Source organism: Schistocerca cancellata, chromosome 1 (assembly GCF_023864275.1).
Source record: "Schistocerca cancellata isolate TAMUIC-IGC-003103 chromosome 1, iqSchCanc2.1, whole genome shotgun sequence".
NCBI classification, from domain to species: domain Eukaryota; kingdom Metazoa; phylum Arthropoda; class Insecta; order Orthoptera; family Acrididae; genus Schistocerca; species Schistocerca cancellata.
The window spans coordinates 1,074,449,322-1,074,521,410 of NC_064626.1; positions in this window are offsets into that span (position 1 = coordinate 1,074,449,322).

Here is a 72,089-nt window from a genome sequence, read left to right on the forward strand (position 1 = left end):
CCTTCTTCGCCAAAGCCGCTGAAATTCAAACAAGCACAGTCTGTCGGTAAAGTCATGACAACCGTTTCTTGGGATCGGAAAGGTGTATTGTTGGTCGACTTTATGCCCACTGGGACCACAATTAACTCCGACAGGTTTTGTGAGACTCTGAAAAAACTCAAAGGGGCAATTCAGAACCGGAGAAGAGGAATGTTGAGCAAGGGCGTACACATTGTCCATGGCAACGCTCGCCCACACGTCGCTCGGCAAATCGTTGCTCTCCTGCAAAAGTTTCAGTGGAACACTATCACCCACCCACCCTATAGTCCTGACTTGGCGCCCAGTGACTATCGCCTGTTCCCTATGCTAAAAGAACATTTGGCCGGAAAGCGATTCAGCTCCGACGACGAGGTGAAAGTAGAGGTTCATAACTTTCTGAACAGCGTGGCGGCGAGCTAGTAGGACATGGGCATACAAAAACTGTGACAGTGTCTACGAAAATGCATCAACAGAAATGGTGATTATGTCGAAAAATTGCTAAATGTCTAAGCTGTAAACTGATGTAAACCATTGTAGAAATAAACAGGTCTATGTACTTATAAAAAAAATAGGAGACTTTACTTTTGGGATTACCCTCGTATAAAGTATTAGCGTCATAGTACAGCATGCTCTTAGCATTCCGTGATGAGCCAAAAATGAGTTTAATGTTCTGTTCCTGTGATGCAGGACGTAATAGATATTAAGCTGATAAGAACAAATTTGTTTACTGAATGGAAAATACTTAGAGAAAATGTGGCCTATGTCGTACTGTTGTACTGGATTTTCACAACTTTAACGACGCGAAACAGGTGTATGGTCCGATTTCTTCTGTCCTCGAAAATAACTAGTATAAGAAGGAGGAATCTACGTTTCACGTGAGAAATTCGAGGTGTATGGACAACAACATCCCGGTTACAGATGGGGGAGAGTGGATTTTTTAAACTGGGGAGTCTATGTTGGGATAAGAACTGCAAATCTCTAGCTGTGCCTGCTTTGTCTCGCAGTGTCCGCGCCCTGTGGCCGACCGGAAGCAGTGACAGCCTCGCCTGAGTGGCAGGTACAAATAATTCTCTGACCTACCGGCTATTGCCTGCAGCGGCGGGGGCAAGTACCAGTGGCCGTATCCTCTGGATGGCTGAATAGTGAACTAGTCAGTGTGCTGGTAGAGCAGCTCAATTCATGGAATCAATACTAGAAATAAGAATAATCTTCACAAGGATTTAAAGTCACTTAGTATTGTACAAAAAGGTTTGCATTATTCAGGAACACACATTTTCAATAACTTGTCATTAGCCATAAAAAGCTTAACAACCAATGAAATTCAGTTTTAAGAGAAGCCTAAAGGATTTATTGGTGGCCATCTCCTTCTACACCAACTGATATATATATATATATATATATATATATATATATATATATATATATATATATATATATATATACAATCCCCTAGCCGAGCCTCAGGTACAGGGCGGGTCGCAGGTGGCGGATAGCGAACGATCCATCAGATATGGTGGACAGCTGCGAATAAGGGGAAACCCAAATAAGCAGTCCCGGACCGAGGCGGCAGCATCACGAGGGTGTGGGAGGGTGACTTTTGGCAAGGGTCACACTCATTCAAAAACCACAGAACCCGAAGACGTTGCTGTGTCATGGCGAGTAAGTGCCGCCATTACAATAAGCACTGTCAACACCCAAATCCAGGACGCGTCTGAAGTGGGAACCATCGGCATCCTGGTCAGCGTCTGTTCACACAATGTGCGGCTGGTCATAATGCGCCAGGAACTAACAATCCCTGGTTCTAAACACCCAGTGGAAACACTGGACCAACTTGATTACAAGCAAGTATGACTCGTGCAAGTAATAACAACATTACCCCAGGTGGTAACCAATCCACCCATCAACAGATGGCAACCAGGAATTCGGATTCTGGGGAACCTGGACTTACACGATTACATCAGAGAAAGTCGGAGATCTCTGGCAAACTTCCACTTAAAACACCTACATACATTGGAACCTTTAACATAAATACATTAATCCAACCAGGAAAACTTCTAAACCTTGCAACAGAACTTGAAAAGCAAAAGATAGTAATACTAGCTTTACAGGAGACACGTTTTACAGATGAAGAAACATCAGATTATGGCAACTATCGCATCTTTAAGAGCAAGACGGATAAACGAATCGGAAGAGGAGCCCCCCATCTCGGGATGGCGTTTATCATACACAAGAGCGTGCTCAGCTCCATCAAGGAAGTTACTCCCGTAAATAATAGGATAATGACGATGCGCTTACAATGTGCCAACAAAACATACACAATGGTTAATGTTCATGCTCCCACAAACGGAGACAACAAGAAAAACCCCATAGAAACAGAAAAGTTCTGGGAAAATTTGGAGAATATAATGGCCAAGATTCCAAAAGATGATACAAAAGTTCTACTCGGCGATTTTAATGCCCAAATTGGTAGAGAGAAAATCCACCAAAAAACCGTAGGCAAATATCCTGCACATAAATTTACCAATAAAAATGGTACAAGGCTCGTCGAACTATGTAAGCAGAATAACCTGAAGATAATGTCAACATCTCTAAGAAAATGTCCAAGAAAACAAAAGACATGGAGATCTCCTATACAACAAATTGGCGAGTTTCAAATAGATCATGTGGCGATTTCATACCCAGTACAAAAAGAAATTTACGACGTCCAAGTACGCAGAGGAGCAAACATTGATTCAGACCATTACCTAACTAGAATTAAAATCAAGTTTACAGCACGAAGAAGTCATCAGAAGAAAACAGAAATACAGAAATATGACACCAAGAAGATTAAAGAATCTAAAGTAAAAGAAGAATGGGAGAAGGAAAAGGCAAACACATGGGAAGAATTTCATTCTAAAATCACGCGAATAGCTAAGGAAACTATTCCCTTGAAAAAGATATTCAAACACCCTTGGTGGGATTCAGACTGTGAAAATGCATTGGAAAGGAGAAAAAAGGCATTTCAAGAATATAACAGTAAAAAATCACAAGAAAGTCTACATTTATTTAACGAGGTTAGAAAACAGGTTTCAAAATCTATTAGGCAAGCAAAAAGGAAGTACACAAAGGCACAACTGGATGCCATAGAAGAAAATTTCCAAAACTATAATACAAGAGACTTCTACAGAACTTTCGCAGATAAAATACGAGGATATATCCCTCAAAATTTATGTTTCAGAAAACCAGATGGTAAATTAGCCCTAACAAACCAGGAAAACTGTCAAGTATTGGCTCAATATTTTTCTAACCTACTAAATTGCCCAGAACCTAGTTTAAGGTTTCCCAAAGAAATCAGTGCCAACGCTCAACCGGATTCATTACCACCAACACAGGAAGAAATCAAATGTCACATTAAAAACTTAAAAAATAATAGAACATCTGGCGAAGATGGCATTGTTGCAGAGCTATTAAAAAACCTAGGACCAAAGACGTTGCAAGAGCTCACAAAAATCATAACAAAAATATGGGAAACAGAAAAATTACCAGAGGATTGGAAATGTGCCCTTATTCACCCGTTACATAAAAAAGGAGACAGAACAAATGTCAATAACTACAGGGGAATCTCACTTTTACAAGTCACCTACAAAATTCTCTCAACATGCCTGCTGAAAAGAACACAAGAGCAGCTGGAACGCCAAATTGGTGATTATCAAGCAGGCTTCCGCCCCGGTCGCTCATGCATAGAACAAATATTTAATTTAAAGACAATATTAAAACACAAAGCAATTAGAATGCCCCCATAATTTGTACATTTGTAGATTTTAAGAAAGCCTATGACTCAATTGACCGGCAATCTTTGTTTAACATTTTAGAGGAACTTGGACTTGACTCCAAAACACTAAGGCTTATCAAAGAATCACTGACAGACACTGTATCTAAAGTTAAATTCAGGGGAGAAATCTCTGAACCTTTTCTCATAAAAACTGGAGTACGTCAAGGTGACGGGCTATCTCCACTTCTGTTTAATATAGTCCTGGATAAAGTCATTAAGGAATGGGAAAAAGAATAAAAAAATCAATCCTACTGGAAACCAATCCATCTTGGTAGAACCAAAGACAACGTGGAGGTATCTTGTTTAGCATTCGCGGACGACTTGGCCATACTTGCAGATGATGAAGAAATCGCCACCAAACAAATAGAGATCCTTAAGGAATGCGCGGATAAAGTAGGTTTACAAATTTCGTTTCAAAAGACAGAATTTTTCTGTACGAAGTTCCATATACACAGTTTGAACACAAAATATGGAAAAATAAATAGAGTAAAACATTTTAAATACCTAGGTGAAATTTTGGAGCCAACCGGAGGAGAGAAAGTTGCACAGAAGATCAGACAACAGAAAATGAAGAGAGCATGAAATATACAATAAAAAAAGCATCTCCTCGAACACAAAAATCAGACACTACTGCGCAGTAATTAAGCCAGCAGCACTATATGCTAGTGAAACGCTCACACTCCACACAAAATGTGACTTAGAAAAAATACTAAAAGAAGAACGCAAAATTATGAGAAAGATTTTAGGTCCAAAATTAACAGAAGAAGGATACCGGATACAATCAAGAAGAACCACAGAAACTATATCAAACCTGGCAGCAGACATAAGAAGGCGAAGATTAAAATTTTATGGACATGTCACTAGACTTCCCCCCACACGACTCACCAACAGAATTCTCACTTACATAGAAAAAGTCAAATCAACAACACCATGGATTAGCCAAGTAAAATTAAATTTACAAAAAGCAAATATTGAACTTAAAGATGTCAAAGATAGAAAAACTTTTAGAAATAAGGTGGAAAAGTGGATTGTATTGTCGGAGAAGGAAGCACTAAAGAGACCAGGAACAAAATGGACAGAAGAAAGAAAAAGAAAACATGGAGAACGAATGAAAGAAGTATGGAAGAAACGACGTCAGAAAGCTTTGCGTGATCCTTCTGAGTCCATTCTCGATAAGTAAGTAAGTATATATACAATCTAACTTCTGCACCATTTCAGTGCAGTAATGTGTTCATTGTAAATAAGTATTATAGTAGTTGTATTACATGTTTATTACCTTATAAATAAATAAGTATTTGTAAAATGACTCTTTCATATAGTGTTCATTAAAAAATGACGATCATTCCACTTGGGACCTGTGGAATCGTACATTAGCTTATTTGTTTTAGCTGTAAATATTTGTCATGTATTGTTTGTTTTTCTGACATGTTCTACATCCTGGAGGACCTCCTCACTACGGATCAATTGGAATGAAAGTAAATCTAATCTAATCTTATCTAATACGGTGAGTGTTAACGCTGCACGATTATTCTCACACATGTAAACAGATCGGTTGACGGCTGGGTGGCCACAGTGGCAGTCTCTCTGGCCCCTGAGCGTCTGGTACGGCTGCAACTGGAGGTGTGGTTGGCGCGGCCAAAGCTCTCTGGCAGTCGTGCACTTCGCGATCTCGAGTGTGTGCGATCGGTAGATTTCCTTCGCCAGATACGTTTAGTGGAAATGTTGTGATGGAGGAGGTTGCTTGTCTTGTCAAACATCGGTGCATACAAGACCTCCGACAGATTTAGTACTAAGATCTAGTTGTAGCGGAAATTTAATTACTTAATTGCACAATGTTTTCTTGAGATTTTAAAAAGCTGAAAATATGTTGTATTAGGAAGAATGATCAACACGAGCTCGTGCCGAGTGCTTTAAGAGATCTATTTGACTCCTGTAAATTGTGAAACAATTAATTTGATGGGGCAGTGCAAATTGACTATTTCCCGCCATTTTTATACCCCAAGTGCGCGAACTCTCCCTTTGTTCCTAGCATTATCCAATAGGAACACAGTATTTTGAGGAGGGATGAAAACCTGTCTCCGTGTGTTTGGAGATGTTCATTTACTAACAGACTTGAGCAAGCCACTTGAGAGAGAGCGGAGGTGGCTTTTCATGTATCAGATATCATAGCATGCAGACTTCTGCTCTGTGGCGACGCTCGAGGCGCCCTCTGGGTGGATGAATAGCTAACTACTGCTCAGTATACCTTTGGTTGCCATCGTGATTGTGTGGGTTATGGTTAACATTTGGAAAAGGTGATTGTGTTTTCAAATATCTCTGTCTACAAGAAGCCTCCCCCCCCCCCCCGCCCCCCAAAATATGGCTAGTATTTTTAAAATTCAGTTACTTGATTTGCTTTCATCTGTCTGTACATGCGTCTGTGATCTCATCACCAATCAGTAGTTCCCACCAGTGTCACTTGGGGTGCTGGGATCGCTCTCTAGGTGTCCGGGCACCTGGGTACAAGGCTTCCAAAAATGGTTCATATTCATCTGAGCACTATGGGACCTATCATCGGAGGTCGTCAGTCCCCTACACTTAGAACTACTTAAACATAATTAACCTAAGGACATCACACACATCCACGCCCAAGGCTTCCAGTCACCGTGGGAAGCAGAGGTGTTGTTATGGTGGTCCCAGTGAAATACAGTAAGGGAGTTTCCAGAATGAGATTTTGACTCCACAGCGGAGTGTGCGCTGATATGAAACTTCCTGGCAGATTAAAACTATGTGTCGGACCGAGACTCAAACTCGGGACCTTTGCCTTTCGCGGGCACCCGAGCCACCCCAGCACGACTCACGCCCTGTCCTCGCAGCACACAGTTTTAATCTGCCAGGAAGTTTCAAGTTTCAGTAAGGGAGTTATCTTTCTAGCACTGTGCATCTGCTCAGAGCAGTTAGTAGGAGCATGTTTCATAGAATCTATTTGTGGTATACATCTGGGTTTTTCACGATCTTTATTGAATGTTTAGGTCTTTATTAGTGATGTTATTTTGTGATATTATATTCCCACCACCAATCTGTAGCACTGTAATCAAAGCAGGACGTCATATCTGATGTTTGTGGCAGGAGAAAGGTAGTGCTTCCTACCATCTCTTACCTGTTGGCACAACTGTGTGAAGAGCTGCCGTCACCTGATGCTTTGGGGATTAGTGCAACTTCGGTCTGCATGCCACATGAGCCAGCCCTGAGTGTGGGCCTCTCTTCCAATCTGCATGCATGGGACTAGTTGAGGCGGCTTCTGCGATTGCGGTTCCTGGTACATCTGTCAGTGAAGATTGGTTCAGGAGCTTTTTTTGCTGGATATGGTTTGTGGTGGTGGAGGAGGGTACTTATGGAATCATGCGTTGGTGTGTAGAAGACCTTGGATATATGACAAGTGTTTTTCCCATAGACTGCAATGTTTCACACAGTCAATCAATTTGATGAGATATTTCCCACCACATATGCAAACAATCAATCAAAAGTGTCTCAATATTTCTGGGGAAATGATGGGTTGTGGGACTGATGCAGTAAGAATTAATACCTAACTGCACCAGGATCCACCAACAGGATGTGAGGTGATGACATAAGAGTGAAGGTACCATCACTGAGGTATTTCCCACCTGTGAGGAGCCTTGTCTCCTGCAAACTGATTAAATAAATAATGTGCAGCATTGATATTAATTTCGTGTTGTAAAACCCTTCCTCTCCAGTGCAGATTGAGTCTTGTTTCCCATCAATTTCCAGATGGAGGTGGGAAGAATGGGGGGTGGGAGTAGGTAGGGAGGGCTGGAGTATTCCCCAGAAGGAGTAAAAGTTTCTCAGAACTGGTGTCCTTTTCCCAGGGAGGTGGGGTAGGAGGAGGGGGAGCAGTTGTGGTTGGGGGTTTCTCAGGAGAACAGATTATCCACAGCGAGTCATAAATCAATTAGTTTCATATTGTGTACCTCAGGCAGTTGTAAAGCACTTAGCAGAATGATAGGTTAAGGAGAGGGAATGGTTTAATTGATCAATTTAATTAATTAGCATATTAATTTGATGTCAAAAGTGCACCGGGACTCGCTTTACCATACTACTTAATTTTTCACCGTTATCAGTTATATTTCCCTTTTTTAATGTTTGGTGTTGGTCTTCTTTCGTTGCGTGGCGGCGTTAGTTGCTTGTTAGCGTGTTTGGGTAATCTTTCTGCATCTGCCTTATTGTAGTTTTTGGTCGGCTTAGCCCCACCTGCCGATCGTTTAAATTTCCTTGCACAGCGTTTTCTCTATGCATTTGTGCCTTGAAGATGACCACGTGTTCACCTGTCGAAGTATCCGTGGTTGTCGAAGAGTCAGCGGGTACAATTTGCCGTCGACATTTAAAGACACTGCAAAGCAAATATTATCAGTCAATAATATTGTAACACATGTTCCTAATAACGTATACAGACCACAATCCCACAAGCCATGTAAATTAAACCCTTATGCCAATTAGTACACTTAAAATGTGGTTTAATTTAATAGAATTACTTTGAAAGATTTCTCCAGACGTTCGAAAATACACGCAATTTTATATCACTTATCAGTCATTTTCATTACTTCAAATGTGCTGAACGATCCTGCGTAACAATGTCATTGTACTCAATTCAAAACGAAAAGACACTCTTTTGCAGTATGGAGCACCTGGCAGCATTGGACAAGTAGTGTGTGCGATATCTGCTATGTGGGTAAATTACATCTGGTAAAAAGTAGTACCATTTTCTAAATATGTTACGAATTATTTTCTCGAGCATTTACTGCATGCGCTAGTGGAAACTACAACTTCCGCTGAACGCGATATACAATATTGAGCTTGTATTGATAAACAAATGCAGTTGACACTCGATAAAGAGAACTTTAAGGAACCTAACGGAAAGTTCGAATAATTTAGAGTTAGATTTAGAGTGAATTCGACTGATCGAGGTGTAATCAAGAAAAATACGAAATAAGAATATCAGTTAAAAAAAAAGTTACTGAAGTTTTCCATTACATACGTGTTTCTTTGTAGAGGGGGGCAGAAAGCAACAACTAGCACTCAAAATAATTTTTTATCATTTTAATTACTTTTTTATTTATTTTGATATATTAAACGAAAGGCAGTCACAAATTTCCGAGAATGCATAAAAAATTTCAGTTTGATCCATTTTTCACGCTGAACAAACTATGTCATCAGCACTCTGGTGTTATCGACATATCTTCTTAAAAACGAAGTTATATGTATATTTTTAATTTAGTGAGTGACACCTCTATTGCGGCTAACCCTTCAATGCCCAGACTGGCAGTGAATGACTTAGTCTTTTGTTAAACATGTAATCTCTGACAGAAAACTGTTGCCGTCTACATTTCGACAAGCATTTTTCAGTGGGCGTGAACTTACTTCGGCGGGTCCGCTTCCTCCTTCCATATGGTAATTGTTAGCACCCTTATCTTAACTTTACCGCCTTTTGTTGAGTCCAAATGCTACGGGCTCGATACAACCCGGCGTGAACTTACTTCGGCGGGTCCGCTTCCTCCTTCCATATGGTAATTGTTAGCACCCTCATCTTAACTTTACCGCCTTTTGTTGAGTCCACACGCTAAGGGCTCGATACAACCCGCTTCTTTTCTGCGATAAACGAGCACTTGTATTTCAGTGATGCCATTTTTTCAAGTAATTTACATACTATGAACACTAAGAAAAATTAAATCACTTTCACAGAATTTGTGAAGCTAGGTAAAACCTTTAAAATATAAAAAGTGTTTGCAGTATAAAATCGGGATATAGTATCAGGAAGATATGTGTAAGCCATAGAAAAGACGATAATAAGCAATAAGTTCAAAGAACAAGAAGGAACGAGAGGAATGGAAGACCAAGGACGAAGCTTTTGGAGAGAAGATTCTCAGGCAGGGACACAGTCTTTGGACCTCGCTCTTGAATCTATACATCGAAAAAGCAATCACCGAGTGAATTAAAAAGAGTGGAATGAAAAGGAAAGACATCAGTAGTCAAATGCGATCATGAGTTTTCTGTAGTCACTGAAAGCGAATAAGAATTACAGGACCTGTTGAATGAAATGGTCAGTCTAATGATTACAGATTATGGACTGAGGATAAACCGAAGGAAGAAGAAAGAAATGATGAATAATAGAATTGAGATTAACAGAAAACCTAACATCAAAATTGGTAACTGTGAATTACATAGGTGAAGGAATTCTGCACCTTGATAGCAAAATAATATATGATTAACAAATCATATGGGACACGAAGCGTAGACTAGCACAGGGAAAGAGGGCATTCTTGGTCAAAATAAGTATACTAATACCAAATAACCGCCTAAATTTAAGGACGAAATTTCTGAGAAAGTAGTTTGAAGCACAACATTGTATGGAAGTGAAAGATAAACTTTGAGAAAATTGGAAAAGATGAGAACTGAACAAGTGCTGCTGTAGGGAGATGTTGAAAATCAGGTGGACAGACAGAATAAGTTACGATAAGGTAAGTCTGCAGAAACGGCGAGGAAAGGAACAGATGGAAAATACTGAGAAGGAGAAGGACAGTCGTTAATACATTATGCAATGAATAGCATTGAGCTAGAGGAAATTTTAAAGGATAAAAATTGTGTGGGAAAACAAAATTGGAATACATCCAACAAATTATTGAGGATGTTAACTGAAAGCACTATTCGGAGATGTTGTTCAGGATAGGAAATCGTGGCGGGCCGCACAAATAATTCAGGAGATTGACGACCACAAAAAATGTTACGTATTATTCAGAAAACCAATGACTGTCATGAAGAGCTGAATGACAAAACTATTTTCTGAACAGCTGTCGAAACAAATCGAGGTACCGCTTGTTAAGACAGTCACTGACTATGAATTAAAGTGTGCTTGCGGTGCAATCTGCATAACCATCGCATTGATTTGTCGAATCTACAAAACACCCAGGATTTCTTCGACGTATCGAGTGTTTCTCATGGGTTTCGACGACCAGTTCGACTCATCGAGAAATATGATTCATCAACGAGAATAGTCGACTATCTATGGTTACGTTCGACGCATACACATTCATAGTCAGTTTTCTCTCTTGCATATCATAAACCGAAAATTAGCGCCTTAGCCCACATTAACTGGACGTGGTTTCAGGTTTCCATGTCTGCAGCTCTTTCGTTCATTTAGCACGTGATGCTCTCCTTGCGTTTGCATAATGTGTATGTGTGCACATAGCGCTTCCTCCTCCTCCTCCTCCTCCTGCACCTCCTCCGTTTCGCAGCAAGCCACGTGTGAGCGTAACGACTGAGCCGCTAGCTGGAGCGGTGTGGCCACAGCAGCTTCTATTGTATCTGCGCGGGGCTTTGCCTGTTCTGTCTCTACACGCATGCGGAAACGCACCAGTGCACACAAACTGAATGCCGAGCAGCGTATGCCGTAACCGTCGCATGGGAGCAGTTTCAACAGAGGGAAAACGGATCGCTGCTAACACGTGCGTTCTGATCGCGCACAGTAACTGCGGAAGAGATATCGTTCAGTAAAATTAAAAGTGGTCCGTTACTTTTCGAAGCCGTTATTATTAATGAGTGTGAAGTAGAAAAAATTTCCTCTTTGCTAGTATTTGCTTTAACATAATCTGGAGGTCTCAAAGACTGGTTCCTACTATGCGTAAAATTCAACTACACTGCTGAGGGAACTACATTTTTTAACTTACTGGATGGCTTTTGCTTAACTACAGATGTTACTTTGCCAATCGTTTTAAAACGTTTCACATATGTTTCTCTTATAGAAACAATATCGTCGGTCAAGGGAGTACGTACAAGGGTCGTACCGAACGGACGTTATATGGTAGATTAAGTCGATGGGCATAGTGTGGCAAATCTATTTAACAAGTACTTTATATCCGTTACTGATAGAATGGGATTGTGATCAATTAATAATGCTCCTGAATATCTGAAACTAGCCTTTACAAATAGCTTCAGGTACATGAATACCTCACTCACTTCACCAAAAGAAGTAACTTCTATAATAAAATCTTTAAGAACAAAACATTCTAGTGGTTACGATGAAATATCATCAAAGTTAATTAAGGCATGTTCTTGTGAGTTTAGTACAATTCTAAGTTACTTGTGTAACCAGTTAATTATAACTGGGACATTTCCTGACTGGCTAAAATATGCAGATGTTTAGCCTCTATGCAAGTAAGGGGATAAAGAGATACCATCAAGCTACAGACCGATTTCACTTTTGCTACCATTCTCAAAAATTTTAGAAGAAGTAATGTACAGGCAGTTTCTCAACCATCTGACCACAAATAACATATTATCAAGAACACAGTTTGGATTTCTGAAGGGTTCTGATATCGAGGAGGCTATTTACACCTACAGTGAAGATGTACTTAATTCATTACATAACAAATTACAAGCATCAGGTATTTTCTGTGATTTGTCAAAGGCATTTGATTGTGTGAACCACAACATCCTTTTAAATTAATTAGAATTCTATGGTGTCACGGGCAGTGCTGCAAAATGGTTCAAGTCATACCCCGCTAACAGGAAACAAAGGGTATCAGTGCAAGGGACTAGTGAATTAAGCCATCAGTCATCATCAGAAGGGGAAGAAATTACATGTGATGTCCCACAAGGATCCGTGTTAGGGCCATTGCTTTTTCTTGTGTACATTAATGTTCTCTCATCAGTTACACTGCCAGAAGCAGAGTTCCTTTTGTTTGCAGATGACACAAGTATTGCAATAAATAGTATGTCGAGTGTAGTTCTAGAAAGATCTGCAAATGATATTTTCATGGATATTAATAAATGGTTTAAAGCCAACTCACTGACATTAAACTTCGAGAAGACTCACTATATGGAATTCAGAACCTGTAGTTTGTTTCCACCCAGAATATGCATAAAGTATGAAGAAAAGCAGATAGAAGAGGTTGACAGTCTTAAATTCCTGGGATTACAACTTGATAATAAATTCAGTTGGGAGGAGCACACCACAGAACTGCAGAAACGCCTTAACAACTCTGTATTTGCAATTCGAGTGTTAGCAGACATAGGCGATATAAAAATGAAAAAGCTTGCATACTTTGCCTGCTTTCATTCCATAACGTTATATGGTATAATATTTTGGGGTAACTCTTCAGGTCAAACAAAAGTTTTGAGAGTCCAAAAGTGGATAATACGTATTATTTGTGGAGTAAATTAACGGACATCATGTAGAAATCTCTTCAAAGAACTGGGTATACTAGCTACTGCCTCTGAGTATATTTACTCCTTAATGAAATTTGTCCTAAATAATATATCTCTTTTTCCAACAAACAGCTCAGTTCATACATACAACACTAGGAACAAAACTGATTTGCACAAGGACTGAAAAGCACTTACTTTAATTCAAAAAGGGGTCCACTACTCAGGAACACTCATCTTCAATAATTTGCCAGCAAACATAAAAAATTTAGTTACAAAGGAAGATCAGTTTAAAAGGAGCCTGAAAGACTTACTAGTGGCCAACTCCTTCTATTCCATTGACGAATTTTTTTAATAGAAACAAATGATGTATATATTCATACTATTAGTACTGTTATTTCAGCTTTAAAAAATCTTATAACTTCTGACTCGGTCGTTTCTGGACTAGGGTCTCTACCTAAAATTGAAACATTTACCCTTCTCCATCATTCCTGAAACTTTGTAACAGCAGCACGATATCACCCTATATTATTCGGATACTCTTACTGTCAGAGAGGTAGCAAGATATTTATCCTGTAAAGAGGGGGGACTCAAATATGAACATGTCTCACAATCCAGCCATTCCTACTTTCCTGTAGACAGGGTTGGCCTCCGTTACTCATATATGTGAGAACAATTTTCTGACTGGAACTGTTAACAGGAAACTGTATATATAAGTATATAACTGATATAAGTATAACTGAAGGCTCTAATCAATCCATAATCAAAGAATGACAGAGGTTAATGAACTACAGAAATAACTGAAGGGGGATTCAATTACTGGACTATTTATTTTAAAATATCTACAGACATGCTGAAAAAACCGTACATAGCGAACGTCTTACTTAAAAATCAACAAGAATGTGCATGAAGCATTAAACTATCTCAGTTACAATTTGTAAACACATGATTGGCCTGCAAGGTACTGTGAAGGCTAGCATTAAAGAGGTTCAGCCTCCAGGGATCACGACCGAATCAACTTTAATCGTCATGGTAGAAATAACTGCATTACCCGTGATCTAAGGAAGGTTGCTATTTACACACGCGCATCAATTACACCACTGCGCATTAAAATTGCTACACAACGAAGATGACGCGCTACAGACGCGAAATTTAACCGACAGGAAGAAGATGCTGTGATATGCAAATGATAAGCTTTTCAGAGCATTCACACAAGGTTGGCGCCGGTGGCGACACCTACAACGTGCTGACATGAGGAAAGTTTCCAACCGATTTCTCATACACAAACAGCAGTTGACCGGCGTTGCCTGGTGAAACGTTGTTGTGATCCATCGTGTAAGGAGGAGAAATGCATACCATCACGTTTCCGATTTTGATAAAGGTTGGATTGTAGCTTATAGCGATTGCGGTTTATCGTATCGCAACATTGCTCCTCGCGTTGGTTGAGATCCAATTACTGTTAGCAGAATATGGAGTCGGTGGGTTCAGGAGGGTAATACGGAACGCCGTGCTGGATCCCAACGGCCTCGTATCACTAGCAGTCGAGATGACAGGCATCTTATCCGCATGGCTGTAAAGGATCGTGCAGCCACGTCTCGATCCCTGAGTCCACAGATGGGGACGTTTGCAAGACAACAACCATCTGCAGGAACAGTTCGACGACGTTTGCAGCAGCTCGGACTATCAGCTCGGAGACCATGGCTGCGGTTACACTTGACGCTGCCTAATAGACAGGAGCGCCTGCGATGGTGTACTCAACGACTAACCTGGGTGCACGAATGGCAAAACGCCATTTTTTCGGATGAATCCAGGTTCTGTTTACAGCATCATGATGGTCGCATCCTTGTTTGGTGACATCGCGGTGGACGCACATTGGAAGCGTGTATCCGTCATCGCAGTACTGGCGTATCACCCGGCGTGATGGTATGGGGTGCCATTGGTTATACATCTCGGTCACCTCTTGTTCGCATTGACGGCACTTTGAACAGTGGACGTTACCTTTGAAATTTGTTACGACCAGTGGCTCTACCCTTCGTTCGATCCCTGCGAAACCCTACATTTCAGCAGGATAATGCACGAGCGCATGTTGCAGGTCCTGTACGGCCCTTTCTGTATACAGAAAATGTTCGACTGCTGCCCTGGCCAGCACATTCTCCAGATCTCTCACCAACTGAAAACGTCTGGTCAATGGTGGCTAAGCAACTGGCTCGTCACAATATGCCAGTTACTACTCTTGATGAACTGTGGTATCGTGTTGAAGCTGCATGGGCAACTGTACCTGTACACGCCATCCAAGCTCTGTTTGACTCAATGCCCAGGTGTATCAAGGCCGTTATTACGGCCAGAGGTGGTTGTTCTGGGTACTGATTTCTCAGTATCTATGCACCCAAATTGTGTGAAAATGTAATCGCATGTCAGTTCTAGTATAATATATTTGTCCAATGAATACCCTTTTATCATCTGCATTTCTTCTTGGTGTAGCAATTTTAATGGCCAGTAGTGTAATACACACACATGGTACGATAATGAGCAAGACATGGAAGTATAAGATTCGCTCTAACGAGAATCCGCTCATGAACTGTGAAAGAAGAAGGAATAGAAATCCCGGATGCAGTTACCATGACGTTCCTACAGATCATATAAGGCCTGATTAGCCCCCATGTTACACATCGTATCCAGTCTCAGTTGAAGTCAAACACCAGATTAAATACACTCACTAGTCTGCATCCCGCTGTAGTCGGATCCTGGATGGCAAATAAGTCTTTGTCTATAATTTCCTGGTGTCCTATGCAACAAAATAGTGCATCAACAAAAAGCGTCAGCTAATCATGGGTTGTGGCTATTACTTGGCGTATCAAGAAGAAACTGTCGCCTAGAATACTCACTCTCTTCTGCTGTAGCATAGCTATGTGCTATGTGTGACACCAATTTGCCACTACACCGTCATGTGGCAGTACATTTCAGATATAATGTCAAGGTAAGACGCCCTACAATCACAGGTCCCTTTTCAAAGTCACTTTTGCCCATAAATTTTTATGCGTATCCGACAATAGGGAAACATTGCACTGCCGCCACCTATCATGTGAGCTTTGGGCGGCACCGCGGGGCCCCCACTCTCCAGGATCCTTCGAAAGTAACCATCAAAGCAATGTCATGCAAACCCTAATGTCTCTACATGGCGTAACTTTTATTAAGTTAGTGAAATCAATCTGGCTCCTGCATTGCCATACTAAGAGTTACATCTAACTACTCAGCGAAGGGCGGCATGAGAATGCGGTCTACGTACAGGATCGCATTTACTTCTGTTCTAACTTATAACTGTACTTTCTCCCACTGAAATAGAGTTTTTGTTCGTCCACGACGGACGTTGCTGAATGCAGACTGCACAGAGCGAGGTACTGAGTGAAGTATTGGGCTCTTACTCATGGCTTCCATTTTTCTTTTGCCAAGACCTGTATTATGCCTTTCTGTTGACACTGTACCGTCCATTCCCATTCAGGTCTGTACCTTGATGGGCAGTCCCTCGATGTGACGGACTCCTCGTGCTTTGTAGCTGGTCTTTGATGACACGGGGTCTCCATCTTCGTCAACTGAAGTGTACATGTTGTTCACACGTTAATGCTCTTCGATGCCTGAGCAACACCAACTTGGGCATGGACCACTCTACTCTGATATAGCTCTACACAACATTGGTGCAGTTCCATCTACATTATGGGAATCTTACATGCAGATCAGCATCAACTTCATTGTTACGGATGCTGAACCTGATACTCCATTTTGGGGAATAACGGTAAACTGGTGCCTTTTGGACTGGTCCCACGATCAGCCTCCTAGCAGAGGCAGGGATTCCACTACTGCAAGTTCTACACCACAACAGTTGATCGCTTATGCGTTATACATCCTCTGGTCCCATATTCCAGGTATGGAGAACCACCTCCTACAATGCCAACCAAAGTCTGGAGTTTTACAATTGTCATCCACATCCAGTCCCATATTTTTTCTGAACTCCAGCTTTCACCACCACCACGTTTTCTCCAGGCCTACTCACGTACGCCTCCGCGATGGATACCTCATCCATAGCTCTGTGTTGAACTGTCACAGATTCCCAGAGACTCGGCTCATCCTGACACCATCCACATCAAATTCCTCTCCATTCTCAATGTGTGTCAGGGTTCAGAAGTAGTCTATACTGATGGTTCAATAGGGATTTCCTGTTTGACTCTGGTAAGTGGCGGGGGATATGTCCCCCATCACACTTTCTGCCTTTTCCTATGTTCATGCAGGATATAATAAACTCTGCACTTTGCCAGATGGATGCAGCGTTTTCACTGTGGTGTCGGTAGACATTTCTGTGCCTTTAAGCATATCTGTTACTGCACCGGTAAGTTCTTCCCAATATGTAGTGATTCTTTGAGCAGTTTACCAGTTTACAAGCTCTTTACCAGTGTTGCCGTCGCCATCCGGAATTCCCTTTTTGCTCTTGAACAATGTGGAAGCTTGGTGGTCTTTTTCTGGATCCTGCATCATGTTGGGATCCCAGCGAATGAACTCACTGATAGGCTCTCTAAGTGGCTACTGGAAAGCCACCTCTTGAGATTGGGATCCTGAAATTGGATCTTCGATTTGTATTATGCCATCAAATTCTATGTTTGTGGTATATCGAACGGCGTACTCTGGCTTTGCCAAATAAACTGCAGGTGATAAAGGTGATCAAAAATTTGTGGAGGTCCCATTGGTTCTACTGGGCTGACTCATGGTCATCTCCTTTGTTGTTGTTGTGCCCATTTGATGGTGGTCCACATTTTGCTGGACTGGTCACTCTTTTTCTCTTCTTTCCCCTTCTCGCATTTTCTATTTGACTTGGTTTTCTTTGTAACCTCCCCCTTACTTATCGACCTTAATGACAGTGAAAAATCAAACCGCGTGTACCCAATGAAAATTTGGGAAAAGCAATCGTCACTGAAGTTAATCTGTCGATAAAGACGGAGGAAAGGGTTACATCTAAATGAAAGGAAAAATGCAAATGAAACTGGTGGAAATTAATTTTGAAAAGGGGAAAAGTTAATAGAGAAAGTAAATGTGCGGCCGTTACGTTAACAATTAACTAGCGGTAATTAGATATTTAAGATTTGGGGGAAATTACGGTCGCCAGTCCTATGGACAATTACTATAGTAACTGAAAAAGAAAGGTTATTACACATATAATTAGCACTAGAAGCGTGGCAACTGAAGGTTGACACGTGTAGTGTGAAAACTGAAAGTTTGTCAGAAGTAATAAATTTCGCTACACTCTGACTTAATTTAGCAAAAGAATTAATAAAAACGGAAAATTGAAAGTTAATTTAGTGACTGAAATTAATAGTGAGCTTTCTTTCTGAAGCACATCGAAATTTAGTAAAATCGGTTAGTTTTGGGCTACCTCAACAATCATTTCAAAAGCTACTTGAATCTACACAATTTAGAAATCAGAGATTTAACTTTGAACTTGAATTAAACGATTCTGAACAATTAACAATAGTAAAATTTAGTACGTACCAAGCTGAGCTGCAGTCACAGGTAAGCTAAAATATGATAACAAAACTCGCACTCTTAATTTGTGCTTGTGTAATCTAAATATTGTAGCCAGCTATGAATACCTTAACTGATCTTTGAAATTAAAGCAGTGAAATCGAATGATATTACTTTAATGCTGGCATTTGAATTTCAATGACACTCGGGTTCATTCTGGAAAAGGAAGGGACCCTGCTTGGTAATGCAATTGGGACAATGAGCAACAAAAAAATGGTTCAAATGGCTCTGAGCACTGTGGGACTCAACATCTAAGGTCATAAGTCCCCTAGAACTTAGAACTACTTAAACCTAACTAACCTAAGGACATCACACACACCCATGCCCGAGGCAGGATTCGAACCTGCGACCGTAGCAGTCCCGCGGTTCCGGACTGCAGCGCCAGAACCGCACGGGCACCGCGGCCGGCAATGAGCAACAAAGGTTCATGCTAAGTTGCTGTAATTTTGCCAGGCAAATGGAACAATTTTGAAAAGCTGTGGTCTGCCATACAGTTCTAAAACTTTACGTGCTTCCAGTCTTCCTTGTTGGTTGATTGAAGGTTTGAAGTCGTCGATCGAGGAGGTGGCAACAGTCACTCATTGTCGGCCGTCGCTGTTGCAGAAGCTGGATGTAGGCGCGCCTTCTTCTCGACACGGTCTCCAGCCGAAACGGGCTCTTGATGTGTGCCAGCTAACGCCTTCCGTCCGCGACACCATGTCAGAAACTAACATAGCAAGTGGAGCGCAATTACATGCTGCCAAACCCCGAAAGCGCGGCAACTCGCGGGAGTGTCACACAACACACCTGCTCCACTGCGCTACTCCAGCCAGACTCTCTCTGCTCTGCCCGCGCTCCACGCGGCAGAGTTAACACCACCAAAGATCCTAAACACTTTGGTTCTCCACACGACCTATCGATGTAATCGTTCGATAGCATAGTTTTCCCTAGACCAGACCCAGCGAAAAAATACAAACAATATTTAGAAAACAAACTAATTATACATCGACATAAATGCATATAGTAAAACAATTACAATATATAATGACACAGATATATGATATCTTCAGGTAACAAAATAAGGAAAAAAATTTATAGTACAATAGATGGAAATAGGAGGATATGTATTTCCGGCGTTACATCTTCCTCCGTCTCCCTGTGCTTCTCTCGCCCTGTTCGTGTTGCTAGTCTTTTCTGTGTATTGCTGGGTGTGGTGCTCTGCTAAGTGGCGGGAGATATGTCCCCCATCACACTTTCTGCCTTTGGGGGCCTCTAGCTGCTCCTTGAAGGGTGCACCTCGCTCGCCTTCTTCCTTTCTCCCCTTTTCTGCTTCCTTGTTCCTTTCTGTAGGCTTTGCTGATGTTTGGTGGACGCAGAAGTTTTCTTTCCTTGGGTTTCGCTCAATAGTTCCTTCTTTGACGTGTAGTTTTGTTGACTTGCCTGTTCCACGTAGGAGGGATTGATGACCTCATAGTTTGGTTCCTTTAATCATTAAACCAACCAACCAGCTCCAGATCTGGCATGATATTCTGTGTTTTTATCTTATCCCCGAAGTGTGTCGAACACTGTCCAGAATTCGAGTAACATGTTACCTACTGCCTTCCGAGTCTTGTGTATGAAGAGAGAGAGCTAAGTCACACTGTCATCGTTTACGGAATGCATGTTTATGTTCTGCCTCGGAAAGCTCATAATGTATTCAAAGATTTCACAACGAACTGATGTTAGCGATATAGGCCTATAGTTGTATGCATCACCTGATTGGAAGTTACTGAAAATATGGATAACTGCTCATCAGTGGTTTCGTCTACCCTTTCACCGTCAGTTAAAAATGGATTTGTGCGGCATGTCCAATGCTGGTCAGAGTGGCGTCAGGAGATGTGAAATGGCTGCACATGTGGACTTGAAGAAATTCTACAAGTGTGCTAGGTTGTGGAAAATTAAATATACTCCGTTGTACTTAGATTTTCAAGTGACTTGCATTGCCCAAATTCATTGTGGAACTAATAATTGGAGTGGACTGATGATGCTAACTTAGTCAAATACACAATGATCGTTACATGACACTTAGCCCCCGTGAACTGCCACGTCCTATGTTACAGTGAGGTTCTAACAAATTACCTTACCTAAAAGTTACAACATAATGCCCCTGTTGCTGTGAAATTTTAACAAAATGCAACTGTCGTAGCTAAACTGTAACAAATAACCCATGTTACAGCAGAATAATAACAAAATGCCTTTTTCTCGGTAAAATCTTAACAGATTGCCCAACATTGTAGTAAAAATAACAAAACGCCCCATGTTATAGTGAAATTGTAACAGATGTCGGCTTAACGGGATGAACCACTGGAGTAATACAGAGATTGTACTGCTTTCAAATGGTTCTTGACTCACCCAGAATCACCACCATCTACCAGAGCACACTCACATCCGCTACAGTCTTCTTGCTGGGAACAGGAACTGATCAATAAAATGCCTGCATTCTGCTCCTAAAACTGAACTGATCATAGAAATGCTTGCATTTTACTGATTTGTTGAAAGTGCTAAATGCGAAAACAAATTTCATGGCGCAGTTGGAAAATCACGAAAAAATGGGAGCCATTGGCAGCTGTAGTGAGTGTTTGAGGCAAATTGTGGGTCAGAGTTGGTCTTTTAATGTGTTTAACATTTCCAAAGTGAGGAATTGGTGATTCCTGTCAGAAAGCTAATTTTCAACTGCAGAAATACTACAAGACTGGAAAATGCATGACTGTGGAATTCTAATTAATAATTTTTAATTTTCTGGGTGACTGTTGGAGTTCAATGCCTATTAATATGCTCGACTGGAAGAGATCTCGTATCAGATCATGGAGCAATTAGCTGACTGGACCTGGTGTTTACTGGATGATACGGTCGTGACCAAGTGTAACCGCAGCTGATAAATTACGTTCATTTTCGTGAAATTTGCAGCATGGCAGTTTAGTGTGACTTCTCAGCTGTTGATTTTCAACTATTCTTCTATTTTATAAGGATGCGGGGTCTTATGGGATTAACATGGAACGAAATGTTCTCGACCTTCCAGCCACGTTAAGCGGTTCAAATACCACAAACTTTCGACCAAGCACTCCTTGGTTTTGGCAACTGCTTACAAAGTTTCGGGAACCAGCATTAAGTGAGAAGTCACTACAATTCCTCCACGTATCGCTCCTTAGGCAGCGTGAAGATGAAATTAAAGTAATAACAACATGTACAGACGGGGTTAAGCAGTCGTTCTTCCCGTGCTTCATTCTCCTGTTTTGTCTTTGTCAGTTTCATCAGCTGAAGTTGCTAGAAACCAAATGGAGGTGAGTATTGACTCTTTGAGATGTGCGTTTCCCAATTCAGTGCCCTGATCTCACTGTCTTACTGAATGAAGTTAAGAAGCTCAGGGTATTACTTATTGATCTGCAGCAGTGGTTAATTCAATATTATCTCACGAGTCAAAACGACGAAGCCAACCCTTATTTAGCCTGGTTTTAATGGTGTAGCAGAGCAGACTGATCCGTTTCGGCCAATAAACTGTTCATACAGGGTGACAGTTACTGAAGTATATGAAAAAATATAAATTAGTTACAAACTACGGCGCACATTGGCTTTATTCAACGTGTAAACGTTGCTACGGACATTCGGATTTACATTATGACATGTTCGATATGCCTGTCATCATTGGCGACGATATGGCGCACACGAATAACGAAATTCTGCAAGACCCTCTGAAGTGTCGGAATATCGATGCTGTCGATGACCTCCTATATTTCAATGTGAAGTAGCCTAATTGTATCTACGGCTACTAGATGGCGCGCTCGTTGCAGTGCCATGTTCACCTGGCCGCATTTGTTAACGGGGGCATCTCAGTCCGTTTCGCAACCTGCACCACACAAGTAACGAGCAGCCCTTAGTGGCTCGCCATCACAATTTTCTTTATCTTAAATATCTTTGTGACTAATGCGTTTTTGGCATATTTATTATTGTATAAATGACATATAGGTACTGCCAGTCTTTCACGACGTTTCCGTACTTATACTTTATCATACATTTTTTGTCATAATTCTGTGACCATGTTGTAGAATATAGACCATTCTTTGTTTTAAATTCTGAGGAAGGCACTCCTGGCTGTGTCGAAACCAGGTTAATTTGTTAAAAATAGTGACCGACGGCTGGTTTTCTTTCAATTGTAATGAAATAAAGTATTTTTGTTTGTCTGTTGGCAGCTACATATCTGCAGATCTGCAGTCCTCGTAGCCGGCCTGGGCGGCCAAGCGGTTCTAGGCGCTACAGTCTGGAACCGCGCGACCACTACGGTCGCAGATTCGAATCCTGCCTCGGGCATGGATGTGTGTGATGTCCTTAGGTTAGTTAGGTTTAAGTAGTTCTAAGTTCTAGGGGACTGATGACCACAGAAGTTAAGTCCCATACTGCTCGGAGCCACTTTTTCTTCTTTTGCAGTCCTCGTAAACATTGAATTTTTTTGTGTTACGCTACAGTTGTACGCACTAGAGGATCCAGAAGAAAATGACGCCGTCCACTTACAAAGTGGAGTACCATGCACTGGTTTGTTTTCAGCAGCAGTCGAAATGTTTCATTAGAGTCATGCCACTGCAGAGGTTTACCATTTTTGTCGGCCTGAAGCACTTGCCGAAAACGAATTACCGTTCGACATCGCACTTTATCGATAGGCTGTGCCATGTGGTTCTGACAGTGGCGTGCAGCGGTTCTGTGGCATGGAAGTTTCAATGTGTGCCATGACTGCAGGCATGTAACTGCAAATAAATAACAAATTAATTACGTAACATTAGCCGGCTGCTGTGGCCGAGAGGTTCTAGGCGCTTCAGTCTGGAACCGCTCGACCGCTACGGTCACAGGTTCGAATCTTGCCTCGCGCATGGATGTGTATGATGTCTTTAGGTTAGTTAGGTTTAAGTAGTTCTAAGTTCTAGGGGACTCATGACCTCAGATGTTAAGTTCCATAGTGCTCAGAGCCATTTTTTGAACGTAACATTATTTTTTCGATGAAATAGTTTAAACAGTATGAGTAAGCTTTGCTTTTCTTACTTGTTGCCATTTCTATGTCTCCTGTAATTACGTGCCTCGTACAGGTCGAATGGTATTCGTTAATAGAGTATTGTAGTATCTGAGGTACGTAATGAAGACTTCGGGTATTGGACGAAATTTGAAGAGGGAGATGAGCCGAATCGCTGATCGCCATCAGCGATCTGCTAGTTTATCTTCCTATTATTGGCTACCGATATTTGTCAGTGACGTTAGTGAGCGCAGGGGTTAGTCTTTGGAGGGGTGTGCAGTGGAGAGTGGCGCCTTGGCTGTCAATGTGAACGGTCATGAAGTGAGTTCTTGATTGCCTTTGCACGTTATGGCGAATTGGCTGCACGGTGTGTGCTTTTAGCGGAAAGTAGTGGCCTGTATGCGGAAGTAAACACGCCCGGCCTTGCTGGAGAGGTACGAGTACGCCGTACGCCACTGGTGGGGGATTCAGTGCGGGCTGCTGGCACGGTGCGTTCCGTAAGGAATTATGGAATGACAGCCTCGGTGTTTGTGTGAGACGCATTCGTTAGAGGCTATCCAGTCCGGTTTTGCTAGGTCAGAATTGAAATCAACAGCCTGCTGCTACGGTGAACATAATTATTATTTGCTTCTGGAGACTACTCAGAAAGTGTGTGCCACCTCCTCAAGATTCTTCCATTAACGTGAGCCGTTCTAGTTAGTCGTTACGCAATTTGAGTTGCCTGACTGATTGATCTGATGTCTGTGACGGCTCAATCTGCCACTCCCTATATTAAGATATTTTATGCTCTGTTTCCTTAACAACTTCACGGAGAGAATGTTTGCTGTACGATTTGTCCGGCGTGTTGATATCTCACGCGTGTTTCTTTGATTGGCGGCTGGAGCCGTGAACTTGTATTTCTGTTGTAAGGTGGCTACAACTTCGCACCTAACAAGCATTTATCTACATACTTTGCCGTGATCTACAACCACAATTAGGTATCATTTGATAGATTGTTCATCGTATATATGAATATTTAAAGAAGACTGACGTTGTCACGTACACCTTGTTCAAATGGTTCAAATGGTTCAAATGCCTCTGAGAACTATGGGACTTAACTTCTCAGGTCATCAGTCCCCTAGAATTTAGAACTACTTAAACCTAACTAACCTAAGGACATCACACACACCCATGCCCGAGGCAGGATTCGAACCTGCGACCGTAGCAGTCGCGTGGTTCCAGACTGTAGCGCCTAGAACCGCTCGGTCACGTACGCGTTGTAAATAATTGTTAACGCTTTGGCATGAAAGGTCCCGGAGTGTCTTTCTTATCAAATCGGCGCAACGAATAATTGCCTATACAAGTAGAGGTTGGAACGCCAGTGGAGATGAAACTGCAGGCGGAACTTAAGCCCTTGGTGGAAGGCCTGCACAGGTGTGTTGGTCTACATCTACATCTACATCTACATCCATACTCCGCAAGCCATTTGACGGTGTGTGGCCGAGGGTACCCTGAGTACCTCTATCGGTTCTCCCTTCTATTCCAGTCTCGTATTGTTCGTGGAAAGAAAGATTGTCGGTATGCTTCTGTGTGGGCTCTAATCTCTCTGATTTTATCCTCATGGTCTCTTCGCGAGATATACGTAGGAGGGAGCAATATACTGCTTGACTCTTCGGTGAAGGTATGTTCTCGAAACTTTAACAAAAGCCCGTACCGAACTACTGAGCGCCTCTCCTGCAGAGTGTTCCACTGGAGTTTATCTATCATCTCCGTAACGCTTTCGCGATTACTAAATGATCCTGTAACGAAGCGCGCTGCTCTCCGTTGGATCTTCTCTATCTCTTCTATCAACCCTATCTGGTACGGATGCCACACTACTGAGCAGTATTCAAGCAGTGGGCGAACAAGCGTACTGTAACCTACTTCCTTTGTTTTCGGATTGCATTTCCTTAGGATTCTTCCAATGAATCTCATTCTGGCATCTGCTTTACCGACGATCAACTTTATATGATCATTCCACTCCACTCCTAATGCGTACTCCCAGATAATTTATGGAGTTAACTGCTTCCAGTTGCTGACCTGCTATTTTGTAGGTAATTGATACGGGATCTATCTTTCTACGTATTCGCAGTACATTACACTTGTCTACATTGAGATTCAATTACCATTCCCTGCACCATGCGTCAACTCGCTGCAGATCCTCCTGTATTTCAGTACAATTTTCCATTGTTACAACCTCTCGATACATCACAGCATCATCTGCAAAAAGCCTCAGTGAACTTCCGATGTCATCCACAAGGTCATTTACGTATATTGTGAATAGCAACGGTCCTATGACACTCCCCTGCGGCACACCTGTAATCACTCTTACTTCGGAAGACTGCTCTCCATTGAGAATGACATGCTGCGTTTTGTTATCTAGGAACTCTTCAATCCAATCACACAATTGGTCTGATAGTCCATATGCTCTTACTTTGTTCATTAAACGACTGTGGGGAACTGTATCGAACGCCTTGCGGAAGTCAAGAAACACGGCATCTACCTGTGAACCCGTGTCTATGGCCCTCTGAGTCTCGTGGACGAATAGCGCGAGCTGGGTTTCACACGACCGTCTTTTTCGAAACCCATGCTGATTCCTACAGAGTAGATTTCTAGTCTCCAGAAAAGTCATTATACTCGAACATAATACGTGTTCCAAAATTCTACACCTGATCGACGTTAGAGATATAGGTCTATAGTTCTGCGTATCTGTTCGACGTCCTTTCTTGAAAACGGGGATGACCTGTCCCCTTTTCCAATCCTTTGGAACGCTACGCTCTTCTAGAGACCTACGGTACACCGCTGCAACAAGGGGGGCAAGTTCCTTCGCGTACTATGTGTAAAATCAAGCTGGTATCCCATCAGGTCCAGCGCCCTTTCCTCTTTTGAGCGATTTTAATTGTTTCTCTATCCCTCTGTCGTCTATTTCGATATCTACCATTTTGTCATCTGTACGACAATCAAGAGAAGGAACTACAGTGCAGTCTTCCTCTGTGAAACAGCTTTGGAAAAAGACATTTAGTATTTCGGCCTTTAGTCTGTCATCCTCCGTTTCAGTACCATTTTGCTCACAGAGTGTCTGGACATTTTGTTTTGATCCACCTACTGCTTTGACATAAGACCAAAATTTCTTAGGATTTTCTGCCAAGTTAGTACACAGAACTTTACTTTCGAATTTATTGAACGCCTCTCGCGTAGCCCTCCTCACACTACATTTCGCTTCGCGTAATTTTTGTATGTCTGCGAGGCTTTCGCTATGTTTATGTTTGCTGTGAAGTTCCCTTTGCTTCCGCAGCGGTTTTCTAACTCGGTTGTTGTACCACGGTGGCTCTTTTCCATCTCTTACGATCTTGCTTGGCACATACTCATCTAACGCATATTGTACGATGGTTTTGAACTTTGTGCACTGATCCTCAACACTATCTGTACTTGAGACAAAACTTTTGTGTTGAGCCGTCAGGTACTCTGTAGTCTGCTTTTTGTCACTTTTGCTAAACAGAAAAATCTTCCTACCTTTTTTAATATTTCTATTTACGTCTGAAACCATCGATGCCGTAACCACTTTATGATCGTTGATTCCCGGTTCTGCGTAAACTGTTTCAAATAGTTCGGGTCTGTTTGTCACCAGAAGGTCTAATATGTAATCGCCACGAGTCGGTTCTCTGTTTAACTGCTTAAGGTAGTTTTCAGATAAAGCACTTAAAAAAATTTCACTGGATTCTTTGTCCCTGCCACCCGTTATGAACGTTTGAGTCTCCCAGTCTATATCCGGCAAATTAAAATCTCCACCCAGAACTATAACATGGTGGGGAAATCTACTCGAAATATTTTCCAAATTATCCTTCAGGTGCTCAGCTACAACAGCTGCTGATCCAGGGGGCCTATAGAGACATCCAATTACTATGTCTGAGCCTGCTTTAACCGTGACCTTCACCCAAATCATTTCACATTTCGGATCTCCGTCAATTTCCTTCGATACTATTGCACTTCTTATCGCTATAAACACTCATCCCCCTTCACTGTCCAGCCTGTCTCTGCGGTATACATACCAATCCGAGTTTAGGATTTCATTACTGTTTACGTCTGGTTTCAGCCAACTTTCTGTCCCTAGTACTATATGGGCGTCGTGACCGTTTATTAATGAGAGCAGTTTGTAAGTAGGCTGTTTATGTTTTCTTATTGGCAACGTTACGTAGCGCTCTGTACGAAAATCACTGGCTGTGCTGTGTGCAGTCTGTGGCTAGTTTGCATTGTTGTCTGCCATCGTAGTGTTTGGCAGCGGCAGCTGGATGTGAACAGCGTGTAGCGTTGCGCAGTTGGAGGTGAGCCGCCGGCAGTGGTGGATGTGGGGAGAAAATGGCAGAGGTTTGATATTTGTAAAAATGGATGTCATGAACTGCTGTATACATTATGACTGTTAAGGTAAATACATTGTTTGTTCTCTATTAAAATCTTTCATTTGCTAACTATGCCTACTAGTAGTTAGTGCCTTCCGTAGTTTGAATCTTTTATTTAGCTGGCAGTAGTGGCGCTCGCCGTATTGCAGTAGTTCGAGTAACCAAGATTTTTGTGAGGTAAGCGATTTGTGAAACGCATAGGTTAATGTTAGTCAGGGCCATTCTTTTGTAGGGATTTTTGAAAGTCAGATTGCGTTGCGCTAAAAAATATTGTGTGTCAGTTTAGCACAGTCTTGTATAATTGTTCTAAGGGGACGTTTCATATGTCGACCCTTAGCCTAGGATACCTCACTGGAATCTTCTGATTTTTTTTCTTGTAGTTTGTGTAATTAGTGTAGATTTTGTTTATTGCTAGTGCGTAATTGTAGAGAGAATCTCCTTTGTAGTTGCAGCCTTTCATTCTTGTACAGTAAAACAGTTGTGGCATGCATGTAGATTTACACCAAGTATTTCACAGCTGCGCTTGCAATTATTTTCAGTGCTATGTTAATGTGTTCCCCTATTTATGCTCTTCAAATTGTGTTTTTCTGTGTTGTCGTGTGAAATATTGTGAGAATAATGGCGTGTGAAAAACGTAATACTAGGCTCCAAAGTAAATTGAGAAATGACAGTGAAGACGAAAGCAGTGTGTTAGCGCCACTGTGTAATGAATTAACTAATGTTCAACATAGTAATTTGGTAATTGTGTATAGCTACAAGGAGACAGCCTTTTCCGTAGCACAACAATACGTTACAGCACAGTACTTTTTCATCACCACGGCAATAAGCGTAATAACTAAGATATCTATATGCAAAGCATTTTACTTTTGTTTATCATGAGGTAAGTACATTGCCTTCTGCAGAACGTAACTTTCGGAGGATGATAACTACGACACTTCCACAGAGATTATCTTACAACAAGACGCACATTTAGCGCTACAGGACACGTATTTGAGTGATTAATTTTGTACTTAAAACATTTATTTTTAAAGATTTTTGAATTACAAAGAAAGTTTTCCGTGATACATTTCATTCCATTGCTGTAATTTGTAACACCTGAGGGTATAATTACATTAATCCTCAGGGGGGTACACGATAACTTTGTGTATCATGTGTTTGGCAAGCACAAGGAGCCCTAGCTAATATGGTATTTGCTTATACAATTTTACACATCGGTACCATATTTCTCTAACACATAAAATACACAGCTATCTGATCATTTAACTGAGAGACAAACATTTTGTTTACTACATCAGTGACACATGTTTACACAATTACACAGTTGGGTTACTTCACACTTATGAAATTGTATTTTGTCTGTACTTTGTGAGCTGTTGATATTTTTTTGGAACCATTGTGATACTATGAGAGCTTTGAATGATGTATTTGGTATGAGATCATGGTTTTTAATGTACGTTTGAGGTAGATGACACTATTGAAATGAGCAGAGAATTTTCTTTAGGTTTTGAAATTATTGCAGAAAGCTACGACGTTTTTGAGATTTGACTGAGGCGTTATGTTGTTATTATTACGATGACTATGTGTATTATGCTGTTGCGGTATGTTTATGATCAATAAGCTGATGCTATATGAGGAATTTGATTATGCTATGTATTTATTATGATGAAATATTGAAATGTCGTCGCAAGATTGACGTGACGATGAATATATATATGTGTAATAAGGTAAGGAATAATGAGTAGTGGTTAGGGACTCTGACTTGTGATAAAGGATGTTGGAAACCAAGTATCATACTTTAAGAGGTATGAAATGTGTGTGTATATGCGTGAATGTATCACAATGCCGGCGAAAATTTTTTGGACACTGTTATATTCATAAGATTTTGTTTCTACACATTTGCAACGCAAATTCTCGACCCGTGAAATTTTGTATATGAGACTGTCACTGTAGTGGAAACTGCTGTCGTAAATATTTCGGTAAGAAAATTAAGTGACCACCTTCACGTAATGCGTCGTGGGCACCCAGCTGTGCGGCAGATGCCCAAAAAAAAAAAAGCCATTAGTGAGTGCTTTTCAGAGGCACAGGTAGAAAAAAAGAAAGGGGAGGCCATTATCCTCGCTATTGACATTTCCTTGTTGAAAGCATACTGTGGAGCTCGTAATTTATGATATTTACTAAAATGCCTAATGAAATGATGAGAACATTTTACATCTATTGTCTTTGTAGTTGAGAGATTGCTCATTTTGTTTAATATCTGGTTTCCAGCTGTGTTGCAGCATTAGTTTTATAAAATAAACTTTGATTTGCTAATGTGAACACTTTCTGTCAACAGATCTATTAAATAATTATTTTATGATCCACATTCTTCGAAAAAGGAGCTCTTGGAATGGAAAGAACAATAAGAAGGGACTGATAACAATAACTGCATATATAATTTTCTTTTCAAGTACTTGGTAATTTTTTGTAGAATTAGTTTTTGTGGTGCACCACTTTAATTACATAGACATTAAGATGTGAATCTACATTTCCCTTGTCTGCATAATTGTCTTTAGTGTAATGTTTTTTTCTGCTTGAGCTATGTCATGTTTAGATATAAGTTATTTCATTTGCTGATTTACTGTAGCTTGCTTTGCAATTTTCCATTTTTTTTGTCATTGCTGTTTGTGTTAATTGTTTTGTGCTGCTGCATTGCCTTGTCCCTTAGTTTAGCATCTGAGCTCAGTAGATTTAAGTTAGCTTAAGAAGGGGTAGACTATATAAGAGAATGAGTTGCGATGAATTTGAAGAAATGCACTGAGAGGTTATACGAGAAAAATAGAGAAAGCATGCTTGGATAGGATTTTTCTGGTGGAAGCAAAGGTTGAAATAAGACGAAAGATCTATGGAATGAAGTTTTAGGTTGGACTGCAGTACCAAATGTTGCACTGAAAACGAACCCTGTCCTTTCCTTTTGTGTTATCCCACTATATGTTTGTGTACCCTTGTGTATTTGTGTTTTTCCTGTCTTTATGTGTTTAACTGATATGAGTTATGTTGCAGAATTTTTCTGATAATATGTTCTTTTCTTTGTAAAGATGTTTAGACATTATTTATTCTATTCTGTTTTAATGCTCATGTGTGAAGTTGATGTTTCAATAATTATTCTGATCTTTTATGTATTTACTTATGTCATAATTCCTGTAACACTGATGTATATGTTTATTTCTATTGTTTTGTAAAGCCTGTACTACAAATGTTATCTGTATTGTAATGTTCTTTAATGATGTATTTTGTACCTTTGTTATTGTATTCTTATGTTATACAATTGTAATTGACACCAGTTTATCACATTAAGTAACTTGTAAGCATTCATTTCACTGCACACGTTTCTGTTGGTCATAGTATATGGACAATATGTGAGAAGTAGGGACTGTTAGTGTTTGCACGTGTGTTAATAATTCAGCAAGGGACTGGTTAACAGCATTGCTGGTTCTAAGGACAATTAGAAAAAAAAAACTTTGTGAGTGCATGAGTGGTGGTTTATGGACTTGCTATACATTCCGCAGGACTCTTCAATGGTGATTGTGCACCTTCACAGTCGCAACAGATGGATGCTGACCGTCTCTACAAGGACTACAGTGGGTCTACACCTTTGATGACTCACCAATACCGTTATTTCTACAAGGACTGCAGTGGGTCTGCACCTTTGGTGGCCGACCAATACCGTAATCTCTACCAGGAATACAGTGGGTCTGCTCTGTGATGACCTACCTACCAATCTTCTTCAAAACGTTGAATGACTCTGCTGTGGATTTGCTCTGTTGTGGCTCATTACCTGTCAGCATGTCAAGAGTCAGCACTGTCTTTCAGTTGGAAGGACAACACTACTTCTTCAAGACTGCATGGAAATCCACTACTTCCGTGTGCATTGTCTTTTACTGCTCAGACTTTGAAAAAAAAACACTGAAATTTTACTGTGATGAACAATCTGGACTGTCTTTATGGACTGTGACAAAATTTTAGCTTTTGACCAACATTGTATAAATAAGTGTGTACATTTGATATCTTTGTTATTGTAATTATGAAAAATTTTTTCAAATCATTATTGGCCATTGCCCAAAACAATTTGTAAAATTTTTTTGTGGGGAGCATGGGGGCTATGTAAGTAGGCTGTTTATTTTTTCTTATTGGCAACGTTATGTAGCGCTCTGTACGAAAATCACTGGCTGTGCTGTGTACAGTCTGTGGCTAGTTTGCATTGTTGTCTGCCATTGTAGTGTTTGGCAGCGGCAGCTGGATGTGAACAGCGTGTAGCGTTGCGCAGTTGGAGGTGAGCCGCCAGCAGTGGTGGATGTGGGGAGAGAAATGGCAGAGGTTTGATATTTGTAAAAATGGATGTCATGAACTGCTATATACATTATGACTGTTAAGGTAAATACATTGTTTGTTCTCTATTAAAATCTTTCATTTGCTAACTATGCCTACTAGTAGTTAGTGCCTTCCGTAGTTTGAATCTTTTATTTAGCTGGCAGTAGTGGCGCTCGCCGTATTGCAGTAGTTCGAGTAACCAAGATTTTTGTGAGGTAAGCGATTTGTGAAACGCAATGGTTAATGTTAGTCAGGGCCATTCTTTTGTAGGGATTTTTGAAAGTCAGATTGCGTTGCGCTAAAAAATATTGTGTGTCAGTTTAAGCACAGTCGTGTATAATTGTTCTAAAGGGACGTTTCAAGTTCTGGGATCTTTCTATAGACGCTCCTGCAGTTTACTATTTACACATTAATATTGTTATTCCCTTTTGCATTTTGCCTACTCCTACCTTGCCACGTCTCAGGAGGCGTGTTGTCGGGCCTAGGGAGGGAATTCTCTAACCTAAAAAACCCCCATGTGCCCTCCACACGTACTCCGCTACCCTTGTAGCCGCTTCCGGCGTGTAGTGCACATCTGACCTATTCAGGGGGACCCAACATTTTTCCACCCGATAGCGGAGGTCGAGAAATTTTCACCCCAGATCTCCGCAGAATCGTCGGAGCCTCTGGTTTAAGCCTTCCACTCGGCTCCAGAGGAACCGCGATCGGTTCTGGGAACGATACTACAAATAGTTAGCTCTGATTCCACCCCGCGAGCGAGGCTCTCCGCCTTCACCAATTCCGCCAACCGCCTGTACGAACTGAGGATGATCTCTGAACCTAGACGGCAGGAGTCCAGGAGTCATTGGTGCGGACATGAGCAACAATTTGCAGTCGGGTGCACCCAGTGCTCTCTATCGCCGCCGGCAGGGCATCCTCCACATCTCGGATGAGACCACCCCGGCAAGCAGACAGAGTGAACACTGGCCTTCTTCCCCGACCTTTCCGCTATTTCCCTAAGGGGCTCCATCACCCGCCTAACGTTGGAGCTCCCAATAACTAATAAACCCCTCCCCCCGTGTGCCTGCTCGGACCTTGCTGGTCCTGCTTAAACACAGGAAGTAGCAAGACGGATGTTGGGGAACCTGAGTGCTGGAACACAATAGAGTCGCGGCTGGCCGGTTTTGTAGCAGGACCAGATGGATAACCGGGAACTCTGGAGATCTTGGACGCAGCTGAGTGGAACGAGGAAGCGTGATCTCGGAAAACACGCAGGGTTTTTACTCAGAAGTATACCGTTGTACGAGTATAGGTATCCCTTCGCAAACTTTCCGCGATGGACGAAAAAAGACTAAAATATAGATAGTCTGCGTTAGAATGACTCTGTAGGGAGGGAGAATATTCCGCGGTTTCGAGAATATAATTAGCTTTCTGCAGTTACGAGGGAGGGGAGCTGAGTCTTGCTGAGAAGCCAGCGGTGGAGAAGAAGATGTCTTTGCCGGCCGTGGTGGCCAAGCGGTTCTAGGCGCTTCAGTCCGGAACCGCGCGACCGCTACGGTCGCAGGTTCGAATCCTGCCTCGGGCATGGATGTGTGTGATGTCCTTAGGTTAGTTAGGTTTAAGTAGTTCTAAGTTCTGGGGGACTGTTGACCTCAGATGTTAAGTCCCATAGTGCTCAGAGCGATTTGAACCATTTTGAAGTGGTCTTCCGTTTTGAGCGCCCATGATGGACTGTCGCTCAGTATCAGCTTTTGTTGGTACAGCTCTCTTTGATCTCAGGAGATTTTATAGTTAGAACGGTTAGGCACTATACTGTTGCGAACTTATACGCTTCTGGACATCGCCTCTGGGTTGGAAGTGGTAGCGTTCAGTAATAGAGAGCACTTCTTCTGTGTATACTTACACTGAGACGTCATTTGAACTTCGTCCTTGTGGCTGGGAGTTCGCGTTTCTCGTCTGTAGAACACAGAGAGGAGAAGACAGTACTAGATTCTGTTAGTCAGAGGACCGCTTTCTGCCGTCCTAGTGTTTGAAAGAGTTTTATTCTGTGGCTGGAGTTCTTCCATCGTCTCAGACGTGTACGAGAACCATCACCCCGACACACCGGACGCAGTACATACGGTGATGTTACTAACTGCTTCGGCTTATTATGGCTATAAAGCTAACAGCTGTGATCACGCTAGTCTATTTCCACTGAGGTTCCACTCCACCATAGGTCCTCTTTGAAAGTAGTGTCTTCTAGTGTTTGGTACGTAGATGATGTCAGTCATTTCGCGATGTTTATGTTAGATCGCGTGGCCATAAAAAGTGGCAGAGTTGGGCAACTGTACAGTAATTTTTAGTCAGGAAATAAAGACAATTGTAATATAAAGGGTTATTTTTTATCTACAATAAATGTATAATGAGAAACAACGTTCATCATTTAGTTGTATTAGTTGCCGCAAGGAGTGTAGGAAGTCAAACGGGCTGTCTTGGAGCAGTAGAGACACCACAGGACATGTTAATTTCCACTGTCTATAGTTTTACGAATATATTCATAAAACTTTGTCAGCATGACCAGGAAGGATTCAGGATTCACAATCACAGCAGCGGAAGTTCAAAAAAATAACAAAACAATTTTTTTTACATGTGAAAGTTCATCATTTTTTCACTTCTATTGGCTGCGTTTATTGCTATAGGTACACGTTTCTTCATAAGTAAGAGAGATTCTTCGATGAATTTTGCACAGCATAAAACCATACTTACAGTATTTATAAAAAAATGAATGTGCTGTTACATTTTAAACCTCATGTTTAGAAAAAACTCAAATTTTATAGTTAATTATCTGAATTTTTGCTACAGATTTTAATAGATTTGGAAAATTATAGGGTTTCTTACGCCTTTAGGTATGGTTTATATGCTGTGCAAAATTCATCGAAGAATCTCCCTTACTTATGAAGAAAAGTGTACCTATAGCAACAAATGCAGCCAATGGTAAGTGAAAAAAGGTGAAACTCAAATGTAAAAAAATAAATTATTTTCTTATATTTTTGAACTTCCACCACTATAAGTGTAAATCTTGAATCCTTTCTGGTCATTCTGACAAAGTTTTATGAATTTATTTTTAAATGTATAGACGAAATTAAAAATTCCTCTGGTGTCTCTCCTCCTCCAAGTCGTCCTGTTTGACGTCCTACCCCCCTTAATCATTCATTTATGTTTAGGTTGTAATTTATGTGTTAAAGAGCATTAAGAGATCCTAAGATCTGCTTCAGGTGGTAGTCACACAGGGCCAAATCATCATTTCAGCGTTTAATATTTTCCGTTGCGCACATGCATTTTACACCCGCCCTGATTGGCATCTTGGATATGGCTTATCCCGCCAGGATCCTACTCAGAGTCTTCTGATAGTAGTCATAAAGTGGTTTGAAACCTCGGAAATGTTAAAAAAAATTTCCCATTTAATGTTTAGGTGTTATTGATAGTGATGACCAGCTTGCGTGTATAGTTTGCAGTGGTAAAGTCACGCGGTAACATTAAAAAATAATATTTGTGTATTTTATTGTATTTCTTTTCAGAGGCGATGAGCTTCAGCCCGCTGGCTGCAATTTATTGATTTATGTTGTCTCATTTGTAAGTGTATTTTGTTTATATTGTAACGACACTGCTCGTTCACGACGTTGCCATTAGTTTAGCTTCTTTGTTGTGGATATTTTATCTTACGTACCCGTTACATAATAAATGTGGGTAGCGTAAACTGTGTGTATTTTAAGAGAGAACTTTTATCAGGGACCAGTCCATGATAACTTGGGCGAAAGCGCGCTTAGTAGCACAACAGACCACTAGTTATAACAATACAGAAATGGCAGATACAAAGGTTAGTCAAGAGACACTATGAGATGAGAAAGAGTTAGCTATGTTAGTAGGGAATATCGATCCAAAAGAATTTTTTGAGGGTGACAGGCACAGTCAAGCCTGTGGTGGGCAATCTGATAGCGAAGATGGGAAACAGAGACACACTGAGGCAATCGTAAACATACGGGACTATAGTGTAGGGAGTCCAACAGAACGCGAAACAACTATGAATCATGGTAGATCGCCGTCAGTGACATCGTCAAGAGGCAGCATATCAGGGGCTCGTGGTGATGACTTTCTTGATTACCAAGAAATGGAAAAGGGCAGAAGATCACCTAAGAGGAAGAGAAAGTCGCAGTAGGAGAAACGATCACCATAACACAGTTGGTTGGTCATCCTTGCATACCCAAAAGGAATGGGAAGTGAAATGGGAAATAAAATTCAAAAGGTCAGTTCTGAATTGGAAAGCCAAATAAAAAGGGGGAATGATGAAGTACCCTCTGAAATGAGAATAAAATTCAAAACGTTAGTGTCGAAATTCAGCCAATAAAACATGAGAAGACGGAAATGAAAAATGAGGTAGTGATGCTCCGAACAAAACTAGAACGAGAGATTGCGGAGGTCAGAAGAACCGCGAACGAGGCGCCATTACAAGAGAGGAGGGCAAAGCAGATTGCTCTTGAAACGTTAGAGAAGACGGAAAACACGACAAAGATAGGTAGAGGTGCATTAACGAAGTTGCACAGGCACGTGAAACAAGTAGAAATAACGCAGCTGCAAAAGACAGAAATTGCGCAAAATAAGGCATTGACCGCAGAGCTCTCCCAGTTTAAACAAAACATAGAAATCGAAATTAAGCAACTATCTCAGGAAATCAGGTCACAACCTAGTCAAAAATCACATCTCAGAAAAGAAATAGTAGGCGATTTAGGGAAACAACAGAAACCGGAAGAGCCAGTTCAAACTCAGCACGATCATGACAAGCCCAGACGATATTAGAATGTGCTCGAATGTGAGAGTTACCCGTCAACTACAGACTGAAAGCGTGTCTGCAGAGCAACTAAATATCCCTAGATATATGGCCCCCGCGTCTACACAGGGCACGATTGGGTTCCAAATTACGAATACGAAGGACGGCAATGAGATATTTCATACGCATAATTGTTACCCGATAATGCGCACCATGGGACATTTTTCCAGCGATGAAAACGTAACAGGGAGTAGAAGAGAGGATGCCCAAAGTAACGGTAGACCGGAAGTTTTCGCACCAATTGTGAATTTGGTAGGCTGAACGGGAAGAAATTCTAATGAAATTTTCGATTTTAAGCATTTTAGCTCTGTCAGAAAATTCCAGCATTACAAAGACGATGGGAATATTTTACACCCAAAAACTTTCATTGGACAATTTGATTTATCATTACCTCCTCACTGGCCTTTGACATGGAAACTGGACTTCGTATGTTCACATATCGAGGGAACATCGGCCGAATGCATGCGGAACATTGCAAAAACGTGCACGTCATATGAAGAGTTTCGTGACGCATTTTTAAACAAATACTGGTCCAAGGAGACACAGGACAGGATCAAACAGGAAATAATGATGACCAGAGACTTGGAGAGTTCAGGATTCCGTAGTCTGGTGAAGCATTTCGAAAACTTGACCAAAAAAAAAAGTATTTGGACCACCCATGCACACCAGCTGAGATCATAAGATTGTGTTACATGAAGTTGCCAATTTCTTACCAGCAAACGCTCGTCGGCCGATTTGGAAGTGATGTAGAGGGATTCAAGGGTATCCTAAGAGAGTTGGAGTTCGCTTTTAACGAGCATCAGGCGCGAGAAAAACGTAGGCAGAGATACGTGCAAAGTGAAAGAAGGGAGAACAACAGAGGGAATAAAAGAGGCCATAATTAGCAAAACAATGTAAATCGGCCGCCTCACCAAAACATGGACCATAGCTATCGTAGTGGGGACAATGCACAGTGGAAGAACTATGGCAGAGAATATAGGCAACGAAATGAACACTGATAGGAGCCATAAAGTAATGGCGCATCATGGGGTGGCAATAGAGAAACACGTCAACGGTCTGACCAAGGACGGGGTGGAATAAATAACAACAGGAATCGGGAACAATCAATTGAAATTAGACCACCTAACCTTGGGAGACTACGGCGAAATGACAGAATAAGTAGGAATAATTAAAGTGAGCTTGTGTGGCGAAAGTAAAGTATAATGTATATAGTTAGCAATTAAGTTAAGTTATTACACTGAAGGGATATGTAGATTTATCAATATTTTCTGTACCATTATCATGTTAAAAGAGGTACTACAGTACATAAAAGGGCAGGATGTCGAGGGTGAGAAAATTAGAGTATGTTTCTCTGTACAGGCTATAACTATGTGCACAGCAAGCTGAGCGTACAGTTTAAAAAGTGTGTAAAGTTTAAGATGAGCTATCTGTGCATGAATGAATAAAGTAAAAATGAGAAACGTGTAGTACTGCAAAATCTTGAAAAGATGTGTGAATAGGTAAGTTTGTTACCAATTGATGTGGAACGAATTAGCAGAGAATGTCAGCATCTGAAAAAAAAAATTTAGAACTACTTAATGAAATGAGTGTTTATTTTACATGTTTAGCAGTGTTATCACAAATGAGTGACTTGCTAGTAGTGGATTGTGGTGACACGCAGGTGTGTTGTCCAAGTATGATTGGTATCCATTCAGAGAAACGAGAGTTCAATAGGTGGCCTGCTCTTCGTGGCTACGCGAGAGCGCACCATTATTTGTATATGGAAATGTTGTATTTACAGGTATGCTGGCCAGAGAGATGGAATAATTGTGTACATGGTGGCGAGTTCTGCGGAATACCGTATGAGGGCACCGAAATATTGTTTGGGTGTTATAGCGAGATGGAATGCAAGAGGAATGAGGGGACATCGACACGTAAAATTCAATAAAAGAAAATAAGAATGCTTCACGTTCAAAACACATGACATAGTGCTGAATACCGCGCGACTGCTACGGTCGCAGGTTCGAATCCTGCCTCGGGCATGGATGTGTGTGATGTCCTTAGGTTAATTAGGTTTAAGTAGTTCTAAGTTCTAGGGGGCTGATGACCACAGATGCTAAGTCCCATAGTGCTCAGAGCCATTTAGTGCTGAATACATAAGGGCATGGCTGTCGTGTTGATGAGCAGTGATTTTATATATTGTACTAAAATCTTTACTTTTCCAGGTACCACTAGTAAAAATAAAAAGTAACTTTATTAACATGAGAAGAAGAGAACACCAGATAAAAGTAATAGCAGCAGCTCCGGAAAAAAGGGACAGCGACAGAAAAGGTATTACTGAGTAAAACCATGAGAAAGGTACTTGAAGTGTGATTAAAGAAAGAATCAGTAATTTTGTACTAAACTTGATATGTAGTTTATGATTGTCCAGAGGAAGTAAGCCGAAACATGAAATGAAGAAGAGGCCCACCTAATCATTCACTTGTGTATGTTCGTGTGTGCAGACGTGCACTTTATGGTTCACAGATATTCACGATGACATCCACGACGAAACCAAGAGCCATGGGATCGGACGATCTTGTGATACCCAACGATAGTGTAGTACTTGGAATAGGGTTGTTGTTAGACTAGCATCAACATCCTACTGGCCAGTAGTTTAACAAATAGTTTAACAAGTAGCATTTGCAACTACTAACATTCGAATTTGGTGAGCATTATAATGCTACTGTTGTATGAACAACTAATGAACATGTATTTTTCATAGGTATACAGATGCCGACAGACATTTAATAATTAAAAGCTACAAAGGTTGAGAAATGTTCTTTTATAATTAACATTCACTTGTACATGAGATCTTGATCAAAATAATAATAAAAAATAAGTGAGCATTTTGGTTGATAGTACAAATAGAACAATAATAAATGTAAAGATAAATGACCTCACAAGTAAATGCATCTTAAAATTTTATATTTCATAACAGAGAAATGCCAATTATTTTGTGTTATGTATTGTATAGTATATGTGTAAATCGGAAACTAATTGTGGATAACAGTGGGCACAGGAAGCAAAAAAAGTTTTGTGCGACACACTGGAAGCAACATTGTGATGTGCAGATGGAACGGACCAGAAGCAAGGGACGCCATCGGTCATGTCGCGGACGTAGGCAAACAGCTGGCCTATTCATGTGGCTACTAGAAGTCCTCGGTGGCAGACAAGGACGGAGCAGGTAACAAGCGGGCATCTGCAGCAACCCTGCAGGGTGGATTCGAGATGGTGTTTAAACAGCCACTAATGACGTGTCTCCACTGTTGTATTACACAGTGGAGACGAGATAAATCAATTGTACACATAATACAGTCAGTTAAGCCTACAGCGCAACTGCTGATAGCTGTATGGAACTGTGAACTACACTCCTGGAAATGGAAAAAAGAACACATTGACACCGGTGTGTCAGACCCACCATACTTGCTCCGGACACTGCGAGAGGGCTGTACAAGCAATGATCACACGCACGGCACAGCGGACACACCAGGAACCGCGGTGTTGGCCGTCGAATGGCGCTAGCTGCGCAGCATTTGTGCACCGCCGCCGTCAGTGTCAGCCAGTTTGCCGTGGCATACGGAGCTCCATCGCAGTCTTTAACACTGGTAGCATGCCGCGACAGCGTGGACGTGAACCGTATGTGCAGTTGACGGACTTTGAGCGAGGGTGTATAGTGGGGATGCGGGAGGCCGGGTGGACGTACCGCCGAATTGCTCAACACGTGGGGCGTGAGGTCTCCACAGTACATCGATGTTGTCGCCAGTGGTTGGCGGAAGGTGCACGTGCCCGTCGACCTGGGACCGGACCGCAGCGACGCACGGATGCACACCAAGACCGTAGGATCCTACGCAGTGCCGTAGGGGACCGCACCGCCACTTCCCAGCAAATTAGGGACACTGTTGCTCCTGGGGTATCGGCGAGGACCATTCGCATCCGTCTCCATGAAGCTGGGCTACGGTCCCGCACACCGTTAGGCCGCCTTCCGCTCACGCCCCAACATCGTGCAGCCCGCCTCCAGTGGTGTCGCGACAGGCGTGAATGGAGGGACGAATGGAGACGTGTCGTCTTCAGCGATGAGAGTCGCTTCTGCCTTGGTGCCAATGATGGTCGTATGCGTGTTTGGCGCCGTGCAGGTGAGCGCCACAATCAGGACTGCATACGACCGAGGCACACAGGGCCAACACCTGGCATCATGGTGTGGGGAGCGATCTCCTACACTGGCCGTACACCATTGGTGATCGTCGAGGGGACACTGAATAGTGTACGGTACATCCAAACCGTCATCGAACCCATCGTTCTACCATTCCTAGACCGGCAAGGGAACTTGCTGTTCCAACAGGACAATGCACGTCCGCATGTATCCCGGCCACCCAACGTGCTCTAGAAGGTGTAAGTCAACTTCCCTGGCCAGCAAGATCTCCGGATCTGTCCCCCATTGAGCATGTTTGGGACTGGATGTAGCGTCGTCTCACGCGGTCTGCACGTCCAGCACGAACGCTGGTCCAACTGAGGCGCCAGGTGGAAATGGCATGGCAGGCCGTTCCACAGGACTACATCCAGCATCTCTACGATCGTCTCCATGGGAGAATAGCAGCCTGCATTGCTGCGAAAGGTGGATATACACTGTACTAGTGCCGACATTGTGCGTGCTCTGTTGCCTGTGTCTATGTGCCTGTGGTTCTGTCAGTGCGATCATGTGATGTATCTGACCCCAGGAATGTGTCAATAAAGTTTCCCCTTCCTGGGACAATGAATTCACGGTGTTCTTATTTCAATTTCCAGGAGTGTATATTTGCTTTTTTTTCTGTGGTCCTCTGCCAGGCAGAGACTGCTAAACATCATAATCTGTAGCAGTCAGTCACCTGACACTGACTTCTGTGGAATGTGTGTCACACACAACGACTCAAGTTCCGTGTAAAGTGTCATCAAACAGATAACCTGCCTGTCCACAAATACCGATATCCTTGTCCAAAATACAATATTTATATCAAGAGAAAGAAGCGACAGGAAGAACAGAAGAGTAGGAAAACAAACATAATAAAAGAAGAAACACAAAGAACCCACGACTAGATACAAATACACTTCTCTCAGCTGATGCAGAAGAAATTTAGGTGACCTATAAAGATCCTTCCTGACTGTACCTCCCTCATACTGTGTGCAAATTTAACAAAAACTTGGTTGTTTCAAAACATACACCCACTTACCTAGCTCTATATTCCGAGGATCCTTCCACATCGTCAACTCTGCGAGAGAGTGGTAACCTGACGGAATCGAGCGTGAACTGAGGGTCCAAAAACTGACTTGCAAAGGCACCATGGTCGATCTCAAACAATTGTCTCTTCCTGAACTTCAGAAAAAGAAACTCTAGCTTCCATCCCTGTACACAAGTACAGATGAAAGGGTGTTGTGAAATCCGAATCTGTGTATGACCCTTGATGAAAAAGGTGCAGAATTTAGTGAACACTGAACAGTTCGCGTGGCCATTAAAAGGAGCAGAGTTGAGCAATTGATCAGCAATTTTTAGTCAGGAAATATAGACAATTGTAATATGAAGGGTTGTTTTTTAATCTACAATAAATGTATAATGAGAAACAACGTTTATCATTTAGTTGTATTAGTTGCCTTACTCATTCATTCATGTTTAGGTTGTAATTTATATGTTAATGAGCATTAAGGGATCCTAAGATCTGCTTCAGGGGATAGTCAGACAGGGCCAAATCACCATTTTAGCGTTCAATATTTTCCGTTGCGCACATAAATTTTACACCCGCCCGGAGTAGCATGTTGGACAGTAACAAAATGTTTCCTTGCGGCGCCAACTTATTAACGTGGGGCCAGCATAATTCAGTTTAGGTTCTCATTTCTGTTACTGAATTTGATTGTCAGTGCCGGCTGGTAATTGGATGTTTTAGTCTGTTGTAGACTTGTGGACATATTCATGTATACGCAAAATGTGAAGCAGCTGGCTCCAATTTAGAGATGAGAACCAAATCTACAGTTATTTTATTGCCGATTGTAATTATCATCAGTGGAAATTTTAAAGTCTAACCATTACTGTGATTCCTTTGTTAAACCTTGTGCTTCTGTTTAAAGTGTTTTGTTAAATTATTCAAATACCTTGTTGTCAAATAGACAAATAGCTTGTGTTTGACAGCCTTTCAGACCGGTTTCAAAATTAACTTTTCAAGCAATAGTTAATTCTTGAGTTCTTAATTGCATTTCTTTAATCAAACCTTCAGGCGTTAGTGGCTGCAGTTTGCTATTTGTTGGAATCAGCTCTTCAGGTCTTATTGGTTGTTGTTTCCTGTTCCTTAAAAATCAGCCCTACTGACGTTTTGATTTGGGAATTTGTTGTATTTCCGTCTTAGTTTGTTTTTTATATTAGCCCTTCAGGCTGTGTGTGAAAAATTTTATCTGGTTTGGTTGTTACCAGTGTTTCTAAACTAACACGTAAATTGTTAAAGATCACTAGCTTGTTTTATCAAGGCTAATTTAATGTTAAATAAAGTCTGTTACCTACCCATCACCTATATGAAAATGAACAAAAACCGGCCCGCTCCTTCCTTTGGTTATTTGATCGCGTGGCACCGGGTTGGATACCTTGTCCGCATCTATCAGGAGAGAATCCATTTATTCTGATCGAATTACAGTTAACTTTAGAAATCATTAAAAGAAATTAAAAATAGAAAAGTGTCTGAAGCCAGTGTAATAAATGCAGAATTATTAAAGTTCGAAGGTATGATGTTGCATCGAAGAATATTATACACTTGCGTTAATGTTTGCAGGCAAGCAAAATACCACATACATCGAAAACTGTAGACGCTATATCTTTGCTCAGAAAATTGATCAGAGAGGCTGCAAAATCTATACAAGTATAAGTCCCTTAGTACCATAGTATAAATTGTATGCGAGATTCAAGAACAACACTATTAAATCAATTTCGGGACAGCTTATTGGATACGTGGGCAATGACCTTCAGTTCATCATCATCTTGAACAGCTCCCGTCTGGAACATAAGCTTCCTCATCTAATCCTGTTTTCCCATTATGTTTCTGTGTACACTGTGGTCCAGTCCTCTCGTCTTTTTTCAATACACTCTTCCACGTCTTTCAGCCATCTTTCTCTTGGTTGTTCCTTCGCATCTCCATTTCATGTATCTTCTCGGAAATCCTCTTGTTTTCAACTCTTTTTTAACTGTCCATATCATCTTAGCCTTCATGTTTGTATCCTGCTCTGCAAAGGCTCCCCTTTCACTAAACATTTATTTCTCATCCTTCTCCCCTCGTTACTCCTATCCTACTTCTAAGGAACTTCATTTCATATGTGTGTCATCTTACACCTCTTCCCTTCATTACCAGTGTTTCAAATGTATAGGTCAATATTGGGATGTAATAACTTCTATACATTACTTCTTTGTTTTTTTTTTGTGTGACTTTTAGCAGGAATGCTTCTGACTGTTTGCCAAGTTCAATGATCTCTTTCTCATTTCTTCCATTTTCCTTTTCGCATTTCCTAAGTACTCGACATTCCCACCTCCTTCAGTAGTTCACCTCCAGCCCTTATTCCATTAGTTGATCTAATGGTAGCCAGGATCTTACATTTGTTCACATTAAACGTCGTTCCATAATGTCAAAGTTGCTTACCAAGCATCCAACTACTCCTGAATCTGCTTTCACCTTATCCTCTCCAGTTTTTTCTACCACATTAGACATTCTCATCGAAGACCACAATGAAGAGGTGAAAATGCACTACTCTGTTTCGCAACAGTCGTTTACTCCCACTTTCAAACAACCCACTTTCACAGCACATCTCCTCCACCCTGGTTGTTATCTCTTTTTCCACTCTGTTCTTTTCTAGTGCTTTATGGACCTTTATTCTATCAAAATACCTTCTGTGTATCGAGAAAGGTCATCACGTCTTCCAAAAATTCTAAGTGGTGCTCCTAGAGCTACCTCACTGCAAATATCACTTTGATCTCCCAGGTCTGAAGCTATGCTCTCCCTCTCTCAATTTGTTCTTGACCCTTGCCTGGGTTGGGTTCTGCTCTCCAAGATCTTTTCATATATCTTGGCATAGTGTGATATCAGTATCACTTCCCTGTAGTTTCTACAGATATTGATACGATTAGTGCCTTCTTCTAGTCTTCTGCAGTCTCCTTGTCATTCCACACTACCCTCATCACACTAAACAGCCACTGTTTCCCAACCTTCGCTGCTGCCTCACCATTTCGACGCTTACTTCGTTCACACCTGGTACCTTTCCTCCTTTCATCTTTTCCAGTGCCACTGGTCCTCCCCACTCCCTCCATCCCCCGAGGGTTTACTTCTACCTCATTTAGTCTATTAACTTCATATCCAAGTCCATTCGCATGTAGCAAGTACTCAAAATACTCTTTCCACACTATCTTCAGTATCACTCTACTATTAATATCTCATTTCTATCCACCACTGTTGCATTCTCTTTCAAACTTCTCCTCTTAGTTTTTACCATTCCATGAAGTACTTTCCTACTTCCTCTGCTCTCATCCTCCATCATCTTTGCCCATTCTTCCATCCACTTTTTTCTCTCCTTGGCCATCATTTTATATGGCTCTTTCTTCTTTTTCTTAAGCTCTTTTCTTGGTAATTCGATCCTTCCTCGAAACCAGAGTCTAAATGGCTTGTTGTTCCTTCCCAATACTTCCCTGATTCTTTCATTCCATCATGTCTACTTTCACCATTTTCTTCCACATGCAGCTACTGCATCTTCTGCCATAACACTTTTAAATTGTTGCCATTTCTTTTCTCCTATTTTTGATTCATCCTTTGGTAACGTTTACTCATAATCTCCTGGTTTTCTTTCTTGAATTTCTTTTGGTTCAGTTTCAACACTCTAATTCTCCTTTCCTGATTCAGTCTTCTTCCAATCTTACATGATTCTCATGCTCGTCACCCGTGCCGATGGTCACTATCCAGTGTCTCAGATAGTTGTTCCTTTACATCCGTTAGTCCTCTTCGTTTCCCAGTCGTAGAGCATTTAATCCACCAAAGATTTCTGCGCTAGATTCCCTCTGTACCACGTTGCTTTGTGATTCCCATTCTTCCGAAACCAGAATTTCAGCAATTTCTCTCTTCTTTATTTCTACCTCCCCACCCTTCTATTCCTATTACATTTTATAGCATTGTCCTGCACTCTCTACATGTGCATTGAAGTCTCCCATCACTATTACCATTAGTCCATTGAACTGCTTTTGTAGTTGTTCCTCGAAGTCCTCCATCTCTTGAGATGTACAACCCAATTGAGCGGCATACACCTGAACCATCTTCATACTTTTTCCCTTCGTCCTCATTCTGGTCCTCATTATCCCATCGCTTATCAGCTGTATCTCTTCTTTTAGACCATCCCTCTCAACAACTCCCATTCAGTTTTGTCGGCGTTCATTTCTCTTCCAATACAACATGTAACCTTTCCACAGGTCGCCACCGCCTTCTCGTTTCCAGCTTATCTCTCCCAGGCCTAACTCATGTAGCTTTCTTCTTTCCATCATATCTAAGCCCGGGCGGCTCTATCCGGTCGATCTTCGACCTCAAAACTTCATCTTTGCCCACTTTCCGCGACCGGTGGGTAGGTGACGCCTGCGGCGTGAGAGTCATGCTGTGGCGTGCGCAGAGAGGCGTTGGGCTCATTCAAAATGGTTCTAATGGCTCTAAGCACTATGGGACTTAACATCTGAGGTCATCAGTCCCCTAGACTTAGAACTACTTAAACCTACTGTAACGTCTAATAGAAAAAAAACTATTTTGTAGTAACGAGAAAATTATATGTATCATATTGTGTTATTGTATGAATTTATGTATTTTTTTTATTACTTATTTTAGAGAATATCTGCGTCGGCGAGTAATGAAACCGCCACAGACGATAAATATCAAACAAAGATTAGAATAGGTAACTAGTATATAATACTTGATGAACATTAATTTCTCTGTCTTCTTCTTCTTGGAGTTAAGCGAGTAGGATATCCTGTGACGTTGTATTGAACGTTAGCGTAGCATTCTTTTGTCAAGACTGAAAGATGTACGCCATTACGTGCGCATTTTAAAGGTGTGTATTTAAATGTTTGAATAGAGTTATTTAAATGAAACTTGCATTATTAATTGTTATAGCTTGCTTGCATATTATCCCATCCCGTTGAGACATTTTTCAGTTATTTAAATATTATCTGTGGTTCCGAGCTGCGCGGCGAACGAAAGAGCCGCTGCCGCGGCGTATTCAAACTACCTCAAATAGAATCTATCACACCGCAAGGAAGCGGGAAGGTAACAGTGAAATAATATTATTTCTTTTAGCTTCCGGACTTGCAGTGCAGAGCAGCAGATTTTATGATGTGTTGCAGGTTGACGCGGGCTGCTGATAATATATAGCTAACAGTACAAAAAGATAATGTACCTTCAAAATCTAATAGGAATCTTGCTGTGCTCGGTTCTGATCTGGCAAACTTTATAGTGAAAACGTATTTTCTCAATAAGAGTCTCATGTTCTTGTGCTAGTCGTGGTATTGAATGGTGTTTTACCGAGAAACAAAATCCACTGCAAAATCTTGTTGTTGAACAATCATACGAACTGTAACATCAGTATTCATAACAAAGTAATTTTCATTTTCAATAACTATAAAGTAGGGAAGATATGTTGATTTTTAGAATGAGTTACAGTCACGAAAAATGTTCCTTTAGTAGAAGGCCAGATACAGAACAATAAGAACTCAATATATTCTGTTTTGTTAAAAAGTAATGATGATAAAGAAATTCATAGCACAGCATTACTAAAAGATATTTCGCGGCTCTTTTCATATATGCGTTGTTACGCAAGCAATAGTAATAATAATAATAGAAAAGAGTGAACGAAAACCGAACGCGAAACTACCTAACCTAAGGACATCACACACATCCATGCCCGAGGTAGGACTCGAACCTGCGACCGTAGCAGGCGCACCGTTTCGGACTAAAGCGCCTAGAACCGCTCGGTCACAGCAGCCGGCCTTGGACTGATTCGACGGCGAACTCTTGAGTGTGGAGCTGCTCGGCAAGAGATAGGTCGCTTGGGAGGTGTGGTAGTCACTGTTGTTGTCTCCCTGGGACATAGCTGTGGTTAAGAAATGGCGATGCCGATGAGGCTTGTGGGCGGAGTTTTCCTTTCGTACCACTTGACCATGAGTGCTTGCTGTCTACTAGGTTGCAGTGACCTCCTTCTGAATTGTTTGTAGCCGTAAGAGATAACAGAATTAACATTAGAGTTGCCATGTGACGTGTTCACGCAAATATAGGCAAGGCATTATAATTCTTGTGTTTAATATTAGTCAGATCCTGAATTAAGAAAAATTTTGGAGGTGTGATGCTGTATCTTGTGTAATGTGTTGCTTTGAACTGTTTTAGTTATCTTCAACCTTGGCCTCACAAAGGTATATTGTGGCATCACATGTAGGTTGTGGTAGACCTGTGTAATGGGCGCGGTGCATGACGGTTGGGAGTGGCAATCTAGTTAACCATGACAAATTGTAAATAGCGGTTAAAATAGTTGGTGATCTGCGCCCTAGTTCTTACTGTATCCTTCTCTTATTTCATTCTACTTCTGTTGTACATGAATGTAATTTTCCAAGGCATCTCGTCATCTTAGTTGTTATTAATTGTGACCTTGACAGTGTATGGACCAAGTTTAAGATACTGTTTTTATTACTAGAATTTTGGGTGTCTCATACTCCAGTGCTACACTGTATTTAAGGGTTGCTGTTTCAGTCGGTGCCACGGGCACATCGCCATTGCTCATGTTTTTTTCCCTGTGGTAAATACGCCTGGATCCGGCTGAACGCCAGGACCGCCTCTTGACCCTTATTTTGACTGAGCAGCTATGTGGGCGTGGTGCTTGGCGCAATAGCTTGTGCCCGTGATACTTCTGTTTCCTGCTCGCTGCATTTATACCCAAGGTAAGTTATCTGGTGTTTAATAAGCAGTGTTTGTTGCCGTAAATTGAACTGCCTTTCCACTTCGAGCGTACTCAGTGTTATATTGTTCAGATCATGCTCGTCACCAGACAAACGTTGTTCTATAGTTGTCCTGCTTCAGGGGTAAGGTTTGATTATAACTGTTTAGACCTGTTCCTATGGGGCCTCAATATATATACAGTGTTTCTTACTGTTTAGTATTCTTACCATTTAGTAGTAATCAGGGTGATTATTCATCATTTTAGAATTTTTGGTGAAACTGAATTTAACAAATTTTGAATTACGTAATGAACTTGCTGAAAATTGAACCTGAACGCCCATTTCGCAGATTCATTGGTCTTGTACTAATCAGGCTAATTTATGTGTTTTGTGTTTTTGTAAAATCTTACAATTGTTTGAATAAATTGTGTGTGCTCTGACAAAACTGAAAACGGTACAAGGTGTTGCAAGAAAAGGTGAACCTGAGACCCAGTCCTTTCACCTTGGATTTGCTTAATTTTGTTTAAAGGGCTGGTGAGCCTCCTGTACCCTTCCTGCCAGTGTTACATAGTTCAAAGTTCCAATTCGTAGTCCGTTTGCCTTGCAAGGTCGTTGTCTTTTACATTCATCCTTTCCGAGGCCAGTTCCCTTGTTTAATACTGATTGTTATCCACTGTTGGCCAGCTAGCGCTATCACCAGAGCCCCGTTAGCCGCAACTTTTTGGAGTTTCTACAGGGCCTTAGCAGCTGCTGTATGTCGTTGGGAAATCGAAGTCCTCCATTGTACTTCATCCGTGTAGGCCATCCCCTCACTTCCCCTTCAGTTAACATATTTATTTTGCAGAGAAAGGAAGTAAATTAAATTTTGGTGAGCACACCGATAAGCATTTATAAACTGCGCCCAAGCAGTGTTATCTATTTCTCCTACTTTGTTTGATCGCAAGTCCTGGAAAGCTTTGACAAACTCTCTCATACTGGATCCGCTATATTCTTCGAAAGTTTTAAATTTTTGTGTTACCAGATTCATTTTGTCAATGGAGATATCATAGCGACATTTCGAGGCCTATCTTCCTATGGACACACACAATGTGACTTTGATGCACTTATTTCTATTGTCTTACCTGTCATGAGGCCTTTGATCAGTAGTGGTACTTCTGCCTTTGGAGGCAGTTTCCCAACCGAAATGCAATAAATTAAGAATTGAACGATTTATTCAAGAGAAAGGGTTTCACAAACTGAACAAGTCAATAGCTTACTGGTCCACTTCCGGCTCTTATGGAAGCAGTTATTCCTCTTGACATTGACTGATTTGTTGGCTGTCCTGCTGAAGCATATTGTGCAGATTTCCGTCCAATTGACGTGTTAGATAGTCAAAATCCGAAGCTAGTTGGAGGACCGTGCTCCAAACGTTCGCAACAGGGCAGAGATCCGGTAATCTTGCTGAACAAAGCAGGGTTTGGCAATCACGAAGACAAAAAGAAGAAGCTATCGCCGTGCGCGGACAGGCATTATCTTGCTGAAATGTACAGCCAGGATGGTTTGCCGCGAAGGCCAACAAAACTGGGCGAGTAATGTCGTCGACGTACCGCAGTGCTGTCAGGGTGCCGCGGATGGCAACCGAAAGGGTGCCGCTATGAAACGAAACAGCTCCCCAGACCATCACACCTGGCTGTCGCGCCGTGTGGCGGGCCACAGTCTGGTTGGTATCCGAACGCTGTCCTGGATATCTCCAGACACGTCTTCGCCTCTCATTCTGAGTTTCCATTTCAGCAAGATAATGCCTGTCCGCCCGCGGCAAGAGCTACTATTGCTAGTCTTCGCGCTTACGAAATCCTACCTTGGCCAGCGAGATCACCGGATCTCTCACCAGTTGAGAACGTTTGGAGCATTACGGGCAGGCCCTCCATCAAGTTGAGGATACTGACGAGGTAACACACTAACTGGACAGAATTTGGCACAATATCCCTTGGGAGGACATCCAACAACTCTGTTAATCAGATCCAAGCTCAATAACTGCTTCCATAAGGGCCAGAGGTTGACCAACGCATTATTGAATTGCTCAGTTTGTGAAACTCGTTCTCTTGAATAAATCATCCAATTTTTCCGAAATTGTAACCACTTGTCTGTGCATGTACATCACATTTAGCTATTAGAATCTTATTTGGATAATTCATTCTTAGTGTATTGTTTTTTTCTCTTAGAGTGTATTTTGGATCAGTTTTAAAATAGTAGTTGCACGTGACGCCTCCCGACTCATCTTTCTCTTTCCGTCCCGCTGAATGTAAGGTTCAAATGGTTCAAATGGCTCTGAGCACTATGGGACTTAACTTCTGAGGTCTTCAGTCCCCTAGAACTTAGAACTACTTAAACCTAACTAACCTAAGGACATCACACACATCCATGCCCGAGGCAGGATTCGAACCTGCGACCGAAGCGATCGCGCGGTTCCAGACTGTAGCGCCTAGAACCGCTCGGCCACTCCGGCCGGCTGAATGTAAGGCCACATTTTCCGTACTTATGTTACTATGATAAGATATTTAGATATCTTTTAATGCTTATTTTATGGTAGCCGATAGAACTCCTGTCACTAACGATATGTCCAGACATTGCCTATGTTTCAGTTTGGTCTGGCGACGTGTCCGTTTGCCGCCATTATGTGCAGATTTGCACTCTATAAGAAATCGTACTATGCAGTCTAAATATCTTGTCATGAAACCTGATCAATGTTTCAAATGTAATTCAAATCATTATGTACTTGAGGACAATATTATGGAAATGGAAGAGGATGTAGATGAAGGTGAAATGAGAGATACGATACTGCGTGAAGAGTTTGACAGAGCACTGAAAGACCTGAGTCGAAACAAGGCCCCCAGAGTAGACAACATTCCATTAGAACTACTGACAGCCTTTGGAGAGCCAGTCCTGACAAAACTCTACCACCTGGTGAGCAAGATGTATGAGACAGACGAAATACCCTCAGACTTCAAGAAGAATATAATAATTCCAATCCCAAAGAAAGCAGGTGTTGACAGATGTGAAAATTACCGAATTATCAGTTTAATAAGTTACAGCTGCAAAATACTAACGCGAATTATTCACAGACGAATGGAAAAACTGATAGAAGCCGACCTCGGGGAAGATCAGTTTGGATTCCGTAGAAATATTGGAACACGTGAGTCAATACTGACCCTACGGCTTATCTTAGAAGAAAGATTAAGGAAAGGCAAACCTACGTTTCTAGCATTTGTAGACTTAGAGAAAGCTTTTGACAATGTTGATTGGTATACTGTCTTTCAAATTCTGAAAGTGGCAGGGGTAAAATACAGCGAGCGAAAAGGTATTTACAATTTGTACAGAAACCAGATGGCAGTTATAAAAGTCGAGGGACATGAAAGGGAAGCAGTGGTTGAGAAGGGAGTGAGACAGGGTTGTAGCCTATCCGCGATGTTATTCAATCTGTATATTGAGCAAGCAATAAAGGAAACAAAAGAAAAGTTCGGAGTAGGTATTAAAATCCATGGAGAAGAAATATAAACTTTGAGGTTTGCCGATGACATTGTAATTCTGAGACAGCAAAGGACTTGGAAGAGCAGTTGAACGGAGTGGACAGTGTCTTGAAAGGAGGGTATGAGATGAACATCAACAAAAGCAAAACGAGGATAATGGAATGTAGTCGAATTAAGTCGGGTGATGCTGAGGGAATTAGATTAGGAAATGAGACACTTAAAGTAGTAAAGGAGTTTTGCTATTTGGGGAGCAAAATAACTGATGATGGTCGAAGTAGAGAGGATATAAAATGTAGACTGGCAGTGGCAAAGAAAGCGTTTCTGAAGAAGAAAAATTTGTTAACATCGAGTATAGATTTAAATGTCAGGAAGTCGTTTCTGAAAGTATTTGTATCGAGTGTAGCCCTGTATGGAAGTGAAACGTGGACGATAAATAGTTTAGACAAGAAGAGAATAGAAGCTTTCGAAATGTGGCGCTACAGAAGAATGCTGAAGACTAGATGGGTAGATCACATAACTAACGATGAGGTATTGAATAGGATTGGGGAGAAGAGGAGTTTGTGGCACAACTTGACAAGAAGAAGGGATTGGTTGGTAGGACATGTTCTGAGGCATCGAGGGATCACCAGTTTAGTATTGGAGGGCAGCGTAGAGGCTAAAAATCGTAGAGGGAGACCAAGAGATGAATACACTAAGCAGATTCAAAAGGATGTAGGCTGCAGTAGGTACTGGGAGATGAAGAAGCTTGCACAGGATAGAGTAGCATGGAGAGCTGCATCAAACCAGTCTCAGGACTGACGACCGCAACAACACCAACAACAACATTGCATTGTACTTAATATTATCGCGGTCAGCCTTCACCAAACCTGCCTATTCTGCAACGAAATCAGGTACGGAAGAAATTTATGTGGCCAGCAGTGGGATAATTTATTAAAATTTGACTTATTATACTATATCTTTAGCTATTGTGGACCGCCGCGGGCACTGTGACGTAGCCCCCATCCGAACAATTAACTTTCCTTCTTTTGATCTTTTTTATTGTGTGATATACATTACAAAAGGAAAAGTGCGTGCACTGTACCTCTGTGCAGTCCTTCACGATCCTTGACAAGACCTTGCACCGAACATATTCTGCAGCAATAGCTGATTATCCTTTCTTTTAAAATCCATGCAGTGGCTCAGACTCAGTCTTGGACCGATGTCCTATTGATCATTCCTCACGGACTTTACACTGGCGGTCACGCGCGGGCTGAAGAAGGATGGATCATTGGGTCATGACCTCCTCTCCCTTCCGAAAAATACAATGTTGGTACTGTATGGAGCTAACTGTCGCTGATTAAATTTGCTTGAATACTGATAGTCTAGAAAATTGCAAGGATTTCTCGAAACTCTATTTAACAAAGGATACCTACGTTTCACCTGGTTGTCCTAGGGTCTGCCGGCATGGCTCGGCTTGCGACCTTCTCGGCTGCGCAGAATATTCCAGCCAAGCGAGGGATCACGTTAGAAAGCCGAAGGTACCTGCTGTCAACAAGGAATCCGGCATGGTCCGTGTCAATGCGCGGGTAGAAACCGCAAAACACATTTGAGGCAGGCAAGACAGCAAGGGGCAGATTTTCCACTAAAAATGAAAATAAAAGAAAGACGGGCTCCACACATGTATGTGGAAACAAACAAAATGAACAGAATGTTGTTCAGTTACAACCTGCAGCAGCCATAGTCTGCAGATCTGTGTTCACTATCGTAGCGCTAATAATGGGATGCACACACTATAACTGTGATAATTATGACATCGTCAAACATGTTTTTGTTTGTAGGTTTGTAGTAGTTAAATCAATTGCACTATACTTCTACGAGGTGCATTCAAGTTATAACACCTACGATTTTGTTTATCAGCACTGCTATCAGATAGATAAATGCGGTTTGTTTTTAAAAAGACGCGTACACAAGTTGTGAATGTGGACAGAGATGGCAGCTTTGTACAGGACACACAACTGTAGCAGCAGCAGCAGCAGCGGCGGCGGCAGCGGGATTGATGACTGTTTATCATAATTAAAATGGCAATATTCAATTCAAAGAAGGCAGACTGTCGTGACACAATAAACCAAGACAATCAGGGCCACGCAGCAACCGGTCTGATGACATGCTCGAGCAACTGGAGAAAGTTGGTTTGGGGGATCGCTGAATGAGTGTGCAATACACCGCCTCCAAAGTTATTTTAGCGATGCAGCGACCATGGAATCATGGCATTGACGTTGTGAAAAACTTGTGCAGCTGCACGGATATTACCCTGAGAAGTGACACAAGATTCATAGTTTTCGTGTGATTAGTTTGTGAGGAAAAAAAGAGGTGTCGTAACTTGACTGCACCTCTACCTTCCCAAATTTCCGGAAGAATGATTTTCAAATGCCATGTCCTTCTGAGAATCATAATTTCGCGCGGTTGTAGTAAAGCGATATACTAAGCGCTAATACGGGCTGTCATGGTTATTAAAATCATAGTCAACTATGGCACATTAAAAGTAGACGTGACGGCAAGTTATATTTGGGGGCGGGGGTAGGGGGTGGGGGTGGAGGGGAAGGAGGAGGGTGGTGACGATAGCAGCGTTACAAGAATGTGTTACGGAGCAGATCTAGCAAGATGTAAAATCGATTATGGTAGCAGGTTGCTCTGCAGAGGCAACAGGAAATCAGTTTCGAAACTATAAAATATAGAACATAGTGCATCAGGTTTTGCCTAGGAGCTATTCGCTCCACGCCAACAAATGCATTGTTAGTGGAAGCTGTAGAAAATTAATGATAGATATATTTCTTCTTACCTAATCTCTAAGGAACGTCAGCTTATCTTAATTCCAATTACCAATATGCCAAAAAGTGCACCAGCCGCCATTTTCTATTTACCATAAAAGAATCACCAGAGCAGAGCAGTTAGTGAAAACCTTCATTGCTCATAATTCCCTGGAGTATTTAGAGATATATACTGACGGCTCCAAAACCGCAGATAACGGCAGAGTGGTTTGCGTGTTCCTGTGTCCAACCTCGGGTTACGAGGAAGTGATTTCGCTGCCCGGTGAAACTTCGTTTTCCTGCAGAAGTCATAGATGTTCTTACAGCCTTACATTACTTACAGAGACTCGCAGTACACTGCGAGTTGGCGGAGTCGCTAGCTCATTCTGGATGACGAAGGTCTGAACCCGTGTTCAGCCATCCAGATTTCCCTAAATCGCTCTAGGCAAATACGGGGATGGTTCCTTCAACAGGGCATGGCCTATTTCCTTCCCTATTCTTGACAAAATCTGAGCTTGTGTTCCGCCTCTAATGACCTGTATGTTGACGGGACGTTAAACCCAGTTTTCCTCCCTTTCTTCAAAGCATTTTAATTGTACCAGATTATAGAATTTTACTCCAAGATATGCAGACAACCGCTTTCTTTAAAAAAACTGTTCAGTGGGTATTGTGGAAGCCACCAAGGGAAACGAAAAGCTCGGGAAGAAAGTAAGTTATGTGGATGATGCGACACGAACATGAAATATAATTAAAAGGTAGATGCCTCAGTGAAGACCACCTCTCTCAACGGAACATTTAAAAATATCTTTTTACCACCATCTGACTGGCAGTCCACATTCTACAGGGTGAACTACAATTCCATTGCCAAAATTTCGGAGGTCGTTAAGGTATATTTTCTGAGCATTTTGATTTCAGGGCCCCGTAATCTCCGGTTGCTCGTAACATAGTAATTGCCTTTCGTTTGATTTATTGCCCTCGTTTATCTTTGTATCTGTAATGCACTGAAAATATCTGCATAACACTGAAAATGCCGACGGTAAATGCTGTGTGACTTGCTTGGAAACACCTGTTCCAGTCAGTCACGTTACTTGTTGTTGACAACAGTAAAGCCCACTTTACTCTTCGAGCTCAAGATTGCACTGAGTGCTGCCCGGTTCTGTCTCCTTTCTTCCAGCTGAGTTACTTGTTTCACGGCAATAAGGATAAGTTTACTGGCGGAGAGTTTGATCAAACGCACACAGTTGTGGTACACATATTCCGTCCAGCGGAGTACCGGGATGGCGGCACGAAAGGCATCGGAACCACCCCTTAAAATGTCGATGCCAAATCCGTTAGTAATCATACCGAGGAGCGCCTGTGCGGGACAAAGACAAAGAAGAACAAGAAAAAGAGATAATTTCCCAACCTACCTAGCCTATGTCATATACAAATAACATCTGTAATAAGAAAACATGGAAGTCTCCGGATGAATTTCTCTCATACCGTACTAGAATTTCATTGACTGAATTTTTACGAAAATTCTGTGAGACACTTGATGGAGAAGTCTACGAGCTGTGGAAGTTAATGCAGTAGTAGTAGTAGTAGTAGTAGTAGTAGCTTTATTCATCCGTAGATCTCTTTTTACAAGGACGTAAGACATGTCGAAGTATTTAGAAATTTAGATCAATTTAAAATAAGCTAATTCGTTTACACATATATTTACAGACTACTAGTTAGAGACAATCATTAGGTTTACTCCTGATATACAATACTTTTTTTACAAATAACTTATTAAATATTTAATGCCACACTGTTCACTCATATCTCACCATCAGTCAATGCACATAACACTATACACACACTGTTTCGTAACACTTCACTCACTACACACCACACACACACACACACACACACACACACACACACACAGACACTGGTGATCTCTGTGCCATTTTCTGTACTGCAAATTCCCATTTGCTATTCTGAAAAACTGAGTCAGCATCCCTCCATAATGAGTGAGATGTTGAGCTCAGAAAGAGGAAGAGGTGTTAGTATTGTCCTATGCATAGCTTGGGGTAAGTATTTCTAGAAAGGAAGAAAGAAGGAAAAAACATAATTCAAAGGTGTTATGTGGAGTTCTGGATGTTTTATAATCATTATTATTATTATTTATTTATTTGTATAATATTTTTTTATCAAACCACTACTCTGTTTTAGCTAAGTAATCCTGCAATGTATAAAATGTTTTGCGTCACTGCCTTTTTAAATAAGTGTATTTTTGCAATTTCTTTAATCTCTTTTGGTAATTTATTGTACAGTTTTATTCCTTGGTAGAAAATGCTATCTTGAGTTTTATGTTTATTTTTTTTTTTGGTTAATGTAAGTTGAGTCTATCTCTTGTTGCATGGTCATGGACAAAGCTGTTTGAGCAGTAATTACCTATGTTATTTTTGGTGTGTATAACTAACTGGTAAATGTATTCACACGGAGCAGTTAAAATCCCCAGTGTTTTGAACAGATTTTTACAATGAGCTCGACTAGTATTTTTGGTTATTATTCTTATGGCTCTTTTCTGGAGTTTGAAAACTGTGTTCATATTTTGTGCATTTGTTCCCCAAAAAAGAATGCAATAGTTAAGAATTGAGTGTACATATGAATACTATGTAAGTAAACGATACTGCATGTTACACACTGATGATAGGATTCTAAGGGCATAACATGCTGATGACATTCTATTTCCAAGTATCTATGTGTGTTCACACCACTGCAAATGAGAATCGATATTTATTCCTAGAAATTTTACATTTGTTACACAGTCTATATTTAATTCTACATTTAATTCAACATTGTCATTTTTCCTCTTCAAACTGAAAATCATGACATTAGTTTACTTTATGTTCAGTGTCACTTTATTGCTTATTGATCAATCATAAACTTCCTTGAGAGTCTCATTTGCTTTCTCGGCAAGGAGTTCTTTTGTTTTCTCAGTGACTATAATATTACTGTCATCAGCGAAAAGAATTTTTTCACCATGAGGTGGTGGTGGTTAGTGTTTAACGTCCCGTCGACAACGAGGTCATTAGAGACGGAGCGCAAGCTCGGGTTAGGGAAGGATTGGGCAGGAAATCGGCCGTGCCCTTTCAAAGGAACCATCCCGGCATTTGCCTGAAACGATTTTAGGGAAATCACGGAAAACCTAAATCAGGATGGCTGGAGACGGGATTGAACCGTCGTCCTCCCGAATGCGAGTCCAGTGTGCTAACCACTGCGCCACCTCGCTCGGTTTTTCACCATGAGTAACACTACTGGGAAAGTCATTGATGTATATAAGGAACAGTATTGGTCCTAATATGCTACCTTGCGGATTTCTTGTAATTTCTTGTAGAGGAGCTAGCAGTGCCTTGAGAGAGGTGGTTGCTGACATTCCGGCCGCTTGTGCTGTTACAACGGTTCAGTCCGTGTTCTGAATTTTCCCTTCCCTTCCTTTATTGCTGCTCGACCCACAGGTTAAACTGCAGCGGTCGTAAACTGCAATACAGGCCGTAGGCGGCGTCCTGTTTCGCGACCTTGCAGTCGCGAGCCGATGACGTGTAGGGCATTGTTTGGCGTTGTTTACTTGACAAGCAGAAGCATATGTCAGCTTAAAAGTCCACGCTGTCCTCCCTTCAGTTTTATACCAAGGATCAAACAAAGACGCAGTACAACTGTTACCAATATTTGGCCCTTCAGGTAAAAAATAGGTTCCAAACATTGAGCAAGTTAAGAGAGACTCAGCAAAATCTGTTACTTTCTTTATCGGTGTGGTTATGGTGCGTGTTGTTACTGTGCAGTTACTTAGGGTTTTTGTAATCCATCTTTGCAACTATTAATAAGTATTTCCTTTACTAAGCGCTTGCAGTTTTATAATCTTAAAACATCCTGCTGGATCAAAGATATTTACCGTTTCGGTTTTGGTTTTAGATCTAAAAGGAACTAATTTTGACTGTCACCTAACATGTCTTTCATAGTTCGCCAGATTCTCAGGACATCATCGCATCCCACTAAAGTCAGATAGTTATTCTGAAACTATTCTCCGCTTTATAAGTTAAACTGCCTCAAATTTCCAAACGCTATATTTGCAACAGGATAAAAGCTACATGATAATAAATCCGCACTTGTGAAACACAAACGATATTCTTTCAAAGCCATAGGAAGGGTCTGAAGAAACTCAATCCATTTACCAAAAGCCTTTTGAAGTCCCATGCCGAGAGGTTACAATTACAAAGACAGTGTTTCTGAGGAGGCTGCAGATCCTCACTGTTTATATCAGAGGAAGATGAAACGTCGCAGATACATTCAGGGCGCTCGCAGAGTATGCTAGAGAAAACAATAATAGCTCCACTTCCTGCCACCAGTTCAAAATATGGCATTCTAAGAAGTCAGAATTTAGTGTGGAATAGCAAAAGGGAAAGAACGATGAAACACACGACAACGGTGGTTACTGCAAGTTTATTAGGATATGGTCACAAGTTACAACATGTGTTCAATTTGGTCTCCAGACTCAGTAACATGCTGCATCCATAACACGGCATGCCTGACAGTTCGTCGCGGCATATCCGGCGTAATGAGGGTGAATATATCGTCGTACGTTATCTTTCAGATCGGGAAGATTCCTGATACGTATCTGATACACACGATCTCTCAGATATCGCCGCAACCAGAAGTCACATGGATTTAGGTCACATATCGTGAAACTGCCTAGAATCAAATGGCTCTGAACACTATGGGACTTAACATCTGAGATCATCAGTCCCAGAACTACTTAAACCTAACCAACCTAAGGACATCACACACATCCACGCCCGAGGCAGGATTCGAACCTGCGACCGTAGCAGCAGCGCGGTTCCGGACTGAAGCGCCTGGAACCGCTCGGTCACAGCGGCCGGCGAAACTGTCTAGAGATGATGCGGTTGTTACCGAAGGTCAGTCAAAGTAAATCATTCACCAAGAGAGCGACAAGTGGTGTCGCCCCATCTTGTATCACAACAGTGGTGTGGGCACAGTTGCATACTTGTAAAGCTGGAATCACGTGTTGCACATGCAGGTCCTTATGAGGTGAGATGTCACTGTACACCTAACAGGCATCGGAGAAAAATGGACCGACGGTGGAGGAGCTTGTGAAACATCTTCACACGGTCACATAAGCCGAGAGCACTGGATGTCCCTGCACATCATGCGGCGGAGTAGAATCTCATTTACGACAGTTCTGTGGTTCCATGGCACTGTGCAGAGTAAATTGCGCCTCATCTGTTCAAAGAATATTCCCTAGCCACATGTCATATGTGTGGCAAAAAACTAAGGGCAAAGTCACGGCGTTTCATCCGACCTTGGGGCTTTATTTGGTGCGCATTCTAAATCTAGTAGGGATAGTAGTGTAGAATACGATGCAAAATCTTTTAAACTGTTGACCAACCAGAGGACTGACAATTCCTCCTGACACAGCTCGAGCACTGGCTGCAGAATTTGAGGCATGTGGTGCACCACCAAATTCATCTGTTGCTTCATATTTCTTGATAATATTCTTTAGCCCATTTATTGACGTGGTACCTCTTCGCAGCTGTATCTGTCGGCGATATCCCCGCAATGCAACGCTACTACTATTGTCGTTCTGGTAATACAAGATAAAACCAGAAGCGTACGGTGTTGGCAGAAAGTGGACTGTCATTTTTTCAGTATACTCCGCTAGCGCATCACTTAATGAACAGACCTACGGTGTTTCGTCATCCTGCGATGTACACACCCCGCACTGCAGCACACGGAACACCGTAGTTGCGTTATAACCACCCGATATCCAGTATGTGATCAAAAGTATCCGGACAGCTCCAATAACATACGTTTTTCATATTAGGTGCATTGTGCTGCCACCTACAGCCAGGTACTCCACATCAACGACCTCAGTAGTCATTAGACATCCTGAGAGAGCTGAATCGGGCTCTCCGTGGAACTCACGGACTTCGAACATGGTCAGGTGACCGGGTGCGACTTGCATCATACGTCTGCACTCGAGATTTCCACACTCCTAAACATCCCTAGGTCCACTGTTTCCGAAGTGATAGTGAAGTGGAAATGTGAAGGGACACGTAGACCACAAAAGCGTACAGGCCGACCTCGTCTGTTGACTGACAGAGACCGCCGACAGTTGAAGAGGGTCGTAATGTGTAATAGGCAGACATCTATCCAGGCCATCACACAGGAATTCCAAACTGCATCAGGATATACTGCAAGTACTATGACAGTTAGGCCGGTAAATGCCAAACGACGCCTCGCTTGGTGTAAGGAGCGTAAACATTGGACGATGGAACAGGGAAAAACGTTGTGTTGAGTGAAAAATCACGGTACGCAATGTGGCGATCCTGTGGCAAGGTATGGGTATGGCGAATGCCGGGTGGACGTCATCTGCCAGCGTGGCGTGTGTACTGCCAACTCTCCGAAAATACTCCAGGTTGGTCACGGATGCACTGACACACATTGACGTCACGCTCCTGTAGCGTTTGTACATTATTTGCTGGGTGGTTATAATTTTGCACATTACAAGCACTCATCTACATACTTTGCCGTGATTTAAAAGCGGAATTGGGTACCATTTGATAGGTTGTACATTGTATATACGAATATTTAAAGAAGACTGACATTGTCGCCTACACCTTGTAAATGGATGCTTGAAAGGTGATGGAGTATCTTGACTATCAAAATGGCGTAATGAATGATTGCCTTTACTAGCAGAGGCTGGAATGCAAGTAGAAATGAAATGGCACGCGTAACTCAGGCCCTGGGTGGAAAATCCCGCACACGTGTGTCGGTCCAGCTTAACACAGGAAGTAACCCAAGACGGAGGGTCGAGGCACGAGAGCGCTGAAGCACAATACAGCGGCGGCTGGCCGATGTTGCAGCGGGGCTGGAAGGAATACTTTGGAAACTCTAAAACTCTTGAACGCAGCAGTGAGGAACGTGGAAGCGTTACCTCGGAAATCACGCAGGCTGGGTTATTTCCGAGGATTTTTACTCTGAGAAGCGTACCATTGTATGAATTCCTAATTAACCGGTATAGGTATTTCCTTGCAAACTTTCTGCGCTGGACGACAAAAGGCTAAAATATGGTTGGTCGGCGCTCGGAAGAATCTGTAGAGAAGGAGAATATTCCGTGGTTTCGAGAATATGATTCGCCTTTTGCTTTTACGAGGGAGGCGAGCCGAGCTTTGCTGGGAAGCCAGCTGTGGAGAGAAAGAGGTCTTCCGTTTTGAGCGCCCGTGTCTGACGGTCACTCAGTATCAGCTTTGTTGCTACAGATGGACTTGCTGTCTTTGTACTCAGGAAATAAGTTAGAACGGTTAGGCACTGTACTGTTGCAAACTTATCCGATTCTAGACTTCGCCTCCGGGCAGGGAGTCGTCGTTGAGTGCAGTGTGTTCACTGATTGAGAGCGATTTTTCTGTCTGTTCTCACGTAGATACGTTATGTGAATTGCTTCCTTGTGGCTGGAAGTTTGCGTTTCTTGTCTGTAGTACACAGAGAGGAGAAAACAGTATTAGATTATAATAGTTAGAAGACCGCCTTCTGCAGCCCTATTGTTTGAATGTTTTTTTTTTATACTATGTGGCTGGAGTTCTTCCGGCGTCGCAGCTGAGTACGAGAACCATCACTCCGACACACCGGAGGCACTACATATGCTGATATTGCTAACTGCTTCGGCTTATTAGGGCTATAAAGCTAAACAGCTCTGATCACGTAAATTTTATTACCACTGAAGTTGCACACCACTGTAGATCATCTTTGAAAGCAGTGTCTTCTAGTGTTTGGTACATAGATGATGTCAGTCATCTTGCGTTCTTTATATTAGATCGCATAGCCATAAAAAGGGGCAGATTTGGGCAACTGCTCAATCATATTAGTTAGGAAATTCATTTATATCTCTTTATGTCCATTGGACGTTGATATATAAACATTTGTAATACATAAAAAGGGTTTTAATCTACAATAAATGTGTGAGCAGAAACAGCATTTATCATTTAGTAGTTACTAGTTCCCTTAATCATTCATTTATGTTTTTGTTGTAATTTATTTTTTAAAGAGCAAGAAGGAGGAAATAATATAACCATAAGGAGATCCTAAAATCTGCTTCAGGGGGTAGTGAGACAGTGCCAAATGTTCATTTGTGCGTTCAGTATTTTCTGTTGCGCACATTCATTTTTACACCTACCTTGAGTAGCATCTTGCAGACACCAAACATTTCAAGTGTCCCACCAACCAAAAAAATTGTGGGGCTGGAGATCGGAGGAACAGGCTGGCCAACTCACTACACCTCCCCAACCAGTCCATTCCCCATTAAATGTCTATATAAAATTTTTCGGAGAAAAATCGGCTGGTACTCCATCATGTATCTTCTCTATGTAGGGAAGGCATTTGATAGGAGGTGGCGATATCCTGCACCAGTCAACCTGTTTGGTAGGATGTAATAACAAAGCACTTGCAGTAGAAGAGACCCGTTTCACAGTAGCGAAGATGAACAAGTGTTCATAGCTCTTAAGGTGCGCATTTTAGAGCCAACCATTACTGTACATTATTGTCTTGATATGGTTCATATTGCCGCCACTCAAAATATTAAGTAGTTTCGTAACATCCACTATAAAATGATTAAATAGGAAAAGTGAAAAATGTGGGCCACACCACAGTATTGTAACACTCACCAATTTGTTAACATATATGTTACAACGACGTAGTGTGCCTCTCTTGGCATCCCCTCAATTCCAAAGCAACCAGGAGAAGACAATTTAGGTCTGGCTTTCTTCATTTACTATTAAACAAGTGAAACTGATATGAAATTGCTCTTGGAAGCGCCTAATCTATGATAAAGAATACTCGATGCAAAAATATGTCGAAGCCAATTCCTAAAAACGACAAAACTAAACAAAAAGGCACATTGTTTTGAGGAGGCGATGATTTACAGCTATTAAGAAATGTTGCAAGCTTACGATTGCACACTGCTGTATTACACCAAAATTTACTACACAGTCGGTTTCAGCTCTTAACAGACCATCGTTGGTATACTATGAAATCGTAATCAGATGTGATACAATTCATAACCATCATAAATCATCATGGCACAAACAGATTTCTCTGTTTAACGCTAAGCAAAAGCACTTATAAACTCTCGTAATTCAGTTGCGAAATACTTGACAAAACTCGACTTTATGTTAAGGAGTGAAATTAGTTGCGTAAAACAATTTTGAAGTAATACGACTGTGTGCAATCCTTTGACAAATGTTGCAGCCAGAGACATATTTCTGAAGGAAGTAAAATTTTGTGTGTGTTGCAGATACAGGAGAGAAAACATGAATTTGATAATGAAATCACAATTTAAAATAAAATACTTCTCTTGTACACCTAACAGTAGGCATACCAAAACGAAGTTTGAATAACAGCATAATAGAAAGATTTAAGTTGTTAAACAGATTATCGGGGAATACTCCCTGAACGTCTTCTTCTTATGTGCTTATGGCCCAGCAATGTAGAATGTTTCTATTGCTGCTCTTAACAGATAATGGAAACAATGAATTGAGGAAACTGGAAACGTTCTAAGTACCAAACCTACATTTGTCAGGAGAATCGAAGAACAATGTATCTTTTTCTGTACATAACTTATTTGTATCCAAAAAACTGAAAAGATATTCTGACCCACAGGTCACGTTGCCCCCTCAACACCGCAAAAAGTAATGAGACAAATTAGAAAATAAATAAATTGTTAAGTACGTTCCAAGTGCCATACCAGAAAAATAATTAGTTCTGTGTGCCAGTAATGAGGTTTTTGTTTCAAGTGTCTCTAACGTAAAGCCAAGTAAGGTTGTACGTATTTCGGCGAGCTAATCGGCCGCCCATTATTGGCACGAGCTGAGATGAACGCTACCTGTTGTGTCTAGGAATCCTGCATACGCGGTTCACTAGACAATCAAACAATTGGCATTAATTAGTTTTATTGAAACAAGAAAAAATTCTTGTAGTCCATTATACACGATCATCCACGAGTGCAATTATACAGATGTGTCGCAAGCAAAGGGCGACGTACAAAATAATCTCTTCTTCAGAATAGAGAAACACAAGTAACACTTCTGGTCCTAGCGACCGCTACTAACAAGAGTCAGTCAACTGAGCTGCAGTGACTGCTGACCTCTAACTGTGCTATGCAGAGATTGCTAATGACAGAGGCTATGATGTGTCGGCTAACAAAGTGGCTAAAGTTGAAGGTGCTATCGAAGTGGGCTGCCACCAGTCGGGTGCGGCGCTTATGTCGTCTTCACCTAGGGCCCGCTGCTGTCGCGTTGTCGTCCTGGAGGGAGGTCGGTCAGTGTGTGATTAGCTGATCTCTTCTCACAGACTTCTCTTCTGTCATTCCCGACTGGCATGCCGGTGTTGACTTTACACCGTAAAGGTCTCGGGGCACGCCGTGGCAATTCTGGCTTCTGGCTAGGTGACGATACGAGCGAGTCCAGGAGTCCACTGGGGAGGACGTTCAGTGTCTGATCTGTGGGGATTCGGGAAGTCGTATGATTGCTGGTAATTATAACCCAGTCGTATTTCGATAGCTATCGCACTTCAGCAGTGACTGATGCGGACTGATGAATGTTGAGCACAGTACTTAGCGAAGGGTCACGAATTTCAGCAGAGGCGGATGGACTGAGAATGTCGACTCAGAATATGGATCACATATTGTGTTAATGAAGTGCTACGAAGATGTGGTCAAAACAAAAAAGTGCTATCAAATGAGCGCAAAGTGAATAAGACTTTTAAAAAGATAAGGCTGATGGAAAGTTACTTTAAATTTATGTGTTTATTCGGGTATTTAATTAATATCCCGCAATTTTTTAAATTTGTGTTAGATTTAGTAAATATACGGTGAAAAGATGTTATGACACATCCTACGAGGTACATGCTGTTTCATACACTGCTACAAAGATAATTACTCTAGTGTTCTGTTATGCACCTAGGGTATTCCATTTACTATGATATGTATGTGTTTATTATGTAACGTAGGGGAAACCGGGGCAAGATGAAAAATGGTTTAGTTGACTTTCATGACTCACAAAGTATCTCTTAACATCCTGAAAGTGGGCTACTTTACTAATTTATGTCACATTATGATCCAGACATGGTGAGAACTTATTTTCTATAATTTCAAAATCTCTGTCGCAGCTCAAAAAGCTGTACCCAATTAATAGAAATCTCTGTGTTATGTCTCTAAATTGTGCCTGGCTAAATGGAGGAGAGCTTGGCACATGACACTTGGAACTCCAGAGGAAGTCACCGCTAGGTACAAAGACAAAGTGCTATCTAGTAATGAATATTTGAAACATTTCCTCCATGATTTGCCACTTCTAACAAGTATAGTGACATTAGTGAGAACACAATAGCAGTGAAACCGCTTTTTGTAAAGAAAAGTGGCACTTAGAATGTTTTCCGTTTCCATTCTTCAATTAATGAGCTATGTATTGTGCATGCGTGTGTGTGTGTGTGGGGGGGGGGGGGGGGGAGGAGGTCGGTTTCTGCCGGAAAGGAATCGCACACAGGACCAACAAGTATATGATTTCATTTATAGCTAAATTCTTTCACCATGTTTAGCTTGAGATTGCAGTGCAGATAAGAAGCAAAACTACAGTCAAAAGTACACCTAGTAGCTTAACCTTCATTTGAACAAAAATTCTTACGGCTCTTGAGGGATGGAAAAAAGGCTATCAATTTAACTAAATGTCTAGGACTTGGAATCACAAACTATGTACAAGGCGTATTCGGAAAGTAAGGTCCGATTAGGTGCGAAATGGAAACCACTGTGAAAATCCGATGGAACTTTGCACAGTCGTGTTGTGTGGTGTCTTTAGTGTGCCTGTCGATGACGTAGAAATGCCTAAAACAACAGTGTCTTCCGTCAAGTATGTGGATACGGTGAGAGAGTTCGCCTGAAGTTATGCAGCCCACATAACATAACTGTCAAGCGTTTCTTTCTTCAAGACAATTTTCAGCCGCATTCTGCAGGGTCAATGAAGATGCGCCTACAGTATTTTCGATGGGAAGTGTTTGATTACCCACAATACAGCCCTTAATTGGCTCCCTCCATTGTTCATCTCTGCTCACGTGAACCACTGGCTACGAAGACAACATTTTGGCACAAAAAAACGAAAGGCAGACCAGAGTAGAGAATTGTCGGAAAGCACAGGCAGCTGCTTTGTGTGACGAGGGTAAGCGGCTACTGTTAAGAGAGGTAGCTGGAGGATGTGGCTAACTGTTGCGAATAAAAAAAATTTTGATTTTCGCTGTGCTTCTTTCTCATGTTGCGACCGATCGGCCCTTACTTTCCGAACAGCCCTCGTAAATTGGAATGGTCACATAGATAATGTTGTATGGAGGGTAAAACGAAGACTGCTTTTTACTGTCAGTATTCTTAGAAGATACGACAGATCCACTAAACAGACTGTCTGCACTACCCTTACTCGTCCTCTGCTAGAGTGTTGTGGTGCGGTACGGGGTCCTTACCAGACATGGCTGACAGAGGACATCGAAAACCTCCAAAAAGGGCAGCTCGTTTTCTACTATCGTGAAATCGGGTAGAGGGTGTCACGGATATGATAAGCGAGTTGGGGTGTAAATAATTAAAACAAAGGTGGTTTGTCGACGCGGCGAGATGTTTCCACGAAATTTAAACCACCTACTTTCCCCTCTGAATGCAAAAATATTTTATTGACGCCAAGCTACATTGGGAGAAATGATCATTGTAATAAAATAGGAGAAATTGGAGATCGTACAGAATGATTTAATTGTCAGTTTCTCCCCCGAGCTGTTAGAGAGCGAAATTATAGACAAATAGTCTGAAGGTGGTTCGAAGAACCCTCTGGGAAGTACTAAAGTGGCAATTACGGACTAGTTACGTAGATGTAAATGTAAAGCATACCGACGTGAAGAGCGCAAATATTTAACAGGTCCAGTAATTTTCTTCTTTTAATCCAAATTTACAGTTACAGCTTTCAATAACTAGACATACGATGCACGAATAGCTCTCCTTGTTACTACTTTTCTAGGGCTAACGATCAGCGCCTTGGTGAGCGGTTGTGGTTTCTAGACTTTCAGAAATATTTTAGTCAAACTATGCTAATTTATTTGTAGTGGAATCGGTGAGTGTTTGGTTTTTGTGGTCGTCGTTGCCCATTCGGGACGCAGCCCGCGGATCCCACTGGTACAGCAGTTGCCACGAGACTGGGAGGGGGGATCACGATCGGCCATATATTTCATCCGCGTCCGGTACGGTGTAAAACCAGTTTGGCGTCCTCACAAGGTGAGATGGAACGATACAAGAGAGCGCGCTTGTACGCCCGTGTTACACGGGGAACGATCGAATGAACAATCGCCACAGAGTAATACATTTGGCGTATAACCTGATTAGTAGGGAAGCAGAAGCTATGAAGGGTCCTGACTGGGGCTCGGAGCCCGAGCGTTGTCTTTCCAGACAGCACTCTGACCGGCCGAGCTATCTAAGCAGGACTCACGACCGCCCACTTCCCCTCCAGTTTCATATCTATCTTCACCTCTCCCTTACTTTTAAATTCTGCATGCCTATATAAACTAACATTTCTGGTAGTAAAGATATAGCTGAACAATGATTAGCACTGCATGCAAAAAAAGTGAAGCGCACAGTGGATATGTCAATGTAACTTCGTACTCGTGACCACCATCGGCTGGTATGTAAGTGATACAAGGTGCACTGCTATGTGACAGGTAGAACAGCGGGCAGAGTGCATTAGTGTTGTCGTGGTTAGTCAGATCTTGAGTGATCACTGTAAAGAACACGAAGATTCCGCCTATTCGTTTGACACAGCGTTATAAACACCTGATAGAGTCTGGGCCTACATTTGGTCGGCTGGTCAAATCGTATATACCTATATAAACTAACATTTCTGGTAGTAAAGATATAGCTGAACAATGATTAGCACTGCATGCAAAAAAGTGAAGCACACAGTGGATATGTCAATGTAACTTCGTACTCGTGACCACCATCGGCTGGTATGTAAGTGATACAAGGTGCACTGCTATGTGACAGGTAGAACAGCGAGCAGAGTGCATTAGTGTTGTCGTGGTTAGTCAGCTCTTGAGTGATCACTGTAAAGAACACGAAGATTCCGTCTACTACTGTGACACAGCGTTATAAACACCTGATAGAGTCTGGGCCTACATTTGGTCGGCTGGTCAAATCGTGCATACCTATATAAACTAACATTTCTGGTAGTAAAGATATAGCTGAACAATGATTAGCACTGCATGCAAAAAAGTGAAGCACACAGTGGATATGTCAATGTAACTTCGTACTCGTGACCACCATCGGCTGGTATGTAAGTGATACAAGGTGCACTGCTATGTGACAGGTAGAACAGCGAACAGAGTGCATTAGTGTTGTCGTGGTTAGTCAGATCTTGAGTGATCACTGTAAAGAACACGAAGATTCCGCCTACTACTGTGACACAGCGTTATAAACACCTGATAGAGTCTGGGCCTACATTTGGTCGGCTGGTCAAATCGTGCAATATTCAGAGTTGTGCGACATTAGCACGTGACAGTGGCTCAGTGTTGGACTGTAAGGGAAAATAAGGACAGTTATATTCGTCCTCAAGATTCCTTTCGACTAGGTCTCAGCACCATAAGGGATCATGGATCTTTATGTACCAGCCACATCGTAACTTTCACATCTGCGCCTGCCATCCGACAACAAGTAATGGAAGCTCTGCGTCATCCCGTACCATTGGTCAGGATCTGTCAGCATCTGGAATGGAGGATTACCGTTCCTTGCGTAGGCTGTCGTCAATACTACAACACAAACGGTTGCTTTTGGTGTGGTGTCGTGACCAGGAAGCACTGACTGGTGTTGCACCGTGTGCAGCTATCAACCGCGGTACAGCACTTCACTGGACAGCCATTGTTGGCGAGTTTGGCGCCAACTTGGAGAGTGTTCCCATTCTTCCAACGTTTTCGAGATGCAAAGCCGTCTTATTCCTGTCGTCTTGATGCGGGGAGCCATGGGGTATGACTTCAAGTCATAACTAGTAGTGACAGAGAGATCTCTGACAACAAAGCAGGACGTCACGGACATACTGCGTCCTCACGTTTTAACTCTTATGCAACAGTAGACCCTATCTTGGAGCGATTTTTCGATAGGACAATGCTGATCGACATGTGACAGTTTCTATGAACTGCCCATGGCAAGTTCCCCAGATCTGTTCCTGGTAGAACGCATGTGGAACCAGCTCTTAAATCAACTCTATTCCAATTCCAGTACCGAGGATATCGAGGACCAGTTACAGCAGTTGTGCGTCAGCTTCATTCAGAAGAACATATAAAAGCTTTTTCCAACTGAATCAGTATATGTGTCCAAGTTAGACAGGGTGCAACGTTATAGCGATAAGTGGGCTCATACTGGCGAGTTCTTTGTAAATTTGACTTGATTATGAAAACACTCAAATAAGATCAACCACGAAGATCCACTTCATACTACCCGTCTGGGTACTTTAACATGGCAATGCATATCTGTGTAGGCGTATTGGAATGCAGTTTTGTTGAGCGTGTGAAGACGTCTTCTTCTCTGCCGGAAACGGTTACGGCCCGAAGGTGGTACGGTCGCCACAAGATCTGTCCTTGTGGTCTCAGACAAAGTCCGGACCACGTATGGGTTACTCGTGGTCCCGTGACATGAGCAGCCAGTGGCCGTTGGAAAGTCTCAATTCCTTTTCAAATGGTTCAAATGGCTCTGAGCTCTATGGGACTTAACATCTGAGATCATCAGTCCTCTAGAACTTAGAACTACTTAAACCTAACTAACCTAAGGACATCACACACATCCATTCCCGAGGCAGGATTCGAACCTGCAACCGTAGCGGTCGTGCGGTTCCAGACTGAAGCGCCTAGAACCGCTCGGCCACACTGGCCGGCCTCAATTCCTTTGTTATCATCTGTGCATGTGCAGTGCAAACCATACAACGTACAGAAACACACGAGGTGACATATGAAAGAGGATTTAATTATGCATATTATGATGAAGAACTATCATCTCAGTGCTTTATATAAATGAAGTTACAGACGCAAATGGATTTACTTATAACCTACGTATGTAATGGTTCAAATGGCTGTGAGCACTTTGGGACTTAACAGCTGAGGTCATCAGTCCCCTAGCACTTAGAACTACTTAAACCTAACTAACCTAAGGACATCACACACATTCATGCCCGAGACAGGATTCGAACCTGCGACCGTAGCGTTGGGCGGTTCCAGACTGAAGCGCCTAGAACCGCTCGACCACTGCGGCCGGCACGCTTGTAATAGTTCACAACTTTTAATGTAATCACGCTACGAAATGGGTTGTAAGGTTTTGAGGTCAGAACAACAACTGTGTTAGATGCAAATATTTTTTGGTTTAATGTTGCAATCTTATCACAGAAATGCACGCATTTACACATTTTACAATGTGACAACGTTACGATAGTAGTTAAACGAACGCATCTCGTTCTCAGAAAGTGAAATAATCCTAAACACAACAATCGTAAATTTTAACCAGAAGTTTCTTTACAAA